The sequence below is a fragment of the Giraffa tippelskirchi genome, chromosome 12 (genome assembly GCF_054371585.1).
Source record: "Giraffa tippelskirchi isolate mGirTip1 chromosome 12, T2T-mGirTip1v1.2.pri, whole genome shotgun sequence".
Taxonomy (NCBI): Eukaryota; Metazoa; Chordata; class Mammalia; order Artiodactyla; family Giraffidae; genus Giraffa; species Giraffa tippelskirchi.
In genome coordinates this window covers 73,053,900-73,125,988 of record NC_137286.1, presented here as the reverse complement: position 1 = coordinate 73,125,988, position 72,089 = coordinate 73,053,900, and the positions used below count along the sequence as shown (strand labels likewise).

At 41.3% G+C, this 72,089-nt stretch overlaps 1 protein-coding gene across 1 annotated transcript; it reads right to left on the bottom strand.

The window, feature by feature from the left end:
- Positions 1–17,807: 17,807 nt before the first annotated feature.
- LOC145528624 (uncharacterized) lies at positions 17,808–69,107 on the bottom strand. The gene is made up of 14 exons (XM_081547279.1): positions 69,061–69,107; positions 67,305–68,140; positions 62,950–63,022; positions 57,178–57,294; positions 53,954–54,079; positions 52,404–52,474; positions 52,130–52,184; positions 49,386–49,537; positions 47,922–48,037; positions 45,228–45,391; positions 44,795–44,853; positions 41,955–42,101; positions 39,426–39,576; positions 17,808–18,913 (listed from the first exon to the last, which is right to left on the bottom strand). The coding sequence occupies exons 1-3, from the start codon at positions 69,105–69,107 to the stop codon at positions 62,976–62,978; spliced, it is 930 nt and encodes a 309-aa protein (XP_081403405.1). The 3' UTR covers positions 17,808–18,913; positions 39,426–39,576; positions 41,955–42,101; positions 44,795–44,853; positions 45,228–45,391; positions 47,922–48,037; positions 49,386–49,537; positions 52,130–52,184; positions 52,404–52,474; positions 53,954–54,079; positions 57,178–57,294; positions 62,950–62,975.
- Positions 69,108–72,089: the final 2,982 nt, after the last annotated feature.

Genomic DNA, 72,089 nt, shown 5'->3' with positions numbered 1-72,089 from the left:
ACTAACAGGGCAACAGCACTGTTATTCTCCACACCCTCTCCAACATTTACTGTTTGTAGACTTTTTGATGATGGCCATTCTGACCAGTGTGAGGTGATATTTCATTGTGGATTTGATTTGCATTTCTCTAATAATGAGCGATGCTGAGCACCTTTTCATGCATTAGTTAGCGAGACATATATGGCTTCTTTTTGGACTTCCCTGGTGGCTCAGATGGTAAAGCGTCTGCCTACAATGTGGGAGACCCGGGTTCAATCCCTGGGTGGGGAAGAAACTCAGGAGAAGGAAATGGCAACCCACTACAGTACTCTTGGCTGGAAAATCCCATGGACTGGGGTCTCAAAGAGTCGGACACGACTGAGTGACTTCACTTCACTTTACTTCATGGCTTCTTTGGAGAAATGTCTGTTTAGCTCTTTTTCCCGCTTTTTGATTGGGTTGTTTGTTTTCCTGGTATTGAGTTGTATGAAATGTTTGTGTATTTTGGAAATTAATCCTTTGTCAGTTGTTTCATTTGCTATTATTTTCTCCCATTCTGAGGGGTGTCTTTTCACCTTGCTTATAGTTTCCTTTGCTGTGCAAAAGCTTTTAAAAATTTAATCAGGACCCATTTGTTTCAGTTCAGTTCAGTCGCTCAGTTGTGTCTGACTCTTTGCGACCCCATGAATTGCAGCACGCCAGGCCTCTCTGTCCATCACCAACTCCCGGAGTCTGCCCAAACCCATGTCCATTGAGTCAGTGATGCCATCCAACCATCTCATCCTCTCTCGTCTCCTTCTCCTCCTGCCCCCAATCCTACCCATTTGTTTACTTTTGTTTTTACTTCCATTACTCTAGGAGGTGGGTCATAGACGATCTTGTTTTTATCTGTGTCATCGAGTGTTCTGCCTATGTTTTCCTCTAAGAGTTTTATAGTTTATGGACTTACATTTATGTCTTTAATCCATTTTCAGTATATCTTTGTGTATGGTGTTAGGAAGGGTCCTAATTTCATTCTTTTACACGTAGCTGCCCAGTTTTCCAAGTACCATTTATTGAATAGGCTGTCTTTGCCCCATTGTATATTCTTGCCTCCTTTGTCAAAACTAAGGTGCCCATAGGTGCATGGGTTTATTTCTGGGCTTTCTATCTTGTTCTATTGGTCTATATTTCTGTTTTTGTGCCATTACCATAGTGTCTTGATGACTGTAAATTTATAGTATAATCTGAAGTCAGGAAGGTTGATTCCTTCAGCTCCATTCTTCTTTCTCAAGACTGCTTTGGGTATTCAGGGTCTTTTGTGTTTCCATATGAATTGTGAAATTTTTTGTTCTGGTACTGTGAAAAATGCTATTGGTATTTTGATAAGGGTTGCATTGAATCTGTGGATTGCATTTGGTTGCATTATCATTTTAACAATATTGATTCTTCCTACTCAGTAGAATGGAATTCTCTCCAACTGTTAATATCATCTTTGATTTCTTTCATTAGTGTCTGATAATTTTCTGTGTACAGTTCTTTGTCTCCTTAGGTAAGTATATTCCTAGATTTTTTGTTGTTGTTGTTGCAATGGTGAATGGGGTTGATTTCTTAATTTCTCCTTTTGATTTTTCATTGTTAGTTTATAGAAATGCAAGTGATTTATGTGTATTGATTTTGTATCCTGCAACTCTGCTAAATTCACTGATTGACTCTAGTAATTTTCTGATTCTATCTTTAGGGTATTCTATGTACAGTATCCCGTCATCTGCAAACAGTGAGAGCTTTGCTTCTTTTCTAATCTGGATTCCATTTATTTCTTTTTTTTCTCTGATTGCTGTAGCTAGGACTTCCAAAACTATGTTGAAGAATAATGGTGAAAGTGGACACCCTTGTTTTGTTACTGATCTTAGGGGGAATGCTTTCAGCTTTTCACCATTGAGAATAATGCTTGCTGTAGGCTTATCATATATGACCTTTATTATGCTGAGGTACTTTCCTTTTATGCTCATTTTCTGAAGAGTTTTAATCATAAATGGGTGCTGAATTTTGTTAAAGACTTTTTCTGCCTCTATTGAGATTATCAGATGGATTTGTCTTTCAATTTGTTAATACAGTGTATCACATTGATTGATTTGCATATTTTGAAAAATCCTGTACCCTGGTATAAACACAACTTGATGTATAAGCTTTTTGATGTGTTGCTGAATTCTGTTTGCTAAAATTTTGTTGAGGATTTTTGCATCTATGTTCATCAGTGATATTGGCCTATAGTTTTCTGTTTTGTGTGTGTGTGTGTGTTGTCTCTGTCTGGTTTTGGTATCAGGGTGATGGTGGCATCATAGAATGAGTTTGGAAGTGTTCCTTCCTCTATGATTTTTTTTTTTTAATAAATTTATTTATTTTAGTTGGGGGCTAATTACTTTACAATATTGTAATAGTTTTTGCCATACATTGACATGAATCAGCCATGGGTTTACATGTGTTCCCCTTCCTGGACCCCCCAACCACCTCCCTCCCCATCCCATCCTTCTGGATCATCCCATTGCCCCGGCCCTGAGCCCTTGTCACATGCATCGAACATGGAATGGTGTTCTGTTTCACATATGATAATATACATGTTTCAATGCTATTCTCCCAGAACGTCCCACCCTCACCTTCTCCCTCAGAGTCCATAAAATTGTTCCATGCATCTGTGTCTCTTATTCTGTCTCACATATAGGGTTATCGTTACCATCTTTCAAATTCCATATATATGCATTAGTATACTGTATTGTTGTTTTTCTTTCTGGCTTACTTCACTCTGTATAATGGGCTCCAGTTTCATCCATCTCAGTAGAACCGATTCAAATGTATTTTTTTTAATGGCTGAGTAATATTCCATTGTGTATATGTACCACAGCTTCCTTATCCATTCGTCTGCTGATGGACATCTAGGTTGCTTCCATGTCCTGGCTATTGTAAACAGTGCTGCGATGAACATTGGGGTACACGCGTCTCTTTCAATTCTGGTTTCCTCGGTGTATATGCCCAGCAGTGGGATTGCTGGGTCATATGGCAGTTCTATTCCCAGTTTTTTAAGGAATCTCCACACTGTTCTCCATAGTGGCTGTACTAGTTTGCATTCCCACCAACAGTGTAAGAGGGTTCCCTTTTCTCCACACCCTCTCCAGCATTTATTGCTTGTAGACTTTTGGATAGCAGCCATTCTGACTGGTGTGAAATGATACCTCATTGTGGTTTTGATTTGCATTTCTCTAATAATGAGTGATGTTGAGCATCTTTTCATGTGTTTGTTAGCCATCTGTATGTCTTCTTTGGAGAAATGTCTGTTTAGTTCTTTGGCCCATTTTTTGATTGGGTCGTTTATTTTTTGGGAATTCAGCTGCAGAAGTTGCTTGTATATTTTTGATATTAATTGTTTGTCTGTTGCTTCATTTGCTATTATTTTCTCCCATTCTGAAGGCTGTCTTTTCACCTTGTTTATAGTTTCCTTTGTTGTGCAAAAGCTTTTTTGAAAGAGGATAGGCATTAGCTCTTCTCTAAATGTTTGATAACATTCTGCTGTGAAGTCATCTGGTCCTAGGCTTTTGTTTTTTGGGAGACTGCTGATCACAGCTTCAATTTCAGTGCTTGTAATTGGGTTGTTCAAAATTTCTATTTCTTCCTGGTTCAATCTTGGAAGATTGAACTTTTCTGGGAATCTGTCCATTTCTTCCAGGTTGTCCATTTTATTGCCATATAATGGTTCATAGTAGTCTCTTTTAATCCTTTGCATTTCTGCATTGTCTGTTGTAACCTCGTCTTTTTTAATTTCTAATTTTGATGATTTGATTCTTCTTCCTTTTTTTCTTGATGAGTCTGGTTAAAGGTTTTGTTTTCAATTTTGTTTATTTTCTCAAAGAACCAGCTTTCAGTTTTATTAATCTTTACTATTGTTTCTTTCATTTCTTTTTTATTTATTTCTTCTTGGATCTTTATGGTTTCTTTCCTTCTACTAATTTTGGGGGCTTTTGTTCTACTTTTTCAAGTTGTTTTAGGTGTAAAGATAGGTTGTCTATTCAATGGTTTTCTTGTTTCTTGAGATAGGATTATATTGCTATAAACGTCTCTTTTAGAAATGCTTTTGCTGCAACCCATAGGTTTTGAGTTGTTGTGCTTTCATTGCCATTTGTTTCTAGATTTTTTTTTTATTTCACTTTTGAGTTCTTCAGTAACCTGTTGGTTATTTAGAAATGTGTTGTTTAATCTCCATGTGTTTGTGCTTCTTAGAGTTTTCTTCTTGTAGTTAATATATAGTCTCATGGCATTGTGGTCAGAGAAGATGCTTGATACAATTTCAATTTTCTTAAATTTACTGAGGTTTGATTTGTGACCCGCGATGTGGTCTATCCTGGAGAATGTTCCATATGCACTTGAGAAGAAGGTGTATTCTTCTGCATTTGGATGGAATGTCCTGAAGATATCAATGAGATCCATCTCATCTAAAGTATCATTTAAAACTTGTGTTTCTAATCAATTTCCTGCTTTGATGTTCTGCCCATTTGTGTGAGTGGGGTGTTAAAGTCTCCTACTATTATTGTGTTACTGTCAATTTCTCCTTTTATGTCTGTTGGTATTTGTCTTTATGTATCAAGGTGCTCCTATGTTGGTTGCATAGACATCTACAATTGTTATGTCTTCTTCTTGGATTGTTCCCTTGATCATTATGTAGTGTCCTTCCTTATCTCTTGTAATATTTTTTGTTTTATGGTCTATTTTGTCTGATACGAGGATTGCTACTCCAGCTTTCTTTCTTCCCATTTGAATGGAATATATTTTTCCATCCTCTTAATTTCAGTCTATATGTGTCTTTAGGTCTGAAGTGGGCTTCTTGTAGACAGCATATATATGGAGCTTGTTTTTCTATCCATTCAGCCTGTCTACGTCTTTTGATTGGAGCATTTTCATATAAAGTAATTATTCATATACATGTTCCTATTGCCATTTTCTCAGTTGTTTGGGGTTGATTTTGTAGATCTTTTTTTCTTCTCGTATTTCTTGACTATATAAGTCCATTTAACATTTGTTGTAAAACTGGTTTGGTGGTACTGGATTCTCTTAAGTTTTGTTTATCTGAAAAGATTTTGATTTCTCCATCAATTTTGAACGAGATCCTTGCCAGGTAGAGTAATCTTGGTTGTAGATTTTTCCTTTTCAGTACTTTAAATATGTCCTGCCATTTCCTTCTGGCCTGCAGAGTTTCTGCTTAAAGATCAGCTGTTAAGCATATGAGGTTTCCCTTGTATGTTACTTGTTCCTTTTCCCCTGCTGCTTTTCATATTCTTTCTTTGTGTTTAATCTTTGTTAGTTTGATTAGTATGTGTTTTGGCATGTTTCTCCTTGGGTTTATCCCGTATGGGACTCTTTGCACCTTTTGGACTTGAATAATTACTTCCTTTCCCATGTTGGGGAAATTTTCAACTCTAATCTCTTCAAAAATTTTCTCATACCTTTTCTCTCTTCTTCTGGGCCCCTACAATTCGAATATTGGTGCATTTCATATTGTCCCAGAGGTCTCAGAGACTATCCTCATTTTTTTCATTCTTTTTACTTTATTCTGCTCTTTAGAAGTTATTACCACCATTTTATCTTCCAGCTCACTGATTTGTTCTTCTGCATCAGATATTTTACTATTGATTCCTTCTAGAGCATTTTTCCTTTCAGTAATGGTGTTGTTTCTCTCTGTATATTTATTTTTTAATTCTTCTAGGTCTTTGTTAATTGATTCTTGCAATTTCTCCATTTTGTTTTCAGTGTTTTTGATCATCTTTACTATCATTACTCTAAATTTTTTCTCAAGTAGTTTGCCTATTACCTCTTCATTTATTTGGGCTTCTGTGTTTCTAGTTTTTTCCTTCATTTGTGTAGTATTTCTCTGCCTTTTTATTTATTTTTTTTTAACTTATTGTGTTTGAGATCTCCTTTTACCAGGTTTTTCAGTTGAATTCTTTCTTCCTTCTGGTTTCTGCCCTTCTAAGGTTGGTCCAGTTGTTTGTGTAAGCTTTGTATAGGCTGAGATTTGTGCTGAGTTTTTTGTTGTTGTTTGTTTGTTCATTTTTCTTCTAACGGGCAAGGCTGAGTGAGGTGGTAATCCTGTCTACTGATGATTGAGTTTCTATTTTTGTCTTTTTGTTGTTTAGATGAGGTGTCCTGCACAGGATGATACTAGTGGTTGGATGATGCCAGGTCTTGTATTCAAATGGTTTTCTTTGTGTGAGTTCTCACTATTTGATGTTCCTAGGGTTAGTTCTCTGGTCATCTAGGGTCTTGAAGTCAGTGCTCCCACTCCAAAGGCTCAGGGCTTGATCTCTGGTCAAGAATGAAGATTCCACAAGTGGTTTTTATGGCATTAAGTGAAATTAAAACAAATACCCAAAGCAAGGGAGAATGGCACTGAAGCATGTAAATTATCATATGTGAAATGAATCACCAGTCCAGGTTTGATGCATGACACAGGGTGCTCGGGGCTGGTGCACAAGGATGACCCAGAGGATGGGGTGGGGAGAGAGGTGGGAGGGGAGTTCTCGAAGGGGAACACATGTACACTCATGGTGGATTCAAGTCAATGTATGGTAAAACTAATACAATATTGTAAAGTAAAAAATAGATAAATTAATAAATTAAAAAAAAATACCCCAAAACGTGAAATCAAAGGGCAACTCCAGACAAATGGCAGTTACAAAATCAAGCAAATAATAATTAAAATAATAGAATATACACATATTCCTATACACCCATAAGCAAAGTCAAATCAGTCCAACCAAAATAAAGTACAGTAGATTGACCTGGTGAACAAAGGAAATCAAAAATTGCCTTTATGAGTCAAGAACAAAACTAAAGCACAAGCTGGAAAACAAAAGTATAACAAGGTACCAAGTGGTGAATAATGCAGTGAAAACAAAAGTAACAAATATGTTGAGAGGAAAGGAAAGAAACGAAAGAAAGAATGAATACATATGCAAAGTTAAATAGAGGTAGATGAAGATTTATATCCATTAAAGATTAACTGCAAGGGGAAAGAACAGTAGGAAAGGAAAACAAAGGAATAAATGTAGAAAAAATAATAGGTTTAAAAATATTAAAATCAAAATTATAAAAGAGAGAAAAGAAAAAAAAAGAAAAAGAAAAACTCGAAAGAACTGCAAAAGCCCAACATAGAGGCAGAGGTTTATAACAACAATAAAAAGTGTGACTGAATATGCACATATACAATACACCCATAAGCAAAATCAAAACAGTCCAACAAAAATAGAGTAGATCCACCAGGCAAACAAAGGAAACCAAAAATTATGTTTACTTATTAAAAAGAACACATTCAAATCAGTTGTAATGAGGTGGATGAAACTGGAGCCTATTATACAGAGTGAAGTAAGCCAGAAAGAAAAACACCAATACAGTATACTAACGCATATATATGGAATTTAGAAAGTTGGTAAAGATAACCCTGTATGCGAGACAGCAAAAGAGACACAGATGTATAGAATAGTCTTTTGGACTCTATGGGAGCGGGTGAGGGTGGGATGATATGGGAGAATGGCATTGAAACATGTGAATTATCATATGTGAAACGAATTGCCAGTCCAGGTTCAATGAATGATACAGGGTGCTCGGGGCTGGTGCACCAGGATGACCCAGAGGGATGGGGTGGGGAGGGAGGTGGGAGGGGGGTTCTGGAAGGGGAACACAGGTACACGCCCAATGTCGAGGCAGAGTTTTATAACAATAAAAAATGTGATTGAGGGAAAAAAAAAAACGAAACTCAAAAGCTTAGTTAGATTTCATAGTGCTAATAAAATCGACAACTACAATGGGGTAGGGGGAGGAAAAAATATTCAAAAGCATGTACAGTTCAGTTCAGTTTAGTTGCTCAGTCGTGTCCAACTCTTTGCAACCCCATGAATTGTAGCACGCCAGGCATCCCTGTCCATCACCAACTCCCAGAGTTTACCCAAACCCATGTCCATCGAGTCAGTGATGTCATCCAAGCATCTCATCCTCTGTCGTCCCCTTCTCCTCCTGCCACCAATCCTTCCCAGCATTAGGGTCTTTTCCAGTGAGTCAACTCTTCGCATGAGGTGGCCAAAGTATTGGAGTTTCAGCTTCAACATCAGTCTTTCCAATGAACAACCAGGACTGATCTCCTTTAGGATGGACTGGTTGGATCTTCCTGCAGTCCAAGGGACTCTCAAGAGCCTTTTCCAACACCACAGTTCAAAAGCATCAATTCTTCAGTGCTCAGCTTTCAAACCCCATGGACAGTGGAGCCTGGTGGGCTGCAGCCCATGGGGTCGCTAAGAGTCGGACATGACTGAGCGACTTCACTTTCACTTTTCACTTTCATGCACTGGAGGAGGAAATGGCAACCCACTCCAGTATTCTTGCCTGGAGAATCCCAGGGATGGTTGAGCCTGGTGGGCTGCCATCTATGGGGTCGCACAGAGTCGGACACGACTGACGCGACTTAGCAGCAGCAGCAGCAGTAGCAGCTTTCTTCACCGTCCAACTCTCATATCCATACATGACCACTGGAAAAACCATAGCCTTGACTAGACGGACCTTTGTTGGCAAAGTAATGTCTCTGCTTTTTAATATGCTATCTACGTTGGTCATAACCTTTCTTCCAAGGAGTAAGCATCTTTTAATTCCATGGCTGCAATCACCATCAGCAGTGATTTTGGAGCCAAAAAAATAAAGTCTGACACTGTTTCCACTGTTTCCCCATATATTTCCCATTAAGTGATGGGACCAGATGCCATGATCTTAGTTTTCTGAACGTTGAGCTTTAAGCCAACTTTTTCACTCTCCTTTTTCACTTTCATTAAGAGGTTCTTTAGTTCTTCTTCACTTTCTGCCACAAGGATGGTGTCATCTGCATATCTGAGGTTATTGATATTTCTCCCAGCAGTCTTGATTCCAGCTTGTGCTTCCTCCAGCCCAGCGTTTCTCATGATGTACTCTACATATAAGTTAAATAAGCAGGGTAACAATAAACAGCCTTGATGTACTCCTGTTCCTATTTGGAACCAGTCTGTTGTTCCATGACCAGTTCTAACTGTTGCTTCCTGACCTGCATACAGGTTTCTCAAGAGGCAGGTCAGATGGTCTGGTATTCCCATCTCTTTCAGAATTTTCCACAGTTTATTGTGATCCACACACTCAAAGGCTTTGACATAGTTAATAAAGCAGAAGTAGATGTTTTTCTGGAACTCTCTTGCTTTTTCGATGATCCAGCAGATGTTGTCAATTTGACCTCTGGTTCCTTTGCCTTTTCTAAAACCAGCTTGAACATCTGGAAGTTCACAGTTCATGTATTGCTGAAGCCTGGCTTGGAGAATTTTGATCATTACTTTACTAGCATGTGAGATGAGTGTAAAAATTTAACATAAAATTGGTTCATGTAAGCTTCCCTGGTATAGCTCAGTTGTTAAAGAATCTGCCTGCAAGCAGGAGCCCATGGCTCATTCCCTGGTTTGGGAAGATCCCCTGGAGAAGGGAAAGGGTACCCACTCCAGTATTCTGGCCTAGAGAATTTCATGCAGTTGAAAAGTGTCGGACATGACTGAGTGACTTTCACTTCACTTCACTTCATTCCTGTATAAGCAATGGGTTAAAGATGGAATCAGCAGGGAAACTGAAAAATATTTTGAGATGAATGAGCATGAATATACAGCATATCAAAACTTGTGGCATCATTTAAGTTAAGGCTTACAAGATAACCTGTAGCCTAAATTCTTATATTTTATATTAAAAATATCTCAAAACAGTAATATAATCTTCTACCTAAGACAGATGAAAAGCAAGAGTAAACTATATGTATGCAAGAAAAGGAAGAATATAATAAAGACTAAAGTGGAAATTTATAAAGTTTAGTATACAAAAACAGACAGAATCAATAATACAAGTTAGGTTTTTTAAAAGATGAAAAGTTAGTAATTTTTAACTAGACTAACCAAGACAAGAAGACTCAAATCATTAAAATCTGCTATATTCTCATATTATTTCTATTTCTGTAAAAATGATATTGTGTCTTAAAAACAATTTCTTCTGTTCTGAGGCTTGTCTTTGTTTCTTTATGTTTTCCTTTACTGTGTAAAAAGAGTTTTTAAATTTAATCATATGGTTTTTTATTTATTTTTGTTTTTATTTTCATTACTCTAAGAGATGGATGAAAAAAGATCTTGCTGCAGCGTATACCAAAGAGTGGTCTATGTTTTCCTCTAAGCGTTTTAAAATGTCCAGCCTTAAATTTAGTTCTTTAATACATTTTGAGTTTATTTTCTTGTATATTGTTAGGGAATATTCTAATTTCACAAGTTTACTGTCTAGTTTCCCCAGCACCATTTATTGAGGAAACTGTTTGTTATCCATTCTTGCCTCTTTTGTCATAGATTAGATGATCATAGGTGCTTGAGTTTATCTATGGGCATTCTTTTCTATTCCACTGATCTATATTTCTGTTGTTATGCCAGTACCATTCTGTTTTGATTACTACAGTTTTGTAGTGTCATCTAAAGTTAGGGCCCTTAATTCCTCCAGCTGTGTTTTTCTTTCTCAAGGTTACTTTGACTCTTCAAGATCTTTTCTGTTTCCATACAAGTTTTAAAATTATCTATTCTAGTTTTGTGAAAATGTCATTGACAGTTTGATAAGGATTGCATTGAATCAGTAGGTTGCTTTGGATAGTATAGTTCTTTTCATGATATTGATTTTTCTTATCCAAGAACACGCTCTATCTCTCCATCTGTTTGTGTTTACTTTGATTTCTTTTATCTGTAACTTTTAGCATCCCAAGTGGCTCAGTGGTAAAGAATTCACCTGCCAAACAGGAGACAAAGTTTCGATCCCTAAGTCAGGAAGATCCCTTGGAGGAGGAAATGGCAATCCACTCCAGGATTCTTGCCTGAGAAATCCCAAGGATGGAGGATCCTGGCACACTGCAATCCATGGGATAGTAAACAGTCAGACACAAGTGAGCAACTGAACAACAATAATCTGTAGCTTATAGCTTTCTGAGTACAGGTCTTTTACTTTCTTAGGTTAGTTTATTCCTATGTATTTTACACTTTCTGTTGCAATGCTAAGTGGAATTGTTTCTGGAAGTTCTCTTTCTGATGTTTTCTTTTTATTGTTAGTGTACAGAAATTCAGGGGATTTCTGTGCATTAATGCTGCATCCTGAAAATTTACCAAATTCATTGATTAATAGTTTTCTGGTAGCATCTTTAGTATTTTCTATGCATAACATTATGTCATCTGCAAACAGTGACCATTTTATTTCAACTTTGGATTACTTTTATTTCTTCTTTTGCTCTGATTGCGATGGTGAGGACTTCGAAAACTATGTTGAATTATAGTGGCAAGAATGGACATCCTTGTTTTGCTCCTGATCTTAGAGCATTTGCTTTCAGTTTTTCACCATTGAGAATGATGTTTCCTGTGCCTTTGTTGTATTTGGACTTTACTATGTTGAGGTAGGTTCCCTTTGTTCTCATTTTCTAGACAATTTTTATCATAAATGGGTATTGAAATTTGTCAAAACCTTTAACTGCATCTATTGAGATTATTATATGGTTTGTATTTTTCCATTTGTTAATATGGTGTAATATATTGTATGATTTGTGTTTATTGAAGAATCATTACATCTTTGGGATAAATCACACTTGATTATGTTGTTTGATCCTTTTTTTTAATTTATTTATTTTAATTGGAGGCTAATTACTTTACAATATTGTAGTGTTTTTTTCTGCCATACATTGACATGAATCAGCCATGGGTTTACATGTGTTCCCCATCCTGAAGTCTCCTCCCAACTCCCTCCCCATCCCATCCCTCTGTGTCATCCCAGTGCACCAGCCCTAAGCACCCTGTCTCATGCATCAAACCTGGGCTGGCGATTTATTTCACATGATTATGGTGTTTGATCATTTTAACGTGCTGTTCTATTCTGTTTGCTAGCATTTTGTTGTGGATTTTTGCATCTATGTTCATCAGTGATATTGGTCTATAATTTCCTTTTTTGTGTGATATCTTTGATTTTGGTATAAGGGTGATTGTGGCCTTGCAGAATGAGCTTGGAATGCTCCTTCCTCTGCAGTTTTTGGAAGAATTTGAGAAGGATGAGTATTAGCTCTTCTCTCAGTATTTGATAGAATTCTCCTTTGAAATCATCTGGCCCTGGACTTTTACTTGTTGGAAGATTTAAATCACATTTTCAATTTTATTACTTGTGATGGGCTATTTATGTTTTCTATTTCCCCCATGGTTCATTCTTCAAAGGTTGTACTTTTTCAAGAATGTTGTCCATTTCTTTTAGATTGCCCATTTTATTAGCATACGGTTGCTTTTAGTAGTCTCTTATGATTCTTTGTGTTTCTGGAGTGTCATTTGTAATTTCTCCTTTTTCATTTCTAATTGTATTGATTTGTATCTTCTCTTTTTCTTGATGAGTCTCAGTAAGGTTTATCAATTTTGCTTGTTTTCTCAAGGAACAAGCTTTTAGTTTCATTGAAATTTGCTCCAAGTGCTCCTGAAACCGCAAAACAGGTCCTGGCACCTGGTAAGAGATTTCTTAGTGGGGGGAGTTATCTGTGACCTCCAGGGACAGTGTGGCAGGACCTGCTACCTACTGGTGGAACTTTGAGTAGAGGGAGTTATCTGCAGGATCCTGAGCCAGCAGAATCGGTTCTGACATTCACCCATGGATTTCCTATTCACTGAAGCTATTTGTGCCCTCCTAGGACAACGTGGGCAGGTCCTGGGTCCTGTTGGAAGAATTCCTAGTGGCAGGAGCTATCTGTGCCCTTCTGGGTCAGCAGGGCTAGGGAATCCTGGCATCTTCCTACAGATTTGGGAGAGGCAGCTAGTTCCCACCTCTGGAGTCAAAGATGGCAGAAGTGACTTGTGCCCACCCCTGAAGTTCCTGTTGTTGGTGCCTTGTTGCGTAGGAACACTCTCAGGAAAATAAATTCTTATGTTGGTTTTGCTTCTCTCCTAATGTGCCTCCCAATATTGGTGCCTTGCCTTTCTAGCAGCCCCAGGCTTCTTCCTAGTACATCCTAACCTACCATGGCCCGTTCTCTTCAGCTTGTTTTAACACCTGACCCTGGGCCTCTCCCTGGGACAGAGCTTTAGGGTCTCAATTTCTGCACCTTACTCCCACCACCATCAACAGGGGAATGTCTCAGGTTGTGGAGGACAAGGTGGTGGTGCCGACTCTCTGCGCACGTTACTCTCCATTTCGCCTTCCATGAACAGGTTGCTGCTCTCTCCTCTTAGGCTCTGAAATTCTCCCTTCATCCATTAAGAATCCTTGGTGAGGACCCTTCTCAAGATGCAGGACTCTTTCATCCTTCACATCTCCCTCCCTTGGGTGTAGGCCCCATTCTGATTCTTTCTTTTTCTACTTTTTCCTTTTTTTCTACCTAGTTAAGGGGAGGTTTTCTTGTCTTTTCAGGCATCTTAAGTCTGTCAGTGTTCAGTAGCTGTTCCATGTGAATCATTCCACTTATAGATGTCCTTTCAATGTATCTCTGAAAGGAAGTAAACTCTGCTTCCTATGCTCTGCCATCTTGACCCTGACTCCTCTGAAACACTATGATAAGTCTTGGCCCTAAATGAGTTTCTGTATAATGTTATTACAGCTTAAATAAAATAAATAGTCAGTCACAGATTTAGTAATCTAGAATTTCCCCTTAAAATTTACTCCAGTTGTATGGTTGAATCATTTAATTCAAGAACAGTTTTCAACAGGTTCTAAAATATCAGTCATATATAATGGTCTTGAATTAGATCAATCAGATGATTTTTAAGTTTTGTGAAGGTGGAACTTTATCTCATTTATAGATACATCCTCACAATTCTTAAGGATACCTTTCACAGAACAGATGCTTGCAAATAGTTTTTGAAAGAATTAATACATAATATTATTCACACTTCTTATATATATTTATAAAAAGTACACTTTTTTCTGATTTATGCAAATAAACTGTAAAATGCAAATTTCCATTATAATAGATGTCATTTCTTTCTTTTTTTTTTTTCCCATTCTATATTGCTCAGATAACCAGGGACAAAACTCAAAAGAGGTACAGATAGCATTTATCAATAGACAAATTTGCCTTAAAAATTGTTTTAAACTACAAAATACAATTTTAATTTAAAAAATTGAATCTTGGTAAGCACGATGTTTGGGAAAGTTATCTGAGCAGAAATAACTTAAAGTTTAGTGATTATTTTATTATTTTTTTGACCTAATGCAGGCACAATAAAGGACAGAAATAGTAGAGACATAGTAGGTGCTGAAGAGATCAAGAGATGGAAAGAATACAAAGAAGAACTATGCAAAAAAGATCTTAATGAACCGGATTACTATGATGGCGTAGTCAGTCACCTAGAGCCAGACATTCTGGAGTGTGAGGAAGCACTGCTGTTAATAACACTAGTGGATGCCATGGAATTCCAGTAGAACTATTCAAAAACCCCTAAAGGATGATGTCATCAAGGTGTTTTATTCAATATGTTAGCAAATCTGGAAGACCTAGCAGTGGCCACAGGACTGGAAAAGGTCGATCCTCATCCCAATTCCCAAGAAGGGTGGTACTAAAGAATGTGTTAAATATTGGACATTTTCACTCATCTCCCATCCTAGTAAGGTCATGCTTAAAATCTTCCATGCTAGGCTTCAGCATTATATGAGCCAAGAACTTCCAGATGTCCAATCTGGGTTTGGAAAAGGAAGTGGAACCAGAGATCAAATTGCCAACATTCACTGGATCATAGAGAAAGCTAGGGAATTCCAGAAAAACATCTACCTCTGTTTCATTGACTATGCTAAGGCCTTTGACTGTGTGGATCGTAACAAACTCTGGAAAGCTCTTATATTGGAATACTAGAGCATCTTACCTGTCTCCTGAGAAACCTGCATGTGGGTCAAGAAGCAACAGGACATTGTATGGAACAAATGATTGGTTCAAGATTGAGAAAGGTGTACAACAGGGGCTGTCTGCTGTCACCCTGTTCGTTTGACCTGAACATATCATGAGAAATGCTGGGCTGGATGAGTTACCAACTGGAATCAGATAGGTGGGAGAAAAATCAACAATCTCAGATATGTTCATGGTACCACTCTAATTGCAGAAAGTGAAGAGGAACTAAAGAGCCTCTTGATGAAGGTGAAGGAGGAGAGTGAAAGAGCCAGTTTAAAGCTAAATATTAAAAAAAAAAAACAAAAAACTAAGATCATGACATCTGACCCCATTACTTCATGGAAAATAGAAGGGAAAAAGATAGAAGTAGTTACAGATGTCCTCTTCTTGGTTTCTAAAATCCCTGCAGATGGTGACAGTTGCCATGAAATCATAAGATGATTGTTTCCTGGCAGGAAAGCTATGAAAAACATAGATAGTGTGTTGAAAAGCAGAAACATTACTCTGCTTATATAGACAAAGGTCCATATAGTTAAGGAGATGGTTTTCCCAGCGGTCCCATAGGGTTGTGAGAGCTGAACCGTAAAGAAGGCAGAATGTCAGAGAATAGATGCCTTTAAACTGTGGTGCTGGAGAAAACTCTTGAAAGTCCCTTGGACAGCAAAGAGATCAAACCAGTCAATCTTAAGGGAAATCAACCCTGAATATTCATTGGAAGAACATGATGCTGAAGCTGAAGCTCCAGTATTTTGGTCGTCCGATGTGAGCAGTGAACACATTGGAAAAGTCCCTGATGTTGGGAAAGATTGATCGCAGAAGGATAAGAGGGCATCAGAGGATGAGATGGTGGGATAGAATCACCAATGCAATGGATGTGAACTTGGGCAAACTTTAGGAAATAGCGAGAGAGAGGGAGTCCTGTCATGCTGCAGTCCATGGGGTTATAGAGTCAGACATGACTGGGCAACATTATAGAGTAAATGCAAGTCCAACTGAATGGTACCTTGATTAATACATAGGTAGTAATTAGCTGTTTCAATTAGAACATGTAAATACATATTAACAAACTGAATAGTATCTCATTCCATAGATACACAGAGTCTTTGTCTCATGCTACTGATATTTCTAGAAAATCTTCACTTAAAGTGTAAGGAGGTGTATGAGCTAATTTTTGTCTGTGGTTTATATCTTTGTGTGACTGCTGATCAGAATTAGATTAGTACTAATTTGGAGGAAAATTTTAATCAACACAGAATGGAAAGAAACTTGACAAAAGAAAGCAAACAGCTGTAAAGGAAAATAGCTTTAAACCAGATTAGCTGCTCATCTCTATTCTCAATTTAATTGTGACTGATTGACCACATACTATGTTTCAAATTCAAGGGACAAATAAATGAACACCCCAGTAGAGGAATTATTCTTGTAGAAGCTAAAGGGGAAATGAAATTTCAATTTGTCACAGCAAAATAATCAAGCTGTTATGGATGTCTGTTGCTTGCTCATTTGGTGATGCCAAAAATTTTGTCTAACTTCCTCAATTAGCTGTTCCCTTCCCTGTCATCTTCTGTCTCCATTTAAAGTTTTGCCCATGGTCCCTTAATTGATATGTGAATAATTTTCTTTGGTAAAGTAAAAAGAAAATACATGGTTTTAAAAATCAGGTAACAACAAAATAACAAAAGTCTAGCTACTCATGTTTCTGTTTATCAATTATTAGATCTCATTAGAATTTTCATAGAGTAGATGAAAGAAATATTTGACGAAACATTTTGGAAATTGCTAGCCCAGAGAACCGATGTCAGGATACATCTTTTTGGAATGTATCCATTTCTTTTCTTCTCATTTCTCCTTGCAAGTTGAAATTTCCATTTGTGTTTACTCTCATTCTTCCTTAACGATTTTTTAAAAATGTTTTTTATAAGTGTGAGCTGGTTATAAAATCTGTCACATGTCTTTCATGAAATGTTCTTTTTGACTCTTTTCACTAGATATAGTATTCTAGCTTCTGTTCAAATGCTAACTACTGGGAGGTTTTCCTGGACCCCACACTTCGTCTCTACGCTGCTTATTACTTTTCATATGATTCTTTCCATCTCCTTTGTATTTGTTTGAATATTTTCTGCCCCTCCTCATCCTTACTAGCATCTAAACCGCAGGAAGAGAGGAACAGTATGTTTTGTTCACTAGTGATTTTCCAAGCAGTAATAGAGATTGCTGGCTGCCGTATATCTGTTTTAAGACAAAATCTTGAATAAGAAATCTTTAGGAACATAAAAGTGTTAACATTTGCCATGAATATGGAAGTCTTTTCTGTATGGTTACCTTGTATTCTCATTGTCTGTGCTGAGTTTATAGATGACAAATCTTTACTAAGTAATAGTGCATTAATATACAAATGAGTAAATAAACCTCAAGTATTTTGCTTTCCATACACAAGGTAAAGGGAACCACCCAGATTATTTGAGATAACAGAGAATCATGAACTATTAGCCCCCAACTCCATCTTCTTCTATTTACATTCTTTAATAGGGAATATGACTAGTTTATCTAAATATTTTGTATCTCTGTCTAAGATGTAGCTTAATTTGTGAGCTTTCTTATTAACCTGCTCAAGAAACAAAATGCTATCTCTTATATCTATAGCAAATCAGCTCATACTACAAGGAGATACGTATCTATAAAGGAGTCTAGTAATAAAAGCCAAGTTAACAGGTAAAAATAAACATACACAGATAAATTTTAGAGGTTAATTTTTCATTAAGTTGTGTGGCAGATCTTCTAAATCTAATGAAATGAGGAACAATCAAAATACCATATATGGGACAAGGAAATAAAATAGTTTTAAAATTAGCTAAGAGGAATAAATTGACCAATAACAATGATGATGTTGTGATTTTGAATTTAAAAGGCAAGTAAAATTTCACACACACTTTCATACATCAGTAGGACATCAAGAATTAGCTTTAAATAATTTTGCCATCATGAATATAAAAGTATACCAAATTATTGAAATATTTTTATGTAAGAAAACATAAAATTAAAAACGGGAAAGGAAGAATCTCAAAATAAAAATGCTCATTTAAATTGAATAAATAAAGTCTTGTGAAAAGTTCATGAATTTATTTTCCTTATTACCATTTTGGCTTTGTTAAGAATAAAATGTATCATAGATTCTAATGACCCACAGATATGAGAAAATATTTGAAACCACAGTAATGAGAATATCATGTGGATTTTTTTTTTTTTTTTAAGGAGCAAAACTTCAACAACAATATATAAATCAAGAAGAGGTTATGGATGTTAAGCTTTTTAGAGTCCTTGTACTATCAGGGAGGATAATATATTTATGGATTTGAATGTTTATATGTTAACCATACATGTTTATAATTTTTAGGATAACGAAAATATAAAATAAACGTTTATAGCTTTTCAAATAGTAAGGGGAAAATGAGAAAAATAATATGTTCAATACAAGTAAGATCAAGAAATGAGAGGTAAAGTGAAACACACAGTAGCTGAGATAAATAAAGCATAAAATAAAATGATAAATTTATAATAAATACAATTGGATTAAACATTCTAATAAAATAGAAAACATTTCCACTTTATACCCAAATTTAGCTATCAGCTCTCTACAAAAGATAGTCTTAAATAATTAAAATATACAAATAACAGTAAAAAATTTTAGAAGGAAAATATTAATAAAAAGAAAAACCTATTTAACTATATTGATATCAGACAAAGTAGTCTCTAATGAAATAAAGTATTATGAAAGATAAAGTGTCACTGTGTGTGTGCATGCTCAGTAATGTCTGATTCTTTGCGACCTCATGGACTCCTCTGTCCATGGGATCTTTCAGGCAAAAATACTAGAGTGGGTTACCATTTCCTCTTCCTGGGGATCTTCCCAACCCAGAGATCAAATCCAATGTCTCTTGCATTGGCAGATGGATTCTTTATCACTGAGCCACCTGGAAGCCCAAAGTGACACTGTATGATGATAAAAATTCAATTCACCTAGTTCATATAAAAATTATTCACTTGTATACATATTAAAATAATTTCCAAAACATATAGTATAAATACTTATAAAACCACAAAAGTAATAGAAAATATGCACCAACATTTGGATATTTTATTTAGCTATCTCAGTAACTGATGTATCAAACAAGCCAAGCGTTAGTAAGAATATTGGAGATTTAAAGAACACAATCAATGAAGTAGATACAATTGAGCATGCTAAAGACATTATACCAAACAATGGAGATTCAATAAAATTTTTCAAACATACTGGGATATTTATGAAAATTGTCTTTATCCTGAGCTATAGAACAAGCCTCATCAATTTTTCAAGATAAGTATCACACTGACAACATTGCCTGGCAAAAAAATCTGCTTAAGTTAGAAATCTAGTGAAAAACTAGATAAACAGGAAATTCCCATGATCTTAGAAATTTAAAATAATCATTCCAAATAATTGACAGATCCAAGCAAAAATCAAAATGAATATTAGAAAATAGGGCTGATTTTAAAAATTATTACATATGAAAACTTATGGAATGAAGCTAAAATATAACTCAGTTGGAAATACTGAGGCTTATATTTTATATTCAACAAAAAGGAAAAATGCTTAAAAATAAGGGTCGAAATATTCAACTTTACATGTTAAAATCTAAAAGCTCTAGAATAAACCAAAAGAAAGTGGAAGATAGGCCTTAATGAAGAAGCATTGCCTCTGAAGCCAGATTGTCTACACGTGAATCTCTACATTCCCTCTTGCTAGTTTCTTGACCTTGGGAAAGTAACTTAAGCTCTATGCTTTCTTTATTTATAATGTATGGATAATAGTAATAGTACAAGCTTTGAAGTTGTGGTGAGGACTGAATGAGTAAACACATAAAATATAATAGGGCACCAGGACTTTGATCAGGACTTTGTGACTACAAAGACATGTATTAATTAGGGAAAGATAAAACACATATTAAGGTCAAAATTACCTATCTCAAAGTAATAAAATCAACATATCCCTTTCAATACTGATGGGAAAAACAAACAGAAGACTAAATTGACAAAAGTCACAAAGAACAAATAGAATATGAGGAATTAGTGGCCATAACCAACGCTTTTGACAGCTTTACTATGAAGGGTGTCATACAAATGGGTAATATATGTCAGAGGCATGCTGGAGCCAAGTGGGTTTTTTTGTTTGTTTGTTTGCGTTTTCTTTTTCAGATGGGCTACATCGTGAGAAACGCTGGGCTGGATGAAACACAAGCTGGAATCAAGCTTGCCAGGAGAAATATCAATAACCTCAGATATGCAGATGACACCACCCTTATGGCAGAAAGTGAAGAAGAACTAAAGAGCCTCTTGATGAAACTGAAAGAGGAGAGTGAAAAAGTTGGCTTAAAGCTCAACATTCAGAAAACTAAGATCATGGCATCTGGTCCCAGCACTTCACGGCAAATAGATGGGGAAATAGTGGAAACAGTGTCAGACTTCATTTTTCCGGGCTCCAAAATCACTGCAGATGGTGACTGCAGCCGTGAAATTAAAAGACACTTACTCCTTTGAAGGAAAGTTATGACCAACCTAGACAGCATATTAAAAAGCAGAGACATTACTTTGTCAACAAAGGTCCATCTAGTCAAGGCTATGGTTTTTCCAGTGGTCATGTATGGATGTGAGAGTTGGACTATAAAGAAAGCTGAGAGCTGAAGAATTGATGCTTTTGAACTGTGGTGTTGGAGAAGACTCTTGAGAGTCCCTTGGACTGCAAGGAGATCCAACCAGTCCATCCTACAGGAGATCAGTCCTGGGTGTTCATTGGAAGGTCTGACGTTGAAGCTGAAACTCCAATACTTTGGCCACCTGATGCGAAGAGCTGACTCACTGGAAAAGACCCTGATGCCGGGAAAGATTGAGGGCAGGATGAGAAGGGGGCGACAGAGGATGAGAGGGTTGGATGGCATCACCAACTCAATGGACATGGGCTTGGGTGGACTGCGGGAGTTGGTGATGGACAGGGAGGCCTGGCGTGCTGCGGTTCATGGGGTCACAAAGAGTCGGACAGGACTGAGACGGAACTGAACTGATCCTGAATTGTGTGAGGTGATAGTTCTCTGTAGTTTTGATTTATATATCTGTAATAATTAGTGATGTTGAGCATCTTCTTGTGTGTTTCTTGGCCACCTTCATGTCTTCTTTGGAGAAATGTCTGATTAAATCTTCCCCAATTTTTTGGTGGTTCATATTATTTATCTAATTTGATTTTGGGCTGTATGAACTGTATATATACTTTGGAGATTTACCCCTGGCTGGATGCTTTATTTGCAAATATTTTCTCTCATTCTGAGCATTATCTTTTCATCTTGTTTATGGTTTCCTTTGCTCTGCAAAAACTTTTAAGTTTAATTAGTTCTCATTTGTTTATTTTTGTTTTTATTTTCATTATTCAAAGAGGTGGGTCAAAAAGATCCTGCTGCAATTTATATTACAGAGCATTCTGCCTATGTTTCCTCTAAGAGTTTTACAGTATCTGTTTGTTATTGTTGTTCAATCACCCAGTCGTGTCTGACTCTTTGCAGGCTATGGGCTGAGCACTCCAGGCCTCCCTGTCCCTCACCATCTCCCACAGTTTGCCCAAAGTCATGTCTATTGCATCAGTGATGCCATCCAGCTATCTCATCCTCTGACACTCTATTTTTCTGCCCTCAATCTTTCCCAGCATCAGGGACTTTTCCAATGAGTCAGCTGTTTACATCAGATGACCAAAGTACTGGAGTTTCAGCTTCAGCATCAGTTGTTCCAATGCATGTTCAGGGTTGATTTCCCTTAAGCTTCACTGGTTGGATCTCCTTGCTGTCGAAGGGACTCTGAGGAGTCTTCTCCAGCACCACAGTTCAAAGGCACCAATTCTTCGGTGCTCCACCTTCTTTATGGTCCAGCTCTCACAATCATAGGTGACCGTTTGGAAGACTGTATCCTTGACTATATGGACCTTTGTCAGCAGAGTAATGCCTCTGCTTTTCAACACACTGTCTAGGTTTGCCATAGCTTTCCTGTCAGGAAGCAAATGTCTTCTGATTTCATGGCTGCAGTCACTATCTGCAGTGATTATAGAGCCCAAGAACAGGAAATCTGTCACTACTTCCACCATTTACCCCTCTATTTACCATGAAATGATGGGGCCAGATACCATGATCTTAGTTTTTTCTTTTTTCTTTCTTTTTTTTTAATATTTATCTTTAAGCTGGCTCTTTCACATTCCTTCTTCACCTTCATCAAGAGATTCTTCAGTTCCTCTTCACTTTCATCCATTAGAGTTATATCATCCACATACCTGAGGTTGTTGATGTTTCTCCTGTCTATCTTGATTCCAGCTTGTAACTCATCCAGTCTGGCATTTCTCATGATGTATTCAGTGTATAGATAAAATAAACAGGGTGACAGTGGACAGCTCTGGAGTACTCCTTTCTCAAACTTGAACCAATCAGTTTTCCATACATTGCTCTAACTGTTGCTTCTTGACCAGCATACAGGTTTTTCTCAGGAGACAGGTAAATGCTCTGGTATTCCCATTTCTTTAAGAGCTTTACACAGTTTATTACATTCCATACAGTCAAAGACTTTGGCATAGTTGGTGAAACAGAGATGTTTTTATGGAGTTTCCTAGCTTTCTCTATGATTCAGTGAACATTGGGAATTTGATATCTGGTTCCTCTTCTTTTTCTAAACCCAGCTTGGACATTTGGAAGTTCTTGGTTCACATAACGCTGAAGCCTAGCATGCAAGATTTTAAGCATGACCTTACTAGAATGAGAGATGAGTGCAATTGTCTGATATTTAGCACATTCTTTAGTGCTTTCTTGGGAATTGGGATGAGGATTGACCTTTTACAGTCCTGTGGCCACTGCTGGATCTTCCAGATTTGCTGACATATTGAATGCAACATCTGGATGATGTTTAGGTTTAATAGGTCTACTGGAATTCCATCACATCCACTCGCTTTATCAACATCAGTGCTTCCTAAGGCCCACTTGACTTCACACTCCAGAATGCCTGGCTCTGGGTGGCAGGCCACACCATCAAAATAACCTGGTTCATTTAAATATTTTCTGTACAGTTCTTCTGTGTATTCTTTTCATCTCATCTTGATCTCTTCAGAGACTACTAGATTTTTATCATTTATGTCCTTTATTGTGCCCATCTTCGGGCAAAATGTTCCCTTGATATCTCCAGTTTTCCTGGAAAGATCTCTAATCTTTCCCCTTCTGTTGCTTTCTTCTAGTTTTATACAACTGTTCATTGAGGAAAGCCTTCTTGTCTCTCTGTGCCGTTCCTTAGAAATCTGTGTTTGGTTGGATATACCTTTCCTGTTCCCCCTTACTTTTCACTTCTATTCTTTCTTTCTCTGTTTGTAAGGCCTCCTCAGATAACCACTTTGTCTTCTTGCTTTTCTTTTTCTTTGGGACTGTTTTGTTCATTGTCTTCTATACAAGTATCTGGGCCTGCATTAAAGTCTTTAATCCATTTTGAGTTTCTTTTCTTTGTATAGTGTTAGAGTGTGTTCTAAATTCATTCTTTTACATGTAACTTTTCAATTTTCCCAGCACTATTTATTGAAGAGACTGTCTTTTCTCCATTATACTTTCTTTTCCTTCTTTGACAGAGATTGTGTGACCGTAGGTGCTTGGTTTTATCTCTGGCTTTCAATACTGTTCCACTGATCTATAGTTGTATTTTTGTGCCAGGAACATACTGTTTTTATTGCTGTGGCTTTGTAGTGTAGTATGAAATGAGGCAATACGGTTCTTCTAGCTCCATTTTTCTTTCTCAAGATCGCTTTGTCTAGTCAGGGTCTTTTGTGTTTCCATACATATTGTACAATTTTATATTCTAATTATGTGAAAAATGCCATTGGTGATTTGATAGAGATTGCTTTGAATATATAGATTGCTTCAGGTAGTATAGTCATTTTCACAATATTCATTCTTCCAAACCAAGAACATGACATATGTATCTCCATTTTCTCATTATCTTTGATTTCTTTCACCGGTATCCTATACTTTTCTCAGTATAACTATTTTGCCTCTTTAGGTAGGTTTATTCCTTGGTATTATATTCTTTTTTATGCTATATAAAATGGAATTGTTTTCTTAATTTCTCATTCTCATCTTCCTTGTTAGTGTATAAGAAACAAACATTTTTCTTTCTCAAGATTGTTTTGTCTAGTCAGGATCTTTTGTGTTTCCATACATATTGTACAATTTTATATTCTAATTATGTGAAAAATACCATTGGTGATTTGATAGAGATTGCTTTTAATATCAGAGAAGGCAATGGCACCCCACTCCAGTACTCTTGCCTGGAAAATCCCATGGACGGAAGGGCCTCGTGGGCTGCAGTCCATGGGGTCGCTAAGAGTCGGACACGACTGAGTGACTTCACTTTCACTTTTATGCATTGGGGAAGGAAATGGCAACCCACGCCAATGTTCTTGCCTGGAGAATCCCAGGGAGGGTGGAGCCTGGTGGGCTGCCATCTGTGGGGTCACATAGAGTCGGACACAACTGAAGCAACTTAGCAGCAGCAGCAGCTTTGAATATATTAATTTTTTAACCTTAACTTTGCTACATTCATTAATGAACTCTAGTAGTTTGGGGACCTATTGCATATGATAAATAACTAATAGGGACCTATTGCATAGGACAGGGAACTCTACTCAGTACTCTGTAACTCTGTAACAGTCTATATGAGAATAAAAAAAAAAAAAGAGTGGATATATGCATATGTATAACTGATACACTTTGCTGTACCCCTGAAACTAATGTAAAACTGCAAATCAACTATACTCCAATAAAAATTACTTAATTTTTTAAAATAAATATAATGCAAAATAAGTAAAATGTGAATATAATGAATATCAGGCTAAATAATGCAGGATAATGAATGAGTGATTTTGAAAATATAATCATGGAAATCACTAACTCAGAAAGGCAAACAGGAAGACAAATTTAAAAAAAAAATAAAAGTAACATGCAAGATCTATGGGATAATATAAAGCATGTCAACCTATGTATAATATAGATTCCAAAAGGAATGGAAAGAATAAAGAGAATTGAAAATGTATTTGAAGAAATTATAGCCGAAAATTTCTCAAACCTAAAAAAGGAAACAGATATCCAGGTACAGGAAGTACAGAGTGTCAAACAGACTCACATCAAGACATGTCATAATTAAAATGGCAAAATTTAAAGATAAAGAGGATTCTAAACCAGCAATAGAAAAACAAAGTGTCAGTTACAAGGGAACCCCGTAAGGCTATTAGCTAATTTCTCTACATAAACTTTGCAGATCAGAAGGGAGTGGCAAGATATATTTGAAGTCCTGAAAGGGAAAAACCTGCAACCTCAGATACACTACGTATAAAGACTGTCATTTAGAATAAAAGCAAAAACAAAGAATTTCTCAGGTAAGCAAAAACAACAACAAAAAATATAGAAACACTAAATCTACCCTAAAAGAAATATTGAAAGGACTCCTCTAAATAGAAAAGAAGTGAGAATCAATACGAAAAGAAAAATTACAATAGGGAAGACAAATATATAAGTGGATTGAAAATCACTTAAATAAGCCAGTACCTGAATACTATATATATAGTAAAAAAACAAAAACAAAAAAATGTGAAAGAGATTATAGCTACAGTGGACGCCAAAGGAGAGATAGGAAGTTTTAAAATAGAACATCATAATCAGAAATTGTCAGGTAGGAGAGTAAAAGGCTATAGCTCATTTAGAATGTGTTTGAACTTGCATAAATATCAATCTAAAACAATTAGACATAGTTTTGGATTCAGTTCAGTTCAGTTGCTCAGTCGTGTCCAACTCTTTGCGACCCCATGAACCGCAGTACGCCAGGCCTCCCTGTCCATCACCAACTCCCTGAGTACACCCAAACCCATGTCCATCGAGTCGGTGATGCCATCCAGCCATCTCATCCTCTGTCATCCCCTTCTCCTCCTGCCCTCAATCTTTCCCAGCATCAGGGTCTTTTCCAATGAGTCAGCTCTTCGCATCAGGTGGCCAAAGTATTGGAGTTTCAGCTTCAACATCAGACCTTCCAATGAACACTCAGGACTGATCTCCTGTAGGATGGACTGGTTGGATCTCCTTGCATTCCAAGGGACTCTCAAGAGTCTTCTACAACACCACAGTTCAAAAGCATCAATTCTTTGGTGCTCAGCTTTCTTTATAGTCCAACTCTCACATCCATACATGACCACTGGAAAAACCATAGCCTTGACCAGATGGACTTTTGTTGGCAAAGTAATGTCTCTGCTTTTTAATATGCTGTCTAGTTTTGGATTAGCATACTTAAAACTAGCTTAACTACAAATCAAAAACATACCATAGGCACACAAAAATGAAAAAGAAAGAAACTAAATCATAATAACAAAGATCATCAAACTAAGAAAAACCAAAAAGGAGAAAGGAAGAAAAAAAAATATAAAATCAACTGGAAATAACATTTAAAGAGACCTTCTTTAGGGTGATAGACACACATAGATTGAAAATGAGGAGATAGAAAAAGATATTTCATATCAATGAAAATGACATGGAAGTGGGAATAGCAATTCTCATATCAGACAAAATAGAGTATAAAACAAACACCATAAAGAAAGAAAAAGGATACTATATAATAGTAATATCATCAATACAAGAATACAAGGAGAGGATATCACACTCAATATATATGCACCTAATACAGGAGCACCTAAATCAAACACCCACAGATATAAATAAAAGAAATTGATAGGAATATAGTAATAGTATTAACATTCCACTGATATCAATGGACATATCTTCCAGACAACAGACACCCTAAATGACACAATGAAATGGTTAAACTTAATTGATATATATATAGGACACTATGTTCAAAGAAATCCAGAACACATATTCTTTTCAAGTACACATATAACATTCTCTAAGACAGACTACATATTGGGACACACAAGAAAGCCTCAACAAATTTAAGAAGATAAAATTTCAAGCATCTTTCCTGAACACAATGGCATAAAAATAGAAATCAACCCCAGAAAGAAAAACAAGAAAAAATGATTGCATGGAAACTATACAATATGCTACTTAAAAAATAATGGGTCAATGATGAAATCAAAGATAAAATCTTTAAAAAGCATATTTTGAGATAAACAACAATGAAAACACAGCCATAAAAAGTCTTTGCGATGCAGCTAAAGCAGTCCTAAGAGGGAAGCCCATAGTGATACAAGCCTTTCTCTAAAAACCAAGCAAACAAAAATCTTAAATAAATAAACTAAACTGCTGCCTAAAGAATAGTAAAAGAAGAAAGAAAACTTAAAATCAACAAAAAGTGAAATCATAAAGATCAGAGAGGAAACAAAATAGAGATAAAAATAGAAAGGAAAAAAAATCAATAAAACCAAGAACTGGTCTTTCCAAGGAGAAAAAAGAGTCAACAAACTCCTAGCCAGTCTCATTAAGGAAAAAAGAAAGATGGCTCACATAAACTAATAAGAAATGAGAGAGAGAGGAACTAGCAACTGATACCACAGAAATATAAGTAATCATAAGAAAACAATATGAATTATTTATATGCCAACAAAATAGACAATCTAAAGGAAATAGACAAGTTTTTGGAAACATACAGTCTGCCAAAACTGAGTCAAAAAGATACAGATAATTTGAACAGGCTAATCACCAGAAATAATATAGAATCTGTAATAAAAATAATACTTCAAACAGAAGTCCAAGGCCAAACAACTTTACTGGGGAATTCTAACAACAGTCAAAGAAATCTTTTTTATCCTTCTCAAAATTTTTGCAAGGATTGAAGAAGACGGAATACTCCCAAAGTCATTCTATGAAGCCACCATCACATTGACACCAAAACCAGATAAAGACACTATAAAAAAAGCAAACTACAAGCCCATAACTTTGTTAAATATAGATGCAAAAATCCTTAACAAAATATTAGCAAGCTGAATGCAACAACACGTAAAAAGGATAAAACAGTGTGATCAACCTGAATTCACTCCAGTGTCACAAGGATGGTTCAACATATATAACTCAACCAATGTGATATACCATATAAACAACAACAACAAAACGACAGAACCAATATGACCCTGGCAATAGAGGCAGAAAAGTACCTGAGAGAACTCAGTATCTATTCATGATAAGAAAATAAGCTCTCACCAAAGTGGATGTAGAGAGACCATATCTCAACAGAATAAAAGCCATTTATGACAAACTTGTACTCAACATAATAGTAGTAGTAGTGAAGCCGCTCAGTCGTGTCCGACTCTTTGCAACACCATGGACTGTAGCCCACCAGGCTCAGACTTCATAATAAAAAGCTGAAAGCCTTCTTGCTTAATTCTGGAAAAAAGACAAGGGTGCACATTCTCACAACTTCTATTCAACATGGATTTGGAGTCCTAGCCATAGCATTCAGACTAGGAAAATAAACAAAAGTTATCCAAACTGGAAATAAGTGGTAAAATTGCCATTATATGAACATGACATGTACTCTATACACAAAACCCTAAACACTTCACATGCACACACACACATACAAACTTTTACAACTAATAAGTGAACTCAGCAAAATAGCAGGATATAAGATCAATATACAGAAAATGGCTTCCTTCATAGCTCAGTTGGTAAATCATCTGCATGCAATGCAGGAGACCCGAGTTCAATTCCTGGGTAGGGAAGATCCCCTGGAGAAGGAAATGGCAACCCACTCCAGTATTCTTGCCTGGAGAATCCCATGGACAGAGGAGCCTGACAAGTTACAGTACTTTTTTATACAAACAATGAAATATCAGAACAAGAAAGCAAAAATTAAGCCAATTTAAAATCACTTCCAAAAGGATAGGTAGGAATAAACCTTAACAAGATGTGAAATACTTACATGCTAAGAATTATAAAACATTGATAAAGGAAATTGGACATAGTCCAAAGAGGTGAAAAGATATCACAGGAACTTGGATTCAAAGAATTAATGCTATTAAAATGGCAATATTGCCCAAAGTAATCTACTGTGATTCCTGCCAAATTACTCATGAAAGTTTTTACAGAACTAGAATAAATAGTCCTAGAAACTACAAAGACACAGAATGTGTCAAAGACATTCCAAGGGGAAAAAATGCTGAAGGAATAAGCCTCCAAAATTTTAGATAATGCTACAAAGCTGCAGTAATCAAAAGAACATTGCATTGGCACACAGACATGCATACAGATCAATGCAGCAGTAGAGAGAATCCTGAAATAAATGCACAAACTTATGGCCAATTAATATATGATCAAGAAGATACAATGGAGAAAATTGAATTTCTTCAGCAAATACTGTTGGGAAACCATTACAAGTGGGCCTTGGGAAGCATCACTATAAGCAAAGCTAGTGGAGGTAGAATTCCAGCTGAGCTATTTCAAAACCTGAAAGACAATGCTGTGAAGGTGCTGTGCTCAATATGCCAGCAAATTTGGAAAACTCAGCAGTGGCCACAGGACTGGAAAAGGTCAGTTTTCATTCCGATCCCAAAGGCAGTGCTAAAGAATGTTCAAACTACCACATAATTGCACACATTTTACACACTAGTGAAGTAATGCTCAAAATTCTCCAAGTGAGGCTTCCACAATACATGAACTGAAAACTCTCAGATGTTCAACCTGGATTTAGAAAAGGCAGAGGAACCAGAGATCAAATTGCCAACATCTGTTGGATCCTAGAAAAGGCAAGAGAATTCCAGGAGAAACATCTACTCTGCTTCATTGATTACACTAAAGCCTTTGGCTGTGTGGATCACAACAAACTGTGGAAAATTCTTAAAGAGATGAGAAAGCAGGCCTGACCTGCCTCCTGAGAAATGTATGCAGGTCCAGAAACAAAAGTTAGAAACCGACATGGAACAATTAACTAGTTCTGCATTGCGACAGGCGTACGTCAAGGCAGTATATGGTTACTATGCTTATTTAACTTCTATGAAGAGTACATAATGCAAAATGCTGAACTGGATGAAGCACAAGCTGAAATCAAGATTGCTGGGAGAAATATCAGTAACCTTATATATGCAAATGATACTACCCTTTTGGCAGAAAACAAAGAGGAGCTAAAGAGCCTCTTGATGAAGTGAAAGAGGGAGTGAAAAAGCTGGCTTAAAACTCAACATTCAAAAAATGAAGATCATGGCATCTGGTCCCATCACTTCATGGCAAATAGATGGGGAAACAATGAAAACAGTGACAGACTTTACTGTTTTGGGCTCCAAAATCACTGCAGATGGTGATTGCAGCCATGAAATTAAAAGATGCTTGCTCCTTGGAAGAAAAGCTATGACCAACCTAGACAGCATATTAAAAAGCAGAGACATTAATTTACCATCAAAGTTCTGTCTATTCCAAGCTATGGTTTTCCCAGTAGTCATATAGGAATGCGAAAGTTGGACCATAAGGAAAGCTGAGCACCAAAGAATTGATGCTTTTGAACTTTGGTGTTGGAGAAGACTCTTGAGAGTCCCTTGGACTGCAAGGAGATCATACCCGTCAATCCTAAAGGAAATCAATCCTTAATATTCGTTGGAAGGACTGATGCTGAAGCTGAATCTCCAATACTTTGGCTACTTGATGTGAAATGCTGACTCATTAGAAAAGACCCTCATACCGGAGAAGATCGAAAGCAGGAGAAGGGCCGACAGAGGGTGGGATGGTTGGATGGCATCTCCAACTCAATGGATATGAGTTTGAACAAGCTCCAGGAGTTGGGAACGACAAGGAAGCCTGGTGTGCTGCAGTCAACAGGGTCACAAGGTGTTGGACATGACTGAGCGAGTGAACAACAATAACAGCAACAAAGCTAGATAGCCTCATATAAACGATGAAGTTAGATCACTCCCTCACATCATACACAAAATAAACTTACAATGGCTTAATACTTAAAATAAGACATGACATAAAAATCTCATAGAAGAGAACAGAGGCAAAACATTCCCAGACATATAACATAGTGCATGCTCTACATGCTAAATCACTTCAGTTGTGTCTGACTCTTTGCAACCCTATGGGCCATAACCCACCAGGTTCTTCTGTCCATAGGATTAACCTGACGAGAATACTGGCGTGGGTTGCCATTCCCTCCTCCAGGGGATTTTCCCAACCCAGGGATAGAACCTGTATGTCCTGAATCTCCTGCATGGTGGATTCTTTACAACTGAGCCACTGGGGAAGCCCTAAGTCATAGTATGGTGTAATAAATAAAAGCCAAAATAAACAAATTGGACCAAATCAAACTTTTAAGATTTTGCACAGCAAAGGAAACCGTAAATAAAATAAAATACAATCTATGTACTATGACGAAAATGTTTTTCAAAAGGTGCAACCAACAAGGGCTTAATTTCCAAAATACAAAGACAGTTCATACAGCTCAGGATCAAACAAAAACCTAGTCAGTCACTGGGCATAAGACTTGTGAACCTCTCTGGGTGTCCCCCACTGTGTAGAATCTTTTCACCATTAACCTAGATGTTTAATCATTGGTGCTGTATGGTTGGAGAAGTCTTGAGGCTACTCTAAGAATAAGACTGAAAGCCAGAGGCAGGAGGCTTAAATCCAAAACTTGAGAACACCAGAAAACTCCTGACCCCAGGGAACATTAATCAACAAGAGCTCATCCAAAAGCCTCCATACCTACACTGAAACCTATCTCCACTCAAGAGCCAACAAGTTTCAAAGCGAGACATACCATGCTAAATGTCCAACAATGCAGGAACATAACCCTGAGCACAAAAACACAGGTGGCCAAAAGTCACACAAAACCCATAGACACCTCAAAACTCACTACTGGACCCTTCATTGCACTCCAGAGAGAAGAGATCCAGCTCCACCCACCAGAACACCGACAAAAGCTTCCCCAACCAGGAAACCTTGACACGCCACTCGTCCAACCCCACTCACAGGGAGGACTATTTTAGGCTACTGTTTCCTAATATGTCTATGTGTATTCTTGCTGTCTCCTTCTTGACTAAATCCATCTTATATTTTCATGGACCTAATATTCCAGGTTCCAGTGAAATACTGTTCTTCACAGCATCAAATTTTTATTTCATCACAAGAAACATCTACAACTGTGCATCATTTCTTCTTTGGCCCAGTCACTTCATTCTTTTTGGAGCTATTAGTAATTGTCCTCTGCCCTTCCCCAGTGACTTATTGGACATCTTCCAATATGGACGGTGCATCTTTCAGTTTTATATCTTTTTGCCTTTTTATAAGTTCATGGGGTGCAAGAATACTGGAGTGGTTTGCCATTCCCTTCTCCAATGGACCACTTTTTGTCAGAATTCTTCATGATGACCCATCTGTTAGGTGGCCCTGCATGGCATGGCTCATAGTTTCATTAATTTAAACAAGTCTCCTGGTCATGAGGAAGCAATGATACATGAACGGGATGTTTAAAGTGTTGAAAGGACAACAACAACAAAAAAATCAACATCCAAGATTACTATACCCAGCAAGGATCTCATTCAAAATTGATGGAGAAATCAAAAGCTTTACAAGCAAGCAGAATTTAAAAGAACTTAATAGCACCAAACCAGCTTAACAACAAATGTTAAAGGGACTTATATAGTTAAAAAACACAAGAGAAGGAAAAGACCTACAAAAACAAACCCAAAACAATTAAGAAAATACCAGTAGAAACATAAATAGCAAAAATTACTTTAATTATAAATGGATTAAATGCCCCAACCAAAAGATACAACTAACTGAATGAATACAAAAATAAGACTCCTATATGTGCTGTCTACAAGAGACACTTCAGATATACAGACACATACAGGCTGAAAGTAAAAGGATGGAAAAAGATATTCCATGCAAGGGAAATCAAAAGAAAGCCAGAGTGGCATTTCTCATTGCCAACAAAATAGACTTTAAAACAAAGAACATTATAAGAGATAAAGAAAGGTACTACATAATGATCAAGGGATCAATCCAAGAAGACATAACAATTGTAAATATTCATGCAATCATCTGAAGAGAACTTCAATACATAAGTCAAACACTAACAGACATAAAAGGAGAAGTCGACAGTAACACAATAATAGTAGGGGACTTTAACACCCCAATTACACCAATGAACAGAACATCAAAACAGAAAATCAATAAGGAAATACAAACCTTAAGTGACACAACAGACCAAATAGACCTGATTGATATCTTAAGGAGTTTCCATCCAAATACAGAAGAATATACTTTCTTCTCAAGTACAATGGAACAATCTTCAGGATAAAACAGCTTGGGTCACAAACAAGCCTCAGTAAATTCAGGAAAGTTAAAATTGCCTCAAGCCTGTTTTCTGATCACAACCCTATGACACTAGATATCATACCCTGAAAAAAATAAAATAAAATAAATAAAACCTGTAAAAAGCACAAACATATGGAAACTAAACTATACGTTACTAAGTAACAAACAGGTTCTGAAGAAATAAGAAGGGTAATCAAAAATTCCTTAGAAATAAATGACAAAGAAAACACAATGATACAGAGTCTATGGATTGCAGCAAAAGCAGTTTTAAGAGGGAGGTTTATAGGAATAAATTCCTAAATCAAAAAACAAGAAAAACAGAATAGACAATTTAACTCTACACCTAAAACAGCTGGAAAAGGAAGAACAAAAAGCAACAATAATAGAAGGCAATAAAACATAAAGATCTGAGCAGAGGTAAATTAAAACAGAAAAAGGAAACAACAGTAAAGATTAATAAAACTAAAAGCTGGTTCTTTGAGAAGATAAAATTGACAAACCACTAGCCTGATTCTTAATAAAATATGGAAAAAATTAAGAAAATTAGGAATGAAAAAGAGGAGGTTGCAAAAGACAATGCAGAAAAACAAAGGATCATAAGAAATTATTCAGTTCAGTTCAGTCGCTCAGTCCTGTCCGACTTTTTACGACCCCCATGGACTGCAGCACACCAAGCTTCCATCACCAACTCCCAGAGCTTGCTCAAACTCATGTCCCTCGAGTTGGTGATGTCATCCAATCATCTTATCCTCTGTCATCCCCTTCTCCTCCTGCCTTTAATCTTTCCCAGCACCAAGGTCTTTTCCAATGAGTCAGTTCTATCCATCAGTTTGCCAAAATACTGGAGTTTCAGCTTCAGCATCAGTCCTTCCAATGAATATTCAGGACTGATTTATTTTAGGGTGGATTGGTTTGATCTCCTTGCAGTCCAAGGGACTCTCAAGAGACTTCTCCCACATCACAGTTCAAAAGCATCAATCCTTTGTTGCTCAGATTTCTTTATAATCCAACTCTCACATCCATACATGAGCACTGGAAAAACCATAGCTTTGACTAGACAGACCTTTGTCTGCAAAGCAATGTCTCTGCTTTCTAATATGTTGTGTAGGTTGGTAATAATTTTTCTCCCAAGGAGCAAGCGTAATTTAATTTCATGGCTGCAGTCACCATCTGCAGTGATTTTGGAGCCCCCCAAAATAAAGTCTCTCACTGTTTCCATTGTTTCCTCATTTATTTGCCATCCAGTGATGGGACCAGATCCCATGATCTTCATTATCTGAATACAGAGTTTCAAGCCAACTTTTTTCACTCTCCTCTTTCACTTTCATCAAGAGACTCTTTAGTTCTTCTTTGCTTTCTGCCATAAGGGTGGTGTCATCTGTGTATCAAAGGCTATTGATATTTCTCCCAGCAATCTTGATTCCAGCTTGTGCTTCATCCAGCCTTGCATTTCACATGATGTACTCTGCACATAAATTAAATAAACAGAATGACAATATGCAGCCTTGACATACTCCTTCCCCAAATTGGAACCAGTCTATTGGCCCATGTCCAGTTCTAACTGTTGCTTCTTTTCCTGCATACAGATTTCTCAAGAGGCAGGTTAAGTTGTCTGGTAATCCCATCTCTTGAAGAACATTCCACAGTTTGCTGTGATCCACACAATCAAAGTCTTCAGTGCAGTCAATAAAGCAGAAGTCGACGTTATTTTGGAACTCTCTTGCCTTTTCAATGATCCGTTGGATGTTGGCAATTTGACCTCTGATTCCTCTGCCTTTTCAAAATCCATCTTGAACATCTGGAATTTCATAGTTCACATACTGTTGAAGCCTGGCTTGGAGAATTTTGAGCATTACTTTGCTAGTGTGTGAGAAGAGTGCAATTGTGCAGGCTTCCCTTATGGCTCAGCTGTAAAGAATCCAACTGCAATGCAGAAGACCTGGATTCAACCCTTGGGTTAGGAAGATCCCCTGGAGAAGGGAAAGACTAGCCACTCCAGTATTCTGGCCTGGAGAATAAAAGAGTCAGACACAAGTGAGCGACTCTCACAAGAGATTATTATGAGCAACTATAGGCTAATTGGATAACCTAGAGGAAATGAAGAGTTTCTTAGAAAAGTTCTACCTACCAAGACTGAAAGAGGAAGAAATAAAAATTATGAAAAGTCAATTACAAATACTGAAATCGAAACTGTGATAAAAAATTCACACCTCCATTCCCAAAAAAAAGCCTGGGGCCCGATGGCTTTACAGGTAAATTCTATCAAAAATTTAAAGAAGAGCTAATACCTAGCCTTCTGAAGCTTTTTCAAAAATTGCAGAAGAAGAAACACTTTCAAACTCATTCTATGGAGCCACAATTACCCTGATACCAAAACCAGACAAAGATATCACCAAAAAAAATGAAAATTACAGGCCAGTATCACTGATGAATATAGATGCAAAAATCCTCAGCAAAATTCTAGCAAACAGAATTCAACAACACATTAAAAAGATCTTACACCATTATCAAGTTGGGTTTAACCCAGGGATGCAAGGATTTTTTCAATATATGCAAACCAATCAACGTGATACACAATGGTAATAAATTGAAAGATAAAAACCATATGGGAATTTCAAGAGATGCAGAAAAGCTTTTGACAAAATTTGGCACCCATTTATGATAAAAAAAAACTCTTTCAAAACTGGGCATAGAAGGAACCGACTTTAACATAATAGAGGCCATATACAACAAATGCACAGGAAATATTATTCCCAATGGTGAGAAACTACAAGCATTTCCTTTAAGGTCAGGAACAAAACGAGGGTGCCCACTCTCACCACTTTTATTCAACAAAGTTTTGGAAGTCCTAGCTATGGGAATCAGAGCAGAGAAAGAAATAAAAAGAATCCAAACTGGAAAGAAAGAAGTAAAACTCTCATCTCACTTGCCTATGATATGATACTGTACATAGAAAACCCTAAAGATAGTATCAGAAATTTACTAGAACTAACCAGTGGATTTACCAAAATTTCAGGACACAAAATCAACACACAGAAATCACCTGAATTCCTATACATTAACAATGAAAAATCAGAAAGAGAGATTAAGAAATCAATGCCATTGACCACTGCAACCAAAATAATAAAATATCTCGGTATAAATCTACCTAAGGAGATGAAAGATCTGTGTGCAGAAAACTATAAGATACTGATGAAAGAAATGAAAGATTACATAAACAGATGGAGAGATATTCCATCCTCCTGAGTTGAAAGAATCAATATTGTGAACATGACTATACTACAAAATGAAATCTACAGTTTCAATGCAATTCCTATCAAATTACCAGTGGCATTTTTCACAGAACTAGAAGATAAATTTCAAAATTTGTATGGAAACACAAAAGACTCAGAATATCCAAAGCAATCTTGAGAAAGAAGAATGGAACTGGAGGAATCAACTTACCTGATTTCAGACTATACTAGAAAGCTACAGTCATCCAGACAGTATGGAACTGGCACAAAAATGGAAATATAGATCAATGCAACAAGATAGAAAACCCAGAGATAAACCCTATCTCCTATGGGCTCCTTATCTTTGACAAAAGAGACAAGAATATAAAATAGGAGAAATACACATTCTTCAGTAAGCAGTGCTGGGAGAATTGCACAACTACATGTTAAAGAGTGAAGTTAGAACACTTTGTTGCACCTTACACAAAGATAGCATCAAAACTGATTAAAGACCTAAATGTAAGACCAGAAACTATAAGACACTTAGAAGAAAACAAGGCAGAATGACATAAATCGTAGCAAGATCCTCTATGACCCACCTCCTACAGGAATGGAAATTAAAACAGAAACAAACAAGTGGGGCCTAATTAAACTTAAAAACTTTTGCACAGCAAATGAAACTATAAACAAGACAAAAGACAACCATCAGAATGGGAGAAGATAATAGCAAATGAAATATCTGACAAAATATTAATTTCCAAAATATGCTAGTAGATTACACAAGGTTTGATTTCAATACCAGAAAACAAACAACTCAATTAAAAGGTGGGTAAAACACCCAAACAGACATTTCTCCAAATAAGACATACAGATGACTAATAAAAACATGAAAAGATATTCAACATCACTCATTATTAGAGAAATGCAAATCAAACCACAATGAGATATTACTTCACACCAGTCAGAATGGCCATTATCAAAAAATTAACAACAACAACAACAAAAAGTGTTGGAGAGGGTGTGGAACAAAGAGAACCCTCTTGCACTGCTGGTACAGATGTAAACTGTTAGATGGTATGGAAATGCCCATAAAAACTAGGAGTAAAATCACTATATGACCTAACAATACCACTTCTAGGCATATACCCTGAGTAAACCAAAACTGAGAAAGACACATGTACCCCAACGTTCATCGCAGCACTATTTACAATAGGTAGGACATGGAAGCAATCTAGAAGTCCACTGATAAATGAATGAATAAAGAAATTGTGCTACTTATATACAATGCAATTCTACTCAGCCATAAAAGGGAACATGTTTGAGTCAGTTCTAATAATGTGGATGATGCCTATTATACAGAGTGAAGTAAGTCAGAAGGAGAAAAACAAATATTATATATTAATTCATATATATATGGAATCTAGAAAGATGGTACTGATGAACCTATCTGTAGGGCAGCAATGGAGATGCAGGCAGAAAACAGCCTTATGGACAAGGGTGCAAGGGAGGAAGGAGAGGTTGAGTTGAATGGAAAGAGTAGCATGGAAACATATACAGCACCCTATGTGAAATAAGACAGCCAATGGAAATTTGATGTATGACTTGGGAACTCAAACTTGGGCTGTATAGTCATATAGAAGTGTGGGAAAGGGTGTGAGGTGGAAGGGAGGTTTAAGAGGGAGGGGATACATCACCTATGGCTAATTCATGTTGATGTGTAGCAGAAATCAAACTAATACTGTAAAGCATTTAATATTCAATTAAAAATAAATAAATAAAAAGACTGAGTGGACTTTTTTAGTAAGCTGTTTGCCAGAAATCCAGTGTTCTACTACTGAGACTGAGTTCTTTTAAATTTGAAGGTATAAGGAAACATGTAATGCTGTGATGAGGATTCAGGTCTCTGAAGGAAAATATCATATAACAGGACGCAGTAACACACACAGAAAAAAATGATTTATTACCCTAGCTAGCCCATGCAATCTACTTATAAAGTTTATTAAGCACTGCAAGATGGTTGTTAATTAACATTTAGCTATTCTTATCTTCTGAAATTACTTCAAATAAGAGATTAAGGTGAGAGTACATTTACTGCATCATATTTTAGAATTTTTATTGTAGAAGAGATTACTAACAACATTGTGAGAAACAAATGTCTCTATCACTACAAAGAACTTAAAATCACTAGAACATTTTTTGATATTTATTAAAATTTTATTTTTTATAACTAATTTTTAAAAAATTTAACTATAGTAGACTTTTAACATTATGATAGTTTCAAGGGGTACAGCATAGTTATTCAATATTTTTGCAGATTATACCCTAGTCCATGGGGTCACAAAGAGTCAGACACGACCGAGGGACTGAATTGAACTGAACTGATTGGTATTATAAGATAATGTGTATAATTTCCAGTTCTATTTAATATAACCCTTTTGCTTATCTATTTTGCATATAGTATTTTTTATCTATTCATCTCAAATCCTTAATTTGTCCCTCTCCCTTTTGTAAACACAACTATGGTTTCTGTATCTGTAAGTACATTTCTACTTTTCATATACATCAATCTGTATTATATTTTAGATTCCAGTATAAGTGATATCATATAGTATTTGTATTTTACTATTTGGCTTATTTCACTAAACATAATATTCTCTAGGTCCATCCACATTGCTGTAGATGGCAGGATTTCATTATTTTTTTAATTTTTTAATTGATGGATAATTGCTTTACAGAATTTTATGGTTTTCTGTTATACATCAACAAGAATCAGCCATAAGTACACCCATGTTCCCACCCTCCTGAACCTCCCTCCCCCTCCCACCCTTTAGCCTGTCAAAGAGCTCCTGTTTGAGTGTCCCAAGTTATACATCAAATTCCCATTGCCTATCTATTTTACATATGGTGTCCACAGGCTCCCTGGATAGCCCCTACCCTCACCTCTGACTCGTCCTCATGGGCCTCACGGGTGGTCTCCAGGGTGGGGATTGCCTCGTCCTGTGCCCAAGCTTCCTGAGGCCCAGCAGGATGTAGGCTACGGGACATGCCTTCCACAGCTGTGGGTGGGGTGGCTGATCATCCTCCATGACATCTGCCATGCAAAGACATAAACACATAAGACCCTCAGCGCCCCTGTCCTTAGAAGCAGTCAGTCCTTAGAAGCAGTCATTGAGGCAGCAGTGTCCATGCCTGCACAAGGATCTGTGACCTGTTTTGGGTTCGTAACCTCCCACCCCATCCCTGCCCAGGAGGGTGAGCCACACGTAGCAGTTGCTTATAAGTCCTCTTCCGAGCCTTCTGCCTTCTGTTTATTCACTGTTCTGGGTGAGCTCCTGGAATTCAGGCAGTTCAGCTCCGAGGGCAGAAATCAGAGCTCCCCTCAACACCTTGGGCTTGGCAAGCGGGGATCTCACACTGGAGTTTAGCATCCTAGCATTCTAGAACCTGCATCCCCAGGAGTCTGAACCTCTTCCACTCTCAGCATTGAGAGACCTTAGCTATAAAATCAGGGGACAGACAGACAACCTCAATAGATCTTAGATTCTGTAGCTCTGCCTTGCCTGGAATTTGCTATTTCTGACTCTTTCCTGTATTTTCCATTAGTTCCCACTGGCTTTCTAAACAACTTAAAAAAAAAAAAAAAAAGTTGTTATTGCTTTCTTTCCAATTATGAGCTTATCACTAAAAAAAAGAAAGAAAAGAAATTGGAAACTAAAGCAAAGTGTAAAGAGGACACAATGCTGCAGAGCCCGCTCCCAGAGGCCACCCTCCCAACCCCACCACAGAGGCGCCCCTCCCTTCCTTGTGTCCAGACGCAGAGGCAGCCCAGGTTTTTACTCTGGGCGATGACTGTGCTCAGGCTGCCAACTCCCACCATCCAAGAGCAGTGTCCACTGGATATTTCTGTGAGTTGAGAGCTCTCTCTTCTGCTCCCGGTGGACACTGAGGACTCCTGGAGCAGGCCCTGCTGGGAGCTGGCAGGATTCTTGTCCAGGACTCGGCAGCCCCAGAGTTTGCTCAAGGGATGAAGTCCTATCTAAGACAAACTTTGCAGAGGAGAACGGGCAAGACCCTACATCCCAGATTGACCTTGAGCCAAATCCAGATCTCTGACAGCCTTCTCTGAGCTCCAGTGGGGGAATTCAGGCATAACAGCCATGACAGTAAACCATGGTTGTCTCAGAAGACCCTGTGACCTCATACCCCTTGGTTCTTGGTTCCCCGACTTGTCTTCCTGAGGCAGCAGCTGCCCTGCAATGATGAGCCCTCTATCTTTCAACTGGCTTCCTGATCCAGACACGTGAAAGAGTCAAGGGCCAGGCTGGAAGAGTGGGACCATGGGAAAATCTACTTCAGACTCGAGCAGTATGCAGGGGTTATTAGTGTCTCCTGCCTCAAGGAAAACCTCATGGCACCTCTCAGGAGATCAGGCCCTCATATGGGAAGTGAGAGAGGCAAGGACATGCCCGGTGCTGTTTCATCCCAGAGCCCTGACTGGCAGAGGGCTCTGTCAATATTGACCCACCAATATTGTGGACGGCAGACAGGAGATGCCGCCCGGGCATGCTGGGCTCCACTCCAGACCCTGGGAGTAGTGACGGGATCATTGGGTGGGCTCTGTCTCTGCCCTGGAGCCCAGCATTCCTGCCCCGCACTGTGGCAGCCGTAAGCAGCCTCCACCCCAGTCGGCTGGCAGCAGGCTGGCATTTTGGAAGTGGCTTAGGTTGCTGACCCTGGCAGTCCTGAGGGTGGAGGGCAGCCCTGCGTAATGCTACTCCCAAACCCAACCCAGATCTCCCCAGAGGACATTCCTTCTCTTGCCTTCTGCAGGTCAAATCAGGATGCGCTACAGAGAAAGAAAGTGACTGTCCCAGTCCCCTCTCCCTCACTGCCATCAGCCACACTGTGCCTGCCATCCCTGGCTTCCAGGGATGAGGGCACACCGGTGGTACCCACCCCACCCGGGCCCTAGTCCTGGACACTGGAGAACATTCCGCAGGGTCTGTCGCCTCCCAGCTGAGATGCTCACCCGCCCCGTCCCCCGCCCCCCCACATCCTCACCGAGCAGCCCCTGTACCAAGTCCCCCTGCACCCTCCCCCACTCTCCCCATAGGAGTAACTGCCATGGCACAGACAATGGGGCTGAAATGATTAGTACAGTTCCTGGGCACCTCTGGCCCGTCTCCCCAGGAGCTAGGACAATGCAGCTTTGATACACAGAGCAGATTCTCAGCAGGTCCTTGGGCTGGGGGAGCCCTCACACCCCCATTCTCCTCCCCCGTGACCCCACCACACAGCTAACTCTTCCCGCTCCTTTGCACAGTTGCTTTTGCTGGTGTTTGTCTCTCTGGCTGGTTCTGCCTGCCCCTCTCTGGCACAGGCCACTCAGCCCCTCTCCCCACCCCTAGTCCTGCCTCCCAGTCTGCCTGGCACCAGAGAGGGGGCTCGACCTCCTGGGAAATGACTGACCTGTTCTGGGGAGGAGAGGTCCACAGGTCCCTGAGCCGCCGCCATCCCGGGGCGAGCACTTGGAGCGGAGTGCGGGCGTCTCCTCCATGCATTCACACCTCTGCCGGCTCTGGGTGACACGGAAGCACCCCCTGCCTCTTCCACTGCCTGCTGGGCAGCATCAGTTACTTTCACCTCATCTCCTCCCGAAGCTCTGCCTACCCTCTCCCCTGGCCCTCCCGCTCCGGCCAGTCCCCATGCAGGCCAGCGCGGATGCTCCGCAGCTGGAGTGAGGCATGGGGCTTGTTGTGTTTCACCCTTGTTCCCCACAAGTTATTGGAACAAAACACACACACACACACACACACACTTACAACCACAGGGTGAGGCAGAGCGGGCACAGGAGAGAGAGGGCGGCTCATTCCCATCTAGAGTGGGGTCTGGGGCCCAGATGTTTCTGAGAGCACAGGCCTGGTAGTGGGTGGGCTCCTGGTAACGAGGCTGGTACCACGGGGCACTAGAGATGGTGAAGGGGCAGGGAGAAGGGGACGTAGCCACGGAGTACTCCCTGAGCATCTCAGACTTCGCAGAGTGCTGTGGGCTGCGGGGCGATGGGCCCTGGAGCAATCCCCCCAGGACTTGAGGATCCCCAGCCAGCCAAGACGGTAGAGTGTGTCCTCAAAGAAGAATGTGACTGACTGTGCAAAAGAGCTGCGGCCTGGGGCACTGCGCTGTCCCCTGTCTGAGAAAGATGGCGTTCTCCAGAGGGCGGCTGCAGAATGCGGGCCCCTGAGGAGTAGCACTCCGTCACCTGGAGCCTGAGGAGGCCCCTCCGGGAGCGTGTGCTGAGCGGTCAGGGCAGAACGTCCCTCAGAGCCCAGTCCCTCGGCTCTGATGCCGGGAAGACAGGGCTTCCTGCGTTTGGAGACTGACAGGCGGGCAAAGGCTCTGGTACGAAGTAGGATCTTAGTAACCTGAGATCAGGCATGAATTCTGATGGAAAGGACAGCTTCCCTGTGAGTCTGGTAAGTGGGAACATGGCAGGAAGATACTGTTTTAAACTTGTATTATTATTTTAAAATATTTATGGGGCTGCGATGGGTCTCAGTTGCAGCACGCGGGCTCAGCCGTTGTGGTGCAACAGCTACGTTGCTCCGTGGCGTGTGGGATCTTAGTTCTCTGACCAATGGCGTCAAACCCGTGTACCTTGCACTGCAAGGTGAATCCACTGCAAGGTGGATTCCTAGCCCCTGGACTACCAGGGAAGTCCCAACATCATTATTTTTAAAGGGCAAAGTCTTTTGAGTCAGACGGGCCTGGGTTCAAACCCAGCTCTGGTGGATCTCCCTCTATGTATCTCCTTAGGGAAGTTACTTTACTTGTCTGGTCGTAGTTTCTTTATCTCTAAAGTGGGGATCATATCTACCCATCTTTGAAGCTAGTGAGCATTGTAAATAATAGTAATAGATAATATATGTTAAGTGCTTACTGTGAGCCAGATGTTGTCCTAAACACTTCATATTAATGTATATTAACTCATTTAATCCTCCCAACAGCCCCTCGAGATGGGTAAGCTACTATGCCCATTTTGGGAGAGAAGATGGGGAGTGATCTTGGCTCAAGCAAGTCTCCCAGGAGAATGGCCTCAGACTCTAGTGACTGAGCTGCTTCCGGGCCAGCCTCATGCAGCCGGGTCCCCAGACACACTCTGCTGACTTCCGCTGACTTCCTACGAGTCCAGACTGAGGGCCAAGTCCCTGGCTGGGCCACTGGCTCCAGGAAGGCCCAGTCACACATGATGCCCAAATGCTCACTTCCACCCAGGGTGCGCTCTGGGCTTTGGCTGCCCTGGCCTGGGCCGAGTGCCCAGAACAGGCAGCCCTACCTGGACAGCTTTCTCTGGCTCTGGCCATGGGGACAGCAGGAGGCAGCTCTGCTGGGTCCTGGCTGTAATGAGGCCTCATTAGGGGGTCCAGCTGCTCCAGATCCACTCAAGGAGGCCGGCTCTCTCAAGCCCGCCTCTGACTTTTCTTAGTAAGAGTGGGCATTCCTCCAGAGGGCCCAGAAGTCGAAGGGTTTTGTTTGCGACCTGTGACTCTGAGGGAAGATCCTGCTGAGGCAGGACTGCAGCGTGCTGGGGTGCTGGGGCTGCCGGGCAGCTGGGTGAGGGGAGGGGAGGCCACAGAGCTGAGTCGGGGGGCTCCAGAGAGGCCAGGTTGGGGAGGGAGGCCAAGCGGAATGGAGGGCAGGTCCTAGGTCCAGAGAGGAAGCCTGAGGAGGTTGGGCCTTTTCCTCCGGATCTAGATATTGTCCATTTCACTGGGAAGGCTGTAGTTGTGAATCTAGGATCATCCAGTCATTGTGCAGGCTGGCCTGGCTAGGAGAGTACCTCCTCTGTGCTAGTCCTTGTCATATAAGGAGAGTGGCTACTGTGTGTTGGTGCCTAAGATAGGAGAAGACCTACTGTGTGTCAAACCACACTAGGAAGGCACCCATTGTGTGCCAAGTCCAGTGCTGGGAGAGCACCCACTTGTGCCAGCCCCATCCCAGGGAGCCCTTGTGGTTTTCTGGGTCCTGCACTAGATGAGTGCCCTATGTATGCCAAATTCTGGGCCAGGTGAGGACCCAGGATATGATCAGCCCTGAGCAGGGTAAGCATGCACTGTGTGCCTGGCACTGTGCTAGGTGAGTGCCCAATGTGTGCCATGTCATACTAGTTGAGCATTTGTCATGTGCCAGGACTCATGCTAGAATGCCTGGTAAGTGACAAGCCTTCTACCAAGGAAGGGCCTGGTGTATGCCTAACCCTGTGCTTGCTGAGCTCCCAGGATGTGTCAAGCCCACACTGGTTGAGCACTTACCACATGCCAGGACCCGGGCTGGCTGAGCATCCACTGTGCACCAGGCTCTGTGATGGCTGCTGCAAACAAGAAGGATCTAAACACTTTTGTCAAAGCATAACAGAACAGGTCAGGGTGGGACAGCCCCAGGCAGCCTGTGGTGCTTTCAAAGCCTTCTAGGATGATTTAGATGCTCCAACACCTGGAGCCCTAGCCTGGGTGACTCTACTCTTATTCATCATGAGGCTTCCTAGTAGCAGAGGCACCCAATGCAGCAGAGATGTGGGGAGAGACCAGGAAGACTCACCAAGGCCTATCTGCCCAAGATGCTATATGAGTGGGGAGCAGGCACAGGGGAGGGGACTGAGTTGGACTTCGTGTGAGACTGTGGGATTAAAGCTGACCCAGTGGGGCTCTTGAAGAAGGAAATGGCAACCCAATCCAATATTCTTACCTAGAGAATCCCGTGGTCAGAAGAGCCTGGTGGGCTGCTGTCCATGGGGTCGCACAGAATCAGACACGACTAAAGCAACTTAGCATGCATGCATGAATTGGCAACCCACTCCAGTATTCTTGCATGGAGAATCCCAGGGACAGAGGAGCCTGGTGGGCTGCCACCTATGGGGTCACACAGAATCAGACACGACTGAAGCGACTTAGCAGCAGCAGCAGCAGCAGCAGCAGTGAGGCTCTCCTGTCCTGGGCTCCTCTCTACCAGCTCCCCATCCTCTGAGGCCCAGGCAACCCAGCCCTACATGTGTATAACTAGAGGCACTAGGTCTCCATGAAAAGGACCACCCCCACCCCACCCCCCACCCCTGGTGCCACCAAGCATCCCAGCTGCTCCCAGGCTTGGAAGCACCCTGGCCAGCTGGGTTCCTGCATGGCCCTGTCCTAGGAGCTGCTGAGGCATGAGGAAGGCAGCTGAGCTGGCCTGGTAGAGACCATCTGGGCTGGGAGTCGGGGGGAGGAACACGTGCAGCAGGCATGTGGGCCAGGGCACGTGCTGGGAAGTGGTTTGCTCTCCGCAGGACACCTGCCGCATGGAGAGCCCCGCAGAGGCTCCAAGGATGACATAGGGTAGACACTGAGGAGACCCAGGGGGCCCATGTCTTCACACCCAAGCCTGGGGCAAAGGGGGATGGAAGTGAGGACCTCGTGGCCAGGGCCAGCTGCTTACTCCTGCATACCAGGACACAATTGGCAACAGAAGTCACAGAACTGGGAGGGTCCAAGTGCCCCTGGTTTACACGCATGGCCCTCAGCTCCCTCTGTTCTTCCCCACCGTGGCCTCTAGAGAAGGAACATCCTTCATGATCGGCCCTTAGGGGACCACGGGCAGCTAACGAAGTCCACGTACAGCTGCCCAGGTTAGCTAAGAGGGATGGCGCTCCTCAGAGACAAGTGCTACATGAAGGCAGCACTGGTTGCAACTGAGTCCTGAGAATAGTGTAGCCCAGGGTCATAAGCAGAATTGAGAAAGAAGCAGGAATAGAATCTCAAGCAACCACTGTGGGTGCCCAGGGGACCTGCTATGGAGCCTCAGATGCAGCAGCAGTGGGCAGATGTCAAAGGTCAAAGGGCATGAAGGAAACTACGCTCTGGCTATCTTCAGGCACATCCTGGTGCTGGGAACAGGCGTCCCAAGGCGGCATTCCCTTCCACAGACGGGCTAGCCGGCAACGCCTGGTGTCTGGGAAGCTCAGCCCTGGCAGGGGTTCTGGGACCTTGGGATTCAGGCTGTCTGTGCTGCCCACGTGAGTGCCACATCACACCTGCCTGCCCAACCCAGTCCTTTCAGGGTCACTCCAGAGAAAGCAGAGCAGCCAGCGAGTACTCAGAGGGTTTCTTAAGTTTCACGGGACTCAGAATCTCCCTGGAGGGAGGGGAAGAGCTGCACTCCACTTTCTGCTACAGGCCCATGGCAATTCCAACACTTCTGGCAAGAAGGAAGCCAGTCTTGATCCTATCATGGCATCTACTCCCCCCTAGCAAGTATGCAGGTCTTGAGACCTCCGTCTCTGCCCACATCTGAGCACTCAAGAGCTCAGGTTGGCTCAGGACTACTTTGAGAAGCCTAATTCATTCAGACGTGTTCCAATCAGGAGTGGGCCAGACCAGAGCGGGCCTGAAGGTTTGGATGCTGGAAGTTTAGGGCCAGGCAGGAGAGAGGGTCCTGAGCCTGGAGCACAACTGTTTGGCTCCCTCCCCAACAGCAGTTCTCTGGACCGAGGACTTAAGAGTCCCAGAAATCCCTGGTGAGAGACAGGGCTTGTTTGAGGAGGGCTCAGCAAGAGATCCTAGGTCAATCAGTCTTTCACTGAATGAGAACAGCAACAGGAGAATCCATGTGGGTAAGGGAGGAGCCAAGGGAAGGGCCATGCTTAGCCACTGGCTTCCTCCCAGGCAGCTGCCCAGTTTCACTGGTTCTTGAGGCAATATCCCCAGAGAAGGAATACAACTGCCCTTGGGGTATTTTCCCGGCTTCTGATTCCAGAGCTGGCCTGCTCCGTCCATCCATGAGCCATCCATCCATGAGCTGGCCCTGCTGTTGCCCTCTGCTTCGCACCACCTCTCCTGTGCTCTGAGGCGGTGGGCAGTGAAGAGCCGTGACTTGGGGAAAGGGGAGAGGGATGTTTCCTAAAAGACCTCACAAGAGGATTCAACATGAAATGTTCTATGCTATTTTTTGAGTGAAAGAAGAGAAAAAAAATCAGTCTCTGAGGACTCCTTGATCAGGCCCTACTGAATGCTCCTCACAGCAGGCAGAGCACAGGATGAGAGTGCCGCGGTGTCAGCCACAGGACAGCCCTCCCGGCAGGATCGACTGCAGCCTGATCTCCAGGGTATCTTGTGATGAGGGTAGGGAGTGTGCTTCCTGCCTCCTAGCATGACTTTCGGGCTCTGTAGCAGAATCTGCCTGCTGTGGGCTCTGAACCATGGCAGTATCTAACCTGCTGGGTGAGGGGCTGCCTGCCTGAGCCTGCGATAGCTCTACCACTCAGGAGTCCTGGCAGTGCCAGACTTTGGGCCCCATGGAGCCTCCTAGGCCCTCCTGTCGGGGCCAGCAGATGACAGCAGGCCCCAGAAGGGATGGACGGTGCCCATGACCCCCACCCCCTCGCTGCAGTCTGGTCCCTGTACTCACCAGCATCCCTTTGGCACCTTTTTCTGCCATGGTGGAGGTGGGTTAGGGGCTCTGGAGTCCCAGATCACACTCGCGGGCTTTGTTTCTAGCATCTTTCAGAGTACAGGCCTCCAGAGCTGTGGAGACAGCAGAGAATGAGGTGAGGATTTGGCCCGGGGAAGGCATGGCAGGACGTGTGTGGCTCTCCAGAACAGGTAGTGCAACGCCCAGACAACCTGCTGCTCTTCCCTCCCGTCCTGTTCCTTTCTGGATGACCCTCAATCCAGTTCCTACCTCACTTCTCTCCCAACCCTTCCCCTGAAACCCCTGGTCTCCAGGCTTCCTGTCCCAATGAGCCAAGGCTTATTTTTGACTCTCCAGATGCCCAACTCTATTAAAAAAAAAAAAAAAAAAAGAACATAGAACTGGGACAGGGTCCAATTCCTTCATCATCTGTGTGAATGGCCTCAACCTTTCGCCTGAAGAGGAGTCAGCTTGATCAGCACATGCTCCCCCACCTCTCCCCAGCCAGGCGGCCAGGATGGGCCTTCCCTATACTGAAGGTGCTCAGCCTGGGCTCCAGGCATCTGGAGTTACATCACTAACTTGGATCAGAAGCTCTGGGCACAGCAAACACAGCATGTGCAGGCATGACTCCATGCCCTTGCTCAGGCGGGCCCCTGCCCAACACCTTCCCTCCTGCTCCCAAGGTGAAATTGTACAAACCCTTTGGACCCTGCTTCAGTGGCACTTCTCCTCTGTTGCTTTACCTGACACAGCCCCCACTCCACTCCAGAATGAACAAATTGCTTCCTCTTTTGTGTTTTGTGCTACCAGTATTCTTATAAACTCACTCTAGACATATTTGCTTATGTCTGTCAACGCTGGGTTGGGTAATTCCCTGAGGGATTGGATGTGTTTTATTGATCCCTCTGTGGCCTGCCCTCAATCTTTCCCAGCATAACGGTCTTTTCAAATGAGTCAGCTCTTTGCATCAGGTGGCCAAAGTATTGGAGTTTCAGCTTCAGCATCAGTCCTTCCAATGAATATTCAGGACTGATTTCCTTTAGGGTGGACTGGTTGGATCTCCTTGCAGTCCAAGGGACTCTTAAGAGTCTTCTCCAACACCATAGTTCAAAACTGTCAATTCTTTGGTGCTCAGCTTTCTTTATAGTCCAACTCTCACATCCATACATGACTACTGGAAAAACCATAGCCTTGACCAGATGGACCTTTTTTGGCAAAGTAATGTCTCTGCTTTTTAATATGCCGTCCAGGTTGGTCATAACTTTTCTCCCAAGAAGCAAACAAGCGTCTTTTAATTTCATGGTTTGCAGTCACCATCTGCAGCGATTTTGGAGCCCCAAAGAATAAAGTCTGTCACTGTTTCCACTGCTTCCCCATATATTTGCCATGAAGTGTTGGGACCAGATGTCATGATCTTAGTTTTCTTAATGTTGAGTTTTAAGCCAATTTTTCACTCACCTCTTTCACCTTCATCAAGAGGCTCTTCAGTTCCTCTTCACTTTCTGCCATAAGGGTGGTGTCATCTGCATATCTGAGGTTATTGATGTTTCTCCCAGCAATCTTGATTCCAGCTTGTGTTTCATCCATCCCAGTGTTTCTCATGATGTAGTCTGCATATAAGTTAAATAAGCAGGGTGACAATATATAGCCTTGACACGCTCCTTTTCCTATTTGGAAGCAGTCTGTTGTTCCATGTCCAGTTTTAAGTGTTGCTTCCTGACTTGCATACAGATTTCTCAGGACGCAGATCAGGTGGCCTGGCATTCCCATCTCTTTTAAGTCATTAGGAAAATAGAAATTAAAATCTCAGTGAGATAGCACTACAAACCCATTAAAATGGGTAAAATTTAAAAGGCTAATAATACCAAGTATTGGAGTGGATGCAGAAAAACTGCAACTCATACACTGCTGGTATGAATGCAAAGTGCACAACCACCTTGGAGGAGTTTGGAAGTTTCTTCAAAAGTTAAAATCACACCTACATTAAGACCCAGCCTTTTTACTCCTAGTTATTTGCCCAAAGAAAAGGAAATACATGCCCGTAACAGACTTGTACATCAATGTTCCCGGCATCTTTTCTGTAACAGCCCCAACTGGAAATAACATACTGTTGGCAAAGAAGGTTAGGAGGAGTGACTCTTGTAACTCCTGGTGTAGTACAAATTATAATTCCTATATATTTCGGCAAGAGCTATTGAAAGTACAATTATCCTACACAACAAGCTGTGCATGTGTAAAATGATGTATCTACAAGGGTACACATATAGCTTTGTCTATAACAGCAGAAGGATGGAATCTTTTCAAGTGTCTGTCAATTAGGGAAATACATTAAAAAAAAAGATACTAAACGCCCTCTATTAGTTTTCAGGGGCTGCAAAAACAGAATAGTACAGACTGGGTGGCTGAAACAAAAGAAATTTATTTTCTTGCAATTCTGGAGGCTAGAAATCCGAAATCAAACTTATTAGCAGGTTTGTTTTTCCTGAGGCCTCTGTCTTTGAGTTGCAGATGGCTGCCTTCGTTACTACACTTTATTCTATATGAAAACATTGTTTTTGTAATGTTACAAAATAGAATAAATTCAACTCATCCTAAAATACCATCAGTTGTGAAAAGGAATAGACCATGTGAAATTAGCATCTCCCTCCTCTACATCCTAAAGGATTAATACAGTACCAATACAGATATTTCTTCTACTAGTTATAGGACTAAGACCAGAAAGGAAAGATAGACACATACTAGGGATAATCATATGTAGTGAAATGAAAAAAAAAAAATGCCTTAATACATTTCAAAATATAGATTAAAAATAGCTTAGAAAAAAAGACTAACTGAAATTTACTTAAGAAAAAGTAGAAAAGTTTGACTACAAACTAAAGAAAAGAAAAGATGCATCAAGTATCTCTCTCCAAAGAAGATTCATACTGAGATAGTCCTATAGGTATTCATGCTATTTTCAAAGGTACATTTCTATGAAAAATAGATAAAGGAACATGCACCACTAAAAACTGACACCAGAACACTGACACCCCATCTGACTGTGGGGCCTCTTGCTGTTCGGCTTTTATGTGGTCCATGTGGCCCCTTCACTGACTCTGAGCACCCAGGGCTGTATTAGTTAACTGAATTTGGCAGAAAACGGCGCTACTCCACTACCAGGCCTAGTTGTTCAGAAAACTAGCAGTACCCACATCCACCCTCTTAACCCTGCAGGGTCCCAAGCTGCCACGTAAGAAGCCCAATCAGCTCACTGGAGAGAACCTCGCAACAGGCCCACACGGAGAACAGAGGCCAAGCCATCCCAGTCAGGCCACCAGAGGAAAGTACCCGCATCAGGGATCCAAAGCAAGAGCTGCAGAACCTCCCAGTAGAGCCCAGCCAACCTGCAGAGCTGGGAAAGGCAATAAAATGGTGCGGTTTAAAGCCACTGTGTTCGGATGGCTGTTTCATAGGAACAGACGATTGAAAACACTGACAAAGCAGAGACACATGTGGATACATACACATCCACCCCCTCTTGCTAAGCACTGTAAAACAGCATCACTCAACGCTGCAAAATTCCATAACAAAATAACAGCTAATCAAATCCGGCAGTTCAACGAATGGTTAACACACCATGGCCAAGACGAATGTTACAAACGGACTGTGAGATAGTGCACCAGTTATATATATGTAATCCATAACTTCAGGGAGTTAAGGAAGAAACCACATATGATCATCACTCAAGTTCCAAAAGTACACTTGGAAAAAATCATGTTTGTTAATTACCACTGTTTTACTACAGTTTTAAATTTATTTTGAAGCTTCAGACTGCACCTTCTCAGCAGTTTTCCTGGAGAAGTATGGGGCAGAGAGATGAAGACAGTGTCATTCAGGTCGAGTCAGGAAAACGAGAAGCTGCCAGCTATTACCAGCAGTAGTCAACATTTTCCCAAAAGTTCCAGATGAAAAAATCAATGTGAAAAAGAAATGACTTTATATAGGAAAGTGGCCAAATCATCACCATTTACTGCTTTTTAATATTTATCAGCCAAAAGCAGTTAGAAAATATAACAGAAAAGAATATTCCATTCACATTAGGAACAAAACGGGAAAGTATTTTGTTGGAAAAATACCTGAAATGGGATTGCATTTTATAGCCGTAATCAGTTAACAGTGGGCACCCTGGATGGTGGCATTTAGTAGGTAAAATGGGAACTTACTTTCATTTTCTACATTGTATGTTTTCTTTCATCTTTCTAATTGTGCATCTATTACCTTTAAATAAGAAAAAAACATATTTTAAAATTCTAGCCACAACTCTATAGAACCAACCAACATAAATAAATAAAACCTACAAAATTTTAACTTTTCAACCAGTATACATCTACTTCAAATAAGAACTGTACTTATTATTTTATTTTTGCAATGAATCAGAAAAGTACATCATACAGTTTCTACACAGGAATGATGCTAGGCTGGCAACAGGGCATTGACCTTTATGGCAGGTTCCTCCTCACAGCTGACTCGCATGGACTTTGGGCTCATCTGTACATGCTTCCACAGGCCTGGAAGAGCAGAGTGCAAGGGAAGTGACCACTGGCCTACAGGTAAAACATCATCCATCCCATTCACTAGAGACATTTTCCTTATTGTTTACTGGCAGAGATTCAGATGAAAATCTGATCTGGCTATGAATCCATGGAAGGAATTATTTTTAAAAACGAGGGGATTCCCTAGAGGCACATGGTTAGGGCTCCGTGCTTTCAATGCCCAGGGCGCAGGTTCAATCCCTGGTCGGGAACCAGATCCTGTGAGCTGCGCAGCTTGGCAAAGAATCTGCCAAGGGCCGCCTGCTGACCTAAGTTTTAATACGTGTGTTGTGAAAATATGCAGATCCACATCCTAGGTAGAGGCTCTCCATAGCTTGACTACTTGAGTATAATTTTGGCCAGAAATATTCCCGTTTAAGAAATAAACTGCACAGAGAGCGCCAGATACTGGGTTTATCTGGATTTTAAACTTGAATGTCTCTGAGATTACTGGGCTGGTCGTGGAGGGGGCTGGTGGAGAAAGGCCATTGGCCAGCAGGTAGGACCACCTTGTGCCTCTCCGATGCCTATCATTTCAATGGGCAGTAGAAATTGCCCTCTACTTAGGTGATCAGCTCTTCATGTGACTTTTTGGTCAATGTGACTCTTGGGGGGAAATTGCACAAAATTCCTTTCCTAGCCCCAATCTCAATTTCCCTTTCCAAAATGGACATCCTGCGACACAAGCTCGCAGACAGGCACGAGCCAGACCAGCCACCACTGGAAATGGGCAAAATCCATTGTGTCCTTTAGAGACCACCAGCTCCACCTGCCCATATGATTTTGGAAACAAACTTCAGAAACTCAGCTCCCTGGCTTGCACAATGCACACTTCCAGCAACAATACAAGAGGCACAGGGACATGAGCCCTCCCTATACACCTAGGTGAAACTCTTCCTCAGTGTTTAAAAGAGAGGAACATCTAACAAATGCTTACTTTCATGAAACTGAAACATCAGGATAGTATTTTGGGAATTATAGGAACGTTGTGATTACAGATACAGCTTACTACACAAAGGGGAGAATCCTGTACAATAGAAAATCAAACCTCCTGCACGCTGTGAGGACAGAATGAGAAGATGGCAGTATACAAGCCGGGAAGCATTCTCTTTAAGCACAGCATCTGCTAGAACCCTGATCTTGGACTTTACTCTAGAGCCGTGGACAGCAGGGTGGGTGTGTGTGGACTCAGTGTATGGCCAGAGTGCAAACTCTCTTTTGAGAACCGATACTTCAAAGTACAATCATACAACACAGATTCACAAATATGTTTACCATGGAAGGTAATGGAATTATATTCAGAAATGAAAAAAAGAGAAATTAACATCCAAATGAAAAGAAAAAAACAAGCAAACCATACTCCTCCATCAAGCACTCCTGCTTAAAGAAGGTTTCCATTTTAGAACCAAAAAGCAGCGGGCCTTGGGGAGGTAGAGAGGGAGGTGGAGAAGTGACCTTGGTTGGGTGCAGTCTCACACCAGGAGGTAGTCTTAGCAGCCATGTGGCCAGGGGTCATGACAGCATGTGCTCCAGAACGCCTTGTCTAATCAGCTGCTCGCACTTCCACCGAGGTAAAAAGTGCTGAGGGGAGAGGGAAAGGAAGAGAGAGGAATGAAAGCATTTTAAATTACATGTTGTGTCATTAAAAAGCAGCAATGCATGATGAATATTTCAAACTGTACCAGTGAAGTAGTTAAAGGCTAAGCTTAAGTATATTTGCTGTTTTCATCAACTGAAATTGATGTTACTTAGAGCTGTACTAAAATTTGAATTTTATACACAAATTCATTCCTTGCTTAAGTTAAATTTAAACTAAAGACTTATGAATTCTAGTAGGTATTCTCCTCAGTGTTTGCATTTTAAGATTTAAACACAAGAAAGCTAGGTAGGTGATCTGGGCCAGGGACCACAAGGGGTGTGGCAACAGTTCACTAAGAAGGCAAACGGAAGGAGTGTATCCTCCATTAAACCTCTTCGAGGATCTATGTCTGAACAGTCATTCCTCTACTAACAGTGCAACTCTTCTCCCATATTTTTCAAGGATGAAAAGTCTTTGTAACCCAAGGATGTTGGCCACACGCTGTGTGAGGAAGGTGGTGCCCGGCTAAGGCTCATCCTCCATATCTCCCGAGAGCACACTGCTCGCATTAGGACCTGGAATGGCATCTCCTGGTCTCATTCCCTCCCAAACAGCAAGGCTTAACACACAAGGGAACATTTACTAAATTCTGGTATGGGGAGGTGCAGGGAGTGAGGCAGGAAGACTTTTCAAGCTCAGAGGTGACCAAAGAAATCTCAAAGACTAGACAGACATAGATACTTGAGTAAAAATGAAAAACGGTGTATTAGAAAGTACAGCATAGAGAACTCTAGAAAGGAACTGAAGGAGCGAGTACAGCAAGTACTCAAGGAAGTGAGCGGATGCCATTTCAGCAGCACCATGCGCCTGACAGTTCTCTGCAAACCCAAAGGCCTCGCATGGGACCCACGACCACAGAAACTCCTGCCAACCAGTCATGAAGACCCGTGGGCCAAGGACTGATGTCTAACTTAACTGAATTTTTTAAGTCTTACAACTATGAAATGCAAAAAAAAAAAAAAAGAAAGAAAGAAAAAAACATGATGGAGTTGTTCACTGAACAGTTATTCCAATGTCTACTAAAGACATTTGTTCTCATTTCTGGGCAATGAGAAACATGCCCCACAGAGTCAAGAATAAAGGACTGTATGGTAGGAAAATGTTCCCCTATTAATATTTCACATTATGTGGGTGATCTATAACACAGATTTTATAGAAAACTTATTTCAGATGTGCTCAGACATGTTAGCGGGGAAGGCAATGGCAACCCACTCCAGTACTCTTGCCTGGAAAATCCCATGGATGGAGGAGCCTGATAGGCTACAGTCCATGGGGTTGCAAAGAGTCATACACGACTGTGCGACTTCACTTTCACGCATTAGAGAAGGAAATGGCACTCCAGTGTTCTTGCCTGGAGAATCCCAGGGACGGGGGGGGGGGGTAGGCTGCCATCTATGGGGTGGCACAGAGTCCGACACGACTGAAGCGCTTCAGTCGTGTCTGACTCTGTGCCACCCCATAGACGGCAGCCCACCAGGCTCCGCCGTCCCTGGGATTCTCCAGGCAAGAATACTGGAGTGGGTTGCCATTTCCTTCTCCAGTGCATGAAAGGGAAAAGTGAAAGTGAAGTCGCTCAGTCGTGTCCGACTCTTAGCGACCCCATGGACTGCAGCCTACCAGGCTCCTCTGTCCATGGGATTTTCCAGGCAAGAGTACTGGAGTGGGGTGCCATTGCCTTCTCCGGCAGCAATGTTAGAAGCCCCTTAATGTCCACTACAGTAGATGACGCTTTTAAGTTACCTCAGTTTTACAGACTGATACTGAGAGACAAAGACTCATCAAGAGGAAGGCTTCTGCCCACAAACCCTAGAATCCACACGTCACAGAGCCCACACGCCACAACTACCAAGGCTGCTTGCCGCCACAGTGGAAGCCTGTGTGTCTAGAGCCTGTGGGGAGTGGGCAGTCTGACTACACCCATTTATCCCTACATGACGGTCAAAGGTCAACTGTATTATCCCTTTCTGACTATATGCAACGTTTGTTTCAAGATTTTAGAAAAAAGATAAAAGGATATTTTATGATAAGCTTAATACCTATGACACAAATGATCATCGCAAGGTGGTATTTAGTTTGCTACTGATTCCAGCATTTCCATCATTCGACACTCTTACAAAATTTAAAGTATCCTAAGACAGTAAATACCTGGCTATGTTTTTTTAATAGCACTGAAGTACCATCTTCAACTTCAAATTCTCCATAGTCTTTTAGACACTGCACCCGGAAAGAAAAACTGATGTTTTATAATATCTAAATTATTTTTTACTATGGAGTAACCATCAAGTAGCTGGGGACTGTACATGTGCCCACAGGGAGCTGTTAGTCTCTGCCTGCTTCTTCTCTGTGAGTCAGGCTCAGCATTCTTTATGGAGGCATTCTAGCGGTTCAAACTGTCCAGTTCTGATGGGGAGGAAGAAAAAGGGCAAATCTCTGAATACACGTGTAGGTCAGCATGGATAGCAAGGAAACTGAAGGAGACGCCAAAGAGAGTTTTGGGTTGGTTTTTCACCTTGATTTCATTTTCTTTTAACAATGTGTAAAATACTTACATGGTTCTAAAGTTAAAACTTTAAAAGCAGGTACAGCCAGAAATTTTTAATTGTTCAATCCTATTCCCACTACCACCTACAGGCAAAAGTTTTGGCTTGGGCTTATGTTTCCTCTCTTGTTTGTGCTTTGCTTTATTGTGCCTCTCTAATACTGATTTTATTTTTTACAAACTGAAGATTTGTGCCAACCCTGCATTGTCAGAGAGCAGGAAGAGAGCAGGATTTTTTTAGCAATAAAATATGTATATAATGCTAAGACATACTCAACAGATGAGTGTAAGCATAATTTTAATGCACTGGGAAACCAAAAGATTTGTGTGACACATTTTAGTGAATATTCGCTTTATTGTGAGTCAGAAACCAAACCTATGGTGTCTCCAAGTTATACGCCTATATACACTAGTATGTATTCATATACCCCCTCCTTTGGACAAAAGCAAGCACACTCTATGCATTAAAGAAACATCCATTTTTTTAAAAGGTATACTTACTTCTATATATACGCTTTTTGGAGATTTCATATCCTGTGTGATATCCAAACCTTGGTCTCCTGCCAATGACCTCATGTAGGTAGCGAGGGATTTTTTGTAACTATTGAACCAGTCCATCTGGAAACATAAAGATGGCCATTTGACAAATGTGTAAGAAAATAAACTTGCAGAAACGGTACACTAAACCTTTCAAAAACAGCACACATGCCCACATGCATCTTTACTATGACCATTCATTCAAACAACAAATATTATTGATTGCCTATTATGAACCAAGCACTGGTACCTAGAACAGAAAGTATTGGTCATTCTGCATATTGGTACCTAATAATGTAGAATGATATACCACTTTCAAGGACTGGACGAGTCAGTATTATAATAATGTTAACTGATCTATAGATCCAAGTCATTCTCAATCAAAACTCCAATTGTTTAAAAATATCAAACTTGACAAATAAGGCTAAAATTTACATGGAAATGCAAAAAGCCAAAAATAGTGAAGACACTTGAGAAAGAAGAACAAAATGGGAAAACTTACTTAATAAGTATTACAAAATTACAATCATTTAAGCAGTATGAAATCAGTACAAGGACAAACAGACTAAGACAAAAGAAAGCCTCCCCCCGCTCCCCCCAACCACAGACATGCAACTTGGCTCATACATTATTTACAAAAACCTATTCCAGTACCATGGATATCTTTGTGAAAAATAAAACAACATAACTCCGAAAAGACTGTACAGAAAAACATCTTCATAACCTTCACTAGTAAAGTGTGTGCGTGGATACATACACACATACACCCCTCCCTCAGGTTTAATACTTTGCCAGAATGACTCACAGGACCCAGGAAAGCACTGTCCTGATGTCCACTGTTGTACTGTAGTGAAAGGAATACAAATTAGAACCAGCCAAAGGAAGAGACACCCAGGGTGAGGTCTGGGAGGGTCCCAGATGGGAAGCTTTGATTTCCTCTCCCTGAGGGTCAGGACACACCACCCTCCCAGCACACTGCTGTGGAACAATGCACATGATGTCGTGTCAACCAGGGAAGGTCACACAACTCTGGAGTGTTACGACATAGGCTGCATCGATGGATCAAACTATGATGGACTGAATCACAGGTGACGGAGCCCTACTTCTAGCTCCCCTCTCCTCTCTGCAATGATATCAAGAGGCTAAAAGCCTCAAACCTGAGGGGAGAGTGGGAACATCTGAATTTGCAGCCAGTTGGTCAGAAAGGAGAGTGGCCCTGGGAACCCCCAAAGCATGGCTGGTGTCTGAAGTGAGGGCAGTCTTAACCTATGAAGTTTGGTCTAACTAGGTAGTTAGTGTCTGAAGTCACTGCAGCAGATGCTCTGACCTTCATTTTGCAAATGAGGGAATTTGGGCACAGGGAGAGATGGATTCACCTGCCTAGGATCTCACAGAAGCAGAGTCAACATTTCTACACGAGTTTGCTTGCCTTAAATCCTGTGTCCTTAAATATTGTGCCTCAGTGACTGGACAAATCAAGAATTCATCACACATATTCACAAAGATAAGCAAAGTACGTGTATGCCTGCTGAGTCTCTTCAGTCGTGTCCAACTCTCTGCGACCTTATGGACTGTAGCCTACCAGGGTCCTCGTCCATGGGATTCTCCAGGCAAGAATACTGGAGTGGGTTGCCAAGCCCTCCTCCAAGGGATATTCCTGACCCAGGGATTGAACTCGCATCACTTACGTCTCCTGCATTGGCAGTTAAGTTCTTTACCACAAGTGCCACCTGGGAAGCCCCAAGCAAAGTATGTACACACATATATTTTATGAAAAATCTCCAAATAATAATGCCAGTTTTGAACCCTACTGATGGATCTGTAGCAACAAACATAACGGGACCCTTTATTTTGTTAATAGTAGTTTTCCATACAGCATTTAGAATTACTCCTACCGTTCTTAAACAGACCAAAAACTACTGAAAAGCAAATCTTAAAACAAAAAGACAAGTACTATAAACACTATTACAGAAGCTGAGCCAGAAGCTCATTATAAAGCATTGGATCAGAAGTCGTCTTCATCAGGAGAGGCTTAAGACTGAACCACCAGAAGGTAACACGTGGACTTTGATTTGGTTCCGGAGGCAAACAAACCACTGTAAGAGGACACCTTTGGGACAACCAAGAAAAGAGGAATAGACTGGATGGATGCTGTAAAGATATGGTCACTGCTCTACGCATGAGAATTATACAGTGGTCACAGGTCAATTATACAGTGAGAAAAGGCCCCAAAGGTCCTTATTTCTTAAAGATGCATACAAAACTATTCAGTGGTAAAATGCCTAATGTTTAGCCTAGACACATAAAACAAGACAACGCAATTATGGCAAAATGTTAAGAACTGTTGGCCTATATGATGGCTCCATGGGGGGCTGTAATATTATTCCCTAGTTTTAAGAATAATGCAATTTTCCATGATAAAAAGTGTTTAAATGGAAACAAAGAGAAAATTCAGAATGCTCATAGAAGAGAGGCACCTCTAAGAATCTCTGATACCCACTGGGATCGGAACCCTCCACTGCTCCCTGCCACCCCTGCAAACAGAGAAGCTCACAGGGAAGCTCCAGCACAGCGCTGATTTCTTGGCAAAGAACAGTGTCGAAACTTGATGGCTGGTATCAAATCACCTCGTCCACTTGACTTTGCGTTATTCCTGGTAAACTATTTAAGGAAAAGAATGTCTACTGAGTACAAGTCAAATATTCAAAAGCAGCTAACAACTGATTCCATGCTTGTTGTTAGCCATTTGTGTTAGTAGTTAACCTACCTAAGTAGTATCTGCCTCCACATCGGAGCTTTTGCTAATAGCATAAAATAGAAAAGAGCCAGGGAATTCCCTGGCGGTCCAATGTTTAAGACACTGCATTTTCACTGCTAAGGGCACAGGTTCAATCCCTGCTCAAGGAACTAAGATCCTCCAACCTGTGTGGACAAACTTAAATTAAAAAAAAAAAAATCTAATTTGCCTAGGATCACACTCCCATTCTTTTGTTTAGCCATGTGGCACATTGGGTTTTGCACACTGATTGATTTCCATTGTCTCCAAAAGACAAACTTTTGCCTCAATTTTTAGAATCTCTTTTTCATGATGGGATAAGAGATCAAATATCATGGTGCATAAGATTATGGCCTCACCTCATGCTTTCATCCTACAGAGTCCTCTTTCTATGGTATCAATACTTTCAAATCCTCATTCCCATAAAGTGAGCAAAGGACTCTAAAGTCAAATGCTCCTCCACTCATCCAAGAAATAGTTCTTAATCTTCAACTATGTGCATGTTTGTACGTTAGGGTCCTTTACACAGAGAGGGAGAAAATTTTGGCTTTTTCCCCTATAAAATATATGTCTCCTTAGATATCAGACAAGCATCACCCTTTCCAATCAGATCTACAATTGTTTACTGGGTATGGTGTTTCAGTTTTGTAAAATGAAGAGTTCTGGAGAAGGTGGTGGTGTTGATAGCTATATGATACTATGAATGTTTTGAAGACACTCAATGGTATGTGTGCTCAGTCACTCAGTTGTATCCGACTCTTTCTGATCCCATGGACTGTAGCCTGCCAGGCTCCTCTGTCCATGGAATTTTCCAGGCAAGAGAACTGGGGTGGGTCGCCAGTTCCTTCTCCAGGGGATCTTCCCAACCCAGGGAATGCATCTCCTGCATTGGCAGTCAGATTCTTTACCATTGAGCTACCTGGTGTATATCTTAACCACAATCGAAAAGAAAAAAAAGAGAGAGAAACAAAACAAAACCAGATGTACAGAATTAATAAATATCTACTTTGGACTTTTAAAAGGAAACAGATAAATACAAAATGTATGTGCTTGCTCCAGGGCCTGAAAATAGAGGCAAAATATATGTCCCGTGTCTTCTACATCTGTACCATGTACATAGATGTACCATGTCTTCTAGATCTGTTCTAGACACTTCTGTCACTCTACAAATGTTAGATTTATTCTCCACACTGCTTACAATGTGCTCTTGATTATAATGAAATAGCACAAATAAAATACACCCAACTTAACATCAAAGTTCTTGATTAAGTACACAAGAACTTCCTTAAAAAAGTCACATTTCCACATGAGCAGTTAAATAATAGATTTCTTCTGACAAAGAATTCTAACCAGAAATTGGTAATAGTGACTGTTCTGCCCAGAACCAAACTAGGAGGACAGGGCACAGAATTTTGGATCCTGAATTTCCCCATGGTATGAATATAGGAAAATCATTCCCTTACTGGACCAAGGCCTGTTCAGTCACCTCCTAAACAGGTCTGCAAACTGTTCTCTTTCCCCTAGCCTGGCTCACCTCTGCTGTCACCTGCATGACCACCATCCTCTCTCAGTCCCACCATCCACTATCCACATGGGGCCAGGGTGGTCCTTAGAACACATACATGCCACCACCGGCCCCATGTGCTTAAAAATCTCCCCTGGTATCACCCTCGGCCTGCTCACTAAGTTCCAGCCACACTGGCCTTCGGGAATGACCAGGTCCCCGGGCATTCTACCCTCTTTCAAGACTCAGGGCCTTTGCACATGCTGTTTCCTGCAACTAGAATCCTCTCTGCCCACAGTTACTTCCTCGCTAAAACCCGCTTCTTCAGGCTCCAGCTGAAGAGTCTCTTCCTCAGATTTCCAGGATTTCTTAAGCTACCAATATTTTCATTGCATGACCCTCTCTCCCAGTGCGGTGTTTTCCTTCACGGCAGGTACTCTGGCCTGCTTTACCTGCATTTAACATCTGCCTTCTGCATGACACTGTTGAGGGCCACGGGGGCAAACCTCTTGATTCTGCTGTTTACAATTGAAACACCAGAGCCTTTTATCAGCTCATAACTGCTGAGTGCATATCTGTTGCATGAACAAATGAAGGACTTGGGAACTTGAGTGCAGGGCTTTCCATTTTCCTCACATTTACTGCAGACCTCTTGCACATCAGTTCCCCGTTCATCAGTATCTATCCTTAAACACAGTCATGGCAAAGTGTTTCTACTGTTCTGTGTACTCCACACACCCTAACAACACGCTACTGATTTCTATGCCCAACTAACTGATGAAAACACTACCTAACAAGGCCAGGCATGAAATCTCAAGTTGCAGACAGACTTCTCTCTATGATGAGCTCTCAATAACTCATTTTTCCTCCAGCACTCAGTACTCGTGTCTTATTCTTCACTCAATCACATGTCCTCTGCAGTCTGTCGTTCAGCTCAAATTCTCCGCTGTGCCAACTCCCATGCTTGGCTCTAAACAGTCTGCAACTCCAGAACCCTCTAGCCTACCAAGCTGTAGTGTTCTGCAGCACAAGTTCCCAGTCAATTTCACTTAAGCTTTCGGAAGTCACTGCTACTCCTGCTAAATTTGCAAACTGCCTGTTCTCCCTTTAAACTCACTAAGGCCTCACCTGATGAAAACAAGCAGCGGAAACAATACACTTCACTCGTCAGGTCTGTTACTTGCTCCTGTGTCATCTCTTTTGGACCCACCCTAATTCCTTTCAAGTCATACCAGTCAAACAAGAAATATTTATCGAACACCTACCATGTGCCAAGCACAATTTGGTCCCTAGAGACATACAATCATTAACACAAATCCTTCTACTTCTGTATAACTAGGGTATGATCAGGCTCACAGAGAATTAAAAAAAAAAACAAATCATACCTCAAAACTAATGTTAAGATGATCTGACATCAATATCATATTTCTTCAACTGTTTTAAAATATCAACTTACCAACTTACACATCAGGTAGGTTTTGCTCATATAAAGCTTTCATCTCCTCCAGAACTTGCCTCAGTCTGTCCTCCTGGAACATATAAAGTTACACTCATTAATTCCCCCACCAAGTTTGTAGCAACTCTATGCTTATGTACCTTATGAAAAACCAGTAGTCCTTCCACACCTACTAAGATGGCTATAATGACAAGTGCTGGAGAGGATGGGGAGAAACTGGCACCCTCGGCCAGTGCAGGCGGGAATGTAAGACGGTGAAGCCCTAGAGAACACAGCCTTGTGGGGCCACAACAAGTCACATTTCGAATTCCCATATTATCCAGCAATTCCTCTTCTAGGTATACCCTCGAGAGAACTGAAAACCTATGTTCACACAAAGTATGTCCATTCAATGCAACATTACTCAGTCAAAAAAAAAAAAAGTGCTGATACATACAACAACATGAACTTTGAAAACACTGTTTAGTGAAATAAACCAGACACAAAAGGACAAATATTGTATGATGCCACTTATCTGAAGTGTCTAGAATAGGCAAACACATAGAAACAAAATAGATTAGAGGCTACCAGGTTGAGGGGGGAGAAGAGTGGGTAGTTACTGCTTAAAAGCTATAGAGTTTATTTGGGGTTATGAAAAACCTTTGGAAACAGGGGTGATGGTTGCACAACAATGGGAATATAATTAATGCCACTGAAGTGGACACAGAAGAATGGTTAGAAATGGCAAACTTTAAGTTTTGTATCGTTTACCACAATTAAAAAAAATAAAAAGGAATGAATTACTAACAAAATACACAATCAACATAGTCATTAAGGATAATCTTAAAAACACTGTACTGAGAAGTCAGACAGAAAGGAGTACACACTGTATGCTTCTAACTGGCCCTGTACAGAAAAGTTTGCAATTGCTGGCATGCTGACTCCAGAAATACAATAAAAAAGACAAACATAATCTGTAGGGGAAAGAAAATCCTTGGCTGCCTAAGGCTGCAGATGGGAGGTAGCCAGTGCCACAAAAGAGAAAAGGGAATCCTTGGGATAGCAGAAATCTTGGTTGGGTTGCTGGTTACAAGGATTGTATACATTTGTCAAAACTTTATTAAAATGTGTATTGAGTTGTACATAAATCATACCCCAATAAAACTAATGACAGAAAACCAATAGTCTACAGAAGCAATAACACATGACAAAAGCATGTAAATTACTTATTATTTATTGGAAAAGGATCTCAAAAGGTTACTGCCAAAAAAAAAACAAAAAACTACACACTGCTAGGATAGAAAACAGAAAGGTCAAAGGAGTTTTTCCACTATCTACTTTGGCAAATTTCTAAAAAAATTTCCCTTGGAAGGATAAAAACATTAGAATTATAAAATTCATAAATGCTACACAATGTCTGTCAACAGGCAACCCCTACACCTGAAACACTGTATTGAAACACTGTATTGAAATAAACTATATTTCAATGAATATTTTTACCAAAATAAAACCCAATAATGCTATAACAATGACAACCAAAAAAAAAACCCTCAAAACAAAACAACGATAAGCAACCCATCTACTGTTAGAGCCAAAATAAATGCATTAGCAAAAAAAATGCTTTAGCACTACGGGTATAACTACAAAATTACACTATTTAATGCTGCTTGGATTAAGAAATGATTTCTAATGAAGAATGAAAGTATGACTTGTACCTACTCTTTCATCAACTAGTTAAAAAGATATCATGGAAAAGTCTGATTTAGTAGAATTCACTTAAATATTCCGTTTATCACAAATATTATTTTAAGGAACAGCTGAAACTCTTGCACGATTAGGAGATCAGCAGCTATACAAAAGACAAGTATGAAATAAACTTGTAAAGATACAACCGAGTTTTCAGATTTAACTTTTTATTTATTTTTTTAAGACTTAAATTTTTAAAATTTACACTGGGAATTCAATGATTTTGTGTTCCCACCTCCAGCTGTAAGCCCCTGGGAACTCAAGATAATTTTCCTAAAGACTCAAACGATTATCAGTTCTGCAGATACAAAGTGCATCATTCCAATTTGCCACACACAGCACGTAACCATGAGGGATTCTGGAATGAAACAGGCAGAGTCCCTGCTCTAAACCAGCTACCATCTGCCAGGGAGGAATGATTCTCGAAAGCATGTGTGGGTCCAGGGTGTGAGGGGTCAATCAGATCAAGACCAATTCTTAGTCTAATTCCAGCTCAGCTGTCCCAGTGGCCAGCCCCCCAAAGGCAGCCAGGAAAAGGTGCACCGACACCCTCTAAGACCCAGAAAAGCCAGTGATTTTATACTTCTAAGTTCACCCCTGATCCCCCCCCTCCACCCTGCAGCTTCCCAAAGTGGGAAACCAACACTTCAAGTCTGAGCAAAACAGACAGCTGGACCAACAGTCTGAAAAGCCAGCAACTGTGGGCAGTGTCTGCGCCTTTGGGCTCCTTTCTTTCCGTGTGACCTAGTCTTCCCACCCTAGTAGAGACATACTGGAAAGCCTCCACCCTTCTCAAATATCTGGCTTAAAATTCAGCATTCAAAAACTAAGATCATGGTATCCGGTCCCATTGCTTCATGGCAAATAGACGGAGAAAAAATGGAAACAGTGGCAGAATTTATTTTCTTGGGCTCCTAAATCATTGCAGATAGTGACCGCAGCCATGACATTTAAAGACCCTGGCTCCTTGTTAGAAAAGCTATGACAAGCCTAGAAAGCATTTTAAAAAGCAGAGATACTACTTTGCAGACAAAAGGCCTTATAGTCAAAGCTATGGTTTTTCCAGTAGTCATGTACGGATATGAGAGTTGGACAATAAAGAAGGCCGAGCACCGAAGAATTGATGCTTTTGAACTGTAATGTTAGAGAAGACTCTTGAGAGTCCCTTGGACAGCAAGGAAATCAACCCTGAATATTCCTTGGAAGGACAAATGCTGATGCTGAAGCTCCAATACTTTGGCCACCTGATGTAAAGACCTGACTCAATGGAAAAGACTCTGATGCCAGGAAAGATTGAGGATATGACGAAGGAGAAGGGGGCTACAGAGGGTGAGATGGTTGGATGACATCACTGACCCAATGGACATGAATTTGAGCAAACTCAGGGAGACAGGTAACCGCAGGGAAGCCTGGCATCATGCCTCAGTACATGCGGCCATAAGACTGGGGCATGACTTAGGGACTGAACAACAGCAACCCCTCTGAGTTCTACGTCTCCAGTGAACCTCCCACTGTGGTCTCCTACCTTTTTAGATAAGGTAACTGCCTGAAGTTGCAAGAATAACAGACTGGAACCGAAGAAAACTGTTCAAGTTGGGGCTCCGCTTCCAACAGCTGCAAGTTCAGACAAGCCCTTTAACTTGATGCGTAATTCCAGTGGCTCAGCTTCCTCAACTGTTAAATAGCCCAAGTGTCAGACTAAGTGCTCTTGAATGTTCAAAACAAAACTCACCTTACCCAAAGGCTCTTCCTGTTGACCACCAGATGTTTACTCTGCCACCTGAGAGAAGCCTCCAGAGACGTGGTCCCTCCCCTCCCCCGCTACTCTTCTCACCTCCACCCCTGTCCTTGTACCTACAAGACCTGTCGTCTCAGGTGTTCAGTGACCCCCGACCGGGCTGTTGACCACATCCCTCTCTCCTGCTGTCTATTATAACCCACTCAGAACCAGTCTTTCTTCTATCCGATCCATTCCCCAAAGGGCTGCGTGGTTGTTTAGTCTCTAAATCATGTCCGATTCTTGCAATCCCATGGACTGTAGACTGCCAGGCTCCTCTGTCCATGGGATTCTCCAGGAAGGAATCCTGGAGTGGGTTGCCATTTCCTTCTCCAGAGGATCTTCCCAACCCAAGAATCGAACCCAGGTCTCCTGCGTTGCAGGTAGATTCTTTACCGACTGAGCTATGAGGGAAGCCCCTTAATTAGTGTGGAAGCCCCTTAATTAGTGAAGTGAAAGTCGCTCAGTCTGACTCTTTGCAAAGTCTGACTCTTTGGGACAGTCCATGCCAGAATAGTGGAGTGGATAGCCTTTCCCTTCTCCAGGGGATCTTCCCAACCTAGGGATTGAATCCAGGTCTCCCGTATTGCAGGCATATTCTTTACCAGATGAGCCATAAGCGCTGCGACAGCTATCTAAATTCAGAGAAATTCCATCGCTCCTCTGAAATGCGTTGTGAGTGAAGAGAGAGCCTCCCGCCCCAGAGCCCTCTTGCTGCCCGCCCTTCCCTGGCGGGGAGGGGAGGGGTGTTTGCATGGCCGGCTCCCCGGTGGGGCTACCCTCACAGCAGCCCTTAGGGAGCAGCCCTAACGCCCGGGCTACCCCGTCCCCACCTCCCCGGTGTAACTCGCACCTGAGCTCCAGCAGCCAGTCTCCCGGTCCCTCCGCGCGTCACCGGGTGAGACGCCCACCGCGCAGCCCGCGCGCACAGCGGCTTCGAGGACGCTGAGGAAGTGGCGGCGACCCCCGCGCGTGGGCGCGGGAAGCCACCGAAACCGACCTGCCCACAGCCACGAAGTGGAACCACAGGCACACCCGCCATCCCGCTGGCGGTTGTGCAGCCTCAGAGAAGCGGTCCCGGGAGGCGCCCACCCGCCCGCGCCCTCACGGCGCTGCGCCTCAGGCAGCCTTCCCTCTGCCGCTCGGGGTAGCTCCCGGCCGGCTTCACGGCCTTCTCGCAGATCATGGCGTAGGCGCCAGGCTGAGAGCTTAGGCCGGGCCTCTGCGAGGGTCCGCGGCGCGCAGGGGGCGTGTGGGAGGCGAGCCCGGCAGGCGCCTGCGCGGGGGACGTGCGGCCGAGGAGCGCAGGCCGGCATCTGGGGATGTAGGAGCGGGGAGCGCGGGCCGGCGCTCTGGGGCGAGGGCGGCAGGTGAGCGGCGAGCCGGGCCGGCGGGGAGCGGGGGGAGGGGTGCGTGTGAGCGGGGAGCGTGAGCCAGGAGCGCGTGAGCGGCGAGCCGGGCCGGCACCGCAGGGAGCGTGTGAGCCGGAAACGGGGCCCTGTCAGTGGGAAGCGCGCGCTGGGGCCCTGTGAGCCTGGAGGGCGGGCGGTCACCGTCTGGCCTGAGGGGCGGGCAGCTGGCGGTCGTACCCGGGCCCCCTCCGCGTGGGGCCGGCGGGGCGCCCGGAGAAAGCTGGGAGGCGCCAGCGGTGGGCTTGGCCAGTGGGTGGGTCCCGCCGCCACCGGGCTCCTAATTGTTTTTAATTTGAGGATAATGACAATATCCTGATTTTTCTACCCTACCCTTTGGGTTCCGAAGTGACATTTATCTAAAAATTGATGCATTATTCCAGGTCAGTCTATAGCCAAATGTTTGTGTCTCTTCCTTCCGTTCTTCTCTCGATTTTTATTGGAGTACAGTTGATTTACAGTAGTGTGTTAGTGTCAGGTGTGCGGCAGAGTGAATCAGTTATGTGTATATATGTATATCCGCTCTTTTCAAAAACATGTTTTTCCATATGGGCTGTTACAGAATGTTGAGTTCCCTGCGCTATATGCAGTTGGTCATTAGTTATCTGTTTTATACACAATAGTGTGTAGTGTGTATGTGTCAGTCCCAGTCTCCCAACCAAATGTGTGTTTCTTTGGTACATGTGCACGTGTAAAACTGCTAGAAAAGGGTCAGAGAGAAGCAGGCTGAATTGTGGTTTTTTACCACTTCGGCCTTGAAAAGATAGTTCTTGAAACTTGAAAATATTACTGCGTTTGGATTGTCAAGTTGATCTGCAAGGAACATTTCAAGAGACGCAAAAGCATGGGGGGTAGTGATACATATGTGGGCTTATGACAACAGCAGTTTGCTTTGGTGATGTTTTAATATGGGCTTCCCTGATCGCTCAGTTGGTCAAGAATCCGCCTGCAATGCAGGAGACCCAAGTTCGATTCCTGGAGAAGGGAAAGCCTACCCTCTACAGTATTCTGGCCTGGAGAGTTCCATGGACTATATAGTGTATGGAGTCGCAAAGAGTCTGACACGACTGAGCGACTTTCACTTTTACGCTAATAATACAAAGCATTTTGGATGTGCAGAGTACCTTTATGGCAGCCATACTTGAAATAACAGAATGTAACTGTTTGAAGGTGGCACCAATGGAAGGAGATAGGAAGGGCCTGATCTCTTTGTTGCAGGCGGCTGCTGCCTCGTGATCCAGCACCATGCCTGAAGTCAGCATCCTGGTTCTGTCACTTAGCAGCTGTGGGATCTTGGCAAAACCTGTCGTAACCGGGTTAAATGTGGGCACTTTTTAAAAGTAGGGTATTTTCTTAAAAAGCGTTTAGGAAATCTTCATGCAACTCAGTATTAATTTTAACAGAGTATATCTGAGAGCCTTCCACAGAAGTATGTGGATCATTTATCTGGAGCTTCTGGTCAAAGAGGAAAACAAAACATTAAATGGACAAGTAGAAGGTAAAACTGGATTTGATAGAAAAGTCATTTGACAGAACGTTGAATTAAAATGGGACTGCTGACGTATTCTAATAGCCAAAGCAAATCACCTGTCGGATGCGTAGTGAGGAAAAAGTCGAGGAGGGTAATAGTGTATCTTATCAGGTGTCAGCCACAGATTAAATTGAGAATGCCATCTAAGGAGCTAAATTATGAGTTCCTGGACTTCCTTGGTGGGCTGGTCCAATGGTTAAAACTCTGTGCAGTTAAGACTTGCTGATGCAGGGGGTGCAGGTTTGATCCCTGGTCAGTGTGATCCATGGCCAGAAGAAAAAAAAAATTATTAGTTCTGTTTCAAGATACTCTACAACCTCAGGAAGGTTGAGAAATAAGGGGAAAGAGGGAATGAAGAATGAGAGAGGCATAGGGTACAGGAAGGAAATGAAGGAAAAGGAAGCAAAGGTCTATGGGGGAAGGTGGCAAGAAATAAGATAGGTCTTTAGAAAAAGGGAGAGTATTTGACATGGGCGATGAATTTGAAGTGAGCTTATCTGAGAAGAACAGCAGAGTTTTCCTTGTCTTATTGTTTTCCTGGCTGCATTCAGGATTGAGGTCCCTAGGCATGCAGAGCTGTGTGTTAGCCTCTGTGCAGGAACACAGGCATAGGTACTCAGCTGTAAATGTGTGCAAATTGATGTCATATGAGATGCTGCTGCTTTATAGGATGGTGTCATGTAGGCCAAAACGAGAACTGGAAAGAAGGAGAGAGCAGGGGCCGTGGTGGGGAGATCAAGGAACCTACAGCCTGATACAGTGTCCACTGGAAAGTTTCCAACTTCTAATGCAGTTTGTTTGGAGGGAGGTGTCTCCAAAGTGAGGGTAGAGTGAGGGTAAGTTGCTGGTGCTGCTAAGTCGCGTCAGTCGTGTCCGACTCTGTGCGACCCCATAGACGGCAGCCCACCAGGCTTCTCCATCCATGGGATTTCCCCGGCAAGAGTATTGGAGTGGGTTGCCATTGCCTTCTCCGGAGGGTAAGTTGAGGCTAAGATTTTAGAAGAATAAATTAAGTTGAAGTCATGTAGAAGCAGACTCAGTGTAGACCAGAGTTTCTCAAATTTTAATTAGTCGCCTGGGGACCTTGTGGGAAGTGCACGTGCTGAGCAGGAGGTCTGAGATTCTGTGTTTCTAACAAGCTCTCAGAGTAGCAAAGGTGTAGCCTTGCCTATAGAGAAATCTGGAAGAAGAGCATTGGATAGTGCTGGAGATAACAGGATCAAGGAAAAGCATTATTTTGTGTTTCTTTCTGAGCGTGTTTATAGCCAGAGGGAAGCAAAGAGTTGAAGTAGCAATTACAGGTGTAAGATTCCATTGCTAAGCAAAGAGGGAAAAAGAAGTGGTGGAGATGATCCATAGAAAGAATGTAAAGGGGGAAGAATTAAGACCACAGATCGAGGGGAGAGAATCTAGTGAAAGGAGGAAGGGCGGAAAGTAAGGCCTTAGGGAGGTGAGTTTGAGGACACTTGAGAGAATTCCTTCTAGATGACTTTAGTGTATTTACACTGAAAAGAAATAAGATCACTGTTGCTCCAGAGAATCCTGGGAGTAGGGGAGAAGGGTGATGGTGCTAGAAGTAGGAGAAACCCCAGCCACTCTAAGTAACTGTCAGGCATCAAAGGTATATGTTGCACTGGTATTTGTTATTCAAAGTAGATTAATTTGAATATGGAAGGCATTGCCTTTTCTTTTTTTTTTAAGGTAGCTGATTTTTTTGGCAGTTGTTTCACAGAAATCCTTTGAAGCATTAGCATGATGTAGCAAACCAAACTAAGTTTTGAAACAAAACAGATTAATAGGGCTCATTCCCTAAATGCTAGAATTGTTGTTTTCAATAAATACTACAGTGATTTTGAAACATGCAAAATTTTTAATATCTAATAATTCTGTAGCAATTAAATTATTCATAAAGTTCTTATGGAATACAGAATAGGGAACAGATTGAGTGAATTGATGTAAGTAATACTAGAAAAGTAAAAATAGAAAAAATGAGACACACTAGTTAGCATCTCTTCATGAATGGCAGTGACGTGTAAGAAACAATAAGCTGTGAAGGAGTAGTGAGTTTGAGGGGAGAGGAGGACGTGGAAGTGATTCTCTGTAATAAGAGTTTGTAGGAGGTAGTCAGAGTTGTATTCTTACTCACATTCTAATAAATGGAGACTTTGTTTTCAAATTTTTCAGGTTGGGATTCTACTAGTTTGAGCCTCAGTAGTGAGACTTGTCAAAGAGCCAGGCATTTGCAAGTTGATGATCAGTGTCAGTTGATTTCACAATCAATGACCAAAAATCAGTCAGCATCCACAGAATTGAGACAGATGACCTTGTTAAGCAGTTAGAATAGGAAAAAGGAGTCCAGAATGGTGGTGGCTAAAAGACAAGAAAGGGTAGAGCCCGCAAAGATAGAACAAAGGAAGGTCCGAGGACCGGAGTGAGGACCTCAGGTAGAACAAACAGCACTCCTGGCTAGCCCAGCTTACATGGGGCAAGCCCAGGGGGAGGAAAAAAACATATAAAAAGAGAAGCCAAAGGGACGGGGGTCTCTCTCCCATGCGTGCTTGCACTCTCTCTCTCTCTCTCTGTCTCTCTCTCGCTCCCTCTCTTCTTTTGGGCCTTTTGGGTCTTTTGTGTCTCTCTCATCTTTTGGGTCGGCATGCCCTCATGCCTCGAAGATATTTTTTTTCCTTTATTTTCTAAA

Excerpts from the sequence above, each read along its gene's own strand:
- LOC145528624 (XM_081547279.1), bottom strand. The coding sequence starts at position 69,107 with ATGGTGCTGGATCACGAGGCAGCAGCCGCCTGCAACAAAGAGATCAG. Across the intron at positions 68,141-69,060 it reads GCCTGCAACAAAGAGATCAG|GAGCCCGGTGGCGGCGGGAC; the intron begins GCCCTTCCTATC and ends AAAAACAATTAG. Across the intron at positions 63,023-67,304 it reads GACTGGCTGCTGGAGCTCAG|GAGGACAGACTGAGGCAAGT; the intron begins GTGCGAGTTACA and ends TATATGTTCCAG.